Source organism: Cornus florida, unplaced genomic scaffold (assembly GCF_030987335.1).
Source record: "Cornus florida cultivar Cherokee Brave unplaced genomic scaffold, ASM3098733v1 CherokeeBrave_3.0.0_Hap2_Chr08, whole genome shotgun sequence".
Lineage (NCBI taxonomy): Eukaryota > Viridiplantae > Streptophyta > Magnoliopsida > Cornales > Cornaceae > Cornus > Cornus florida.
The window spans coordinates 33,190,386-33,260,058 of NW_026775578.1; the positions used below are offsets into that span (position 1 = coordinate 33,190,386).

The 69,673-nt window shown below is 33.5% G+C and overlaps 5 protein-coding genes and 1 pseudogene across 8 annotated transcripts; 3 read left to right on the top strand and 3 right to left on the bottom strand.

The window, feature by feature from the left end:
• The first annotated feature begins 6,455 nt into the window (after positions 1–6,455).
• On the top strand, positions 6,456–16,846 carry LOC132271197 (uncharacterized). Of its 2 annotated transcripts, none has more exons than XM_059772503.1 (3): positions 6,456–6,829; positions 7,077–9,104; positions 16,023–16,846. In XM_059772503.1, the coding sequence occupies exons 2-3, from the start codon at positions 7,509–7,511 to the stop codon at positions 16,404–16,406; spliced, it is 1,980 nt and encodes a 659-aa protein (XP_059628486.1). In that variant the 5' UTR covers positions 6,456–6,829; positions 7,077–7,508; the 3' UTR covers positions 16,407–16,846. The 2 variants fall into 2 exon arrangements, with proteins under 2 accessions (XP_059628486.1, XP_059628487.1); XM_059772504.1 differs by having other exon boundaries at positions 7,121–9,104.
• Positions 16,847–17,683: 837 nt separating this feature from the next.
• On the bottom strand, positions 17,684–20,296 carry LOC132271198 (uncharacterized). The gene is made up of 3 exons (XM_059772505.1): positions 20,122–20,296; positions 19,938–20,008; positions 17,684–19,732 (listed from the first exon to the last, which is right to left on the bottom strand). The coding sequence occupies exons 1-3, from the start codon at positions 20,203–20,205 to the stop codon at positions 18,208–18,210; spliced, it is 1,680 nt and encodes a 559-aa protein (XP_059628488.1). The 5' UTR covers positions 20,206–20,296; the 3' UTR covers positions 17,684–18,207.
• Positions 20,297–22,455: 2,159 nt separating this feature from the next.
• On the top strand, positions 22,456–32,823 carry LOC132271200 (uncharacterized). Its single transcript, XM_059772506.1, has 8 exons — positions 22,456–22,586; positions 22,681–22,790; positions 25,906–25,990; positions 27,930–28,048; positions 28,892–29,028; positions 31,366–31,513; positions 31,624–31,783; positions 32,185–32,823. Exons 3-8 carry the CDS (start codon positions 25,978–25,980, stop codon positions 32,271–32,273), a joined length of 666 nt encoding a protein of 221 aa, XP_059628489.1. The 5' UTR covers positions 22,456–22,586; positions 22,681–22,790; positions 25,906–25,977; the 3' UTR covers positions 32,274–32,823.
• A 929-nt stretch (positions 32,824–33,752) lies between these two features.
• On the bottom strand, positions 33,753–41,795 carry LOC132271201 (uncharacterized). Of its 2 annotated transcripts, none has more exons than XM_059772507.1 (7): positions 41,446–41,795; positions 39,152–39,261; positions 36,707–36,918; positions 36,517–36,608; positions 34,877–34,979; positions 34,567–34,709; positions 33,753–34,264 (listed from the first exon to the last, which is right to left on the bottom strand). In XM_059772507.1, exons 1-7 carry the CDS (start codon positions 41,692–41,694, stop codon positions 34,166–34,168), a joined length of 1,008 nt encoding a protein of 335 aa, XP_059628490.1. In that variant the 5' UTR covers positions 41,695–41,795; the 3' UTR covers positions 33,753–34,165. The 2 variants fall into 2 exon arrangements, with proteins under 2 accessions (XP_059628490.1, XP_059628491.1); XM_059772508.1 differs by lacking the exon at positions 33,753–34,264 and adding an exon at positions 36,103–36,169 and having other exon boundaries at positions 34,570–34,709.
• A 1,505-nt stretch (positions 41,796–43,300) lies between these two features.
• Positions 43,301–54,478, bottom strand: LOC132270019 (protein FAR-RED IMPAIRED RESPONSE 1-like; annotated as a pseudogene).
• Positions 54,479–55,660: 1,182 nt separating this feature from the next.
• Positions 55,661–60,725, top strand: LOC132271202 (protein EIN4-like). Of its 2 annotated transcripts, XM_059772511.1 has the most exons (3): positions 55,661–55,864; positions 56,559–58,326; positions 59,910–60,725. In XM_059772511.1, exons 2-3 carry the CDS (start codon positions 56,590–56,592, stop codon positions 60,444–60,446), a joined length of 2,274 nt encoding a protein of 757 aa, XP_059628494.1. In that variant the 5' UTR covers positions 55,661–55,864; positions 56,559–56,589; the 3' UTR covers positions 60,447–60,725. The 2 variants fall into 2 exon arrangements, with proteins under 2 accessions (XP_059628494.1, XP_059628492.1); XM_059772509.1 differs by having other exon boundaries at positions 55,661–58,326.
• Positions 60,726–69,673: the final 8,948 nt, after the last annotated feature.

Below are 69,673 nucleotides of genomic sequence, written 5' to 3' on the forward strand. Positions count from 1 at the left end.
CCTATCTCTCTCTATTCTCCCTCTGTATCCCACGGTCTTTGTTGTTTTTACAGAAATTACGTTTAATTATTCTCAAACCCTAAACCACCGTGACACACATACTTATAGGCTTAGTGATTAAACCCTAATCCATGTAACCTTAAAGTCAGAGCCCATCTCGGCCCATAAACCGACCTAAGATAAATACCTACGTCGGCCATCTATGTAAATTGCAACCCTAAATTCACGTAAAGAACAGAAAACTAAATTCCCTTAAATTTAAATTTTCATTAAATAAAATTGATTAAACAATTAAATAAACACAATTAAATAAATAAATAAAATTATATAAACAGTTACCAAAAACATATTAAGTAACATGACTGATTAAACAAATAAACCATTAAGCAATTATTTAAACCAAATAATACACATACAACCAATTTAAACAAATGAAAAACAATAAAACAAATAAAAATGCGATTAAGACAATAAAATAAAGAAAAATGCAATACAATAAATATTAAAAATGCCGAGACTATCCTTTTAAAAATTAGGGGTATTACAACATTGCATTTCATTTCACGACATATTCTTTCATGACTTGGGTTATTGATGCGATTGTGTGGTTTTTCTCCTAGCACAACATGAACCCGGTTCTTTTATTGTTATTCATTGTTTGAATTCACAGGGACTCAAGAGGTATGCCTTAAGCACTACCTACTGAGCAATTTGCTCATCCCTTATATTAACATTTTTCAGGGCACGGCAAGGAATTGGCGGATGATAATCCACTACTGGCATAAGAGGACTTGAAGTGCATTTTTTAAAGCATTTTGTAATCTTGAGCTTATTATTGTATAACACCATGACATTTGATGTACTAGAATTATTTAGCATGGTTTTGTAGTAGAACTTTGAGCATGACTTTATTTTGATGTAACATGGACCCTTTGTAATAACTATATATAAAACTTAAATAAATGGAGTAACTAATGTTGTAATGTGATCCATTGATGATGTTTGTACCTATGAATGTTGTATAATTCATTTCATGATGTTTTGGGACAACTTTAGACCATTTTCAGAGTTCCTATCACAACTAATCGTCATTTCTACAAGTGTAGCTGTTCAGCACCAGGTCCAGGGCCATCAGAGCCATTTCGGTCGACCGAAATGCCATTTTGGTCGACCGACGCTTTTCATGCTCTCAGGATCTCTCATTTCAGCCGACCGAAAAGGGGGTTTCGGTCTACCGGCTCGGGGGCAATACCAGAGGCCATTTTGGTTGATCGAAGCCCCATTTTGGTCGACCGAAATGGTGCTGCTTTGTGTACTCTTTTTCCCTTCTTGGTATATGTAATTTTTAGCCTTGGGGAAGTTGTTCTGAATCTTCTTGACGTTTAAATTAAGATAAGATGATGATGATGTGATGACTTAGACTTGAGGTGTTTTACATAGGTGACCTCGGGTTCGGGTAAGGACCGGTTAGCGGTTCGGACCTCCGGGTTCGGGTCGTTATAAATACCCTCATATATTATGATATAATACTAAATTATCTTCAGTATATATAAACATACTTATGAAAATAAGAAAAATTATGTGTTAAAAAAATTATATTGTATATTAAACAGGGATGGGGATGGGGAATGAAGGGTGAGGGTGAGGGCGAGGGCGGGGGCGGGTATATGGATTGAAGTGAAATTTTAAATGCGGATGGGATGAAAAAAATTACTGGCGATGAAGATGGGGAATGAGATCCCCACCCCGCCCCATTGCCATCCCAATGTATGATGGCCCCTAAAGGGTATTATGGGTATTATACATTTCTGATATTTTATAACTTTTATATAAATTAATAAGTGGGGATATTTTGGTAATTTTGACCGTATGAGCGCAAAAAAATGTGGTCCGGTGACCAAAAAGATCCTTTTTGCAACATTTTGTATAGATGAGGGGTTGATTTGCAACTCGAGATAGTCCGGGTTATTTTTCATTTTTGTGGGATTTTTTTGCACTTTTGCCAAAACTATAAATAAACACAAAAGGAAGCAAAAAGAGGCCAGTTGTTTAATTTTTAGGCTATTAGGCCCTGTCTGGTAAAGCTTTCAGTTTTGGTTTTCAGTTGTGGTTTTCATTTTTTTTTTAAAGGCAATAAAATTAATTTGGTAACTCTATTTTGACTTTTCAAAAATCAAAACTTTTGAAAACTAGTTTCCATTTCTTTCACAATTTCCACAATTCCAAAATAAAGTTTTGATTTTCAATTTTGGTTTACAAATACTATTATTTATTATTTTATTATTTTCACAAATAGAGGAATGTTATTTTATTATTTTTCAATTATAATCTAATAGTAAATAAAAGAGTCGATTTTATTATTTTTCAATTATACTTGAATAGTAAATAAAATACTATTTTATTATTTTTAGTTATGCTCTAATAGTATATAAAAGAGTCAATTTTATTATTTTATATTTTTCAATTACACATGCATAGTAAATAAATATTTTTTAATTTTTTCAATTATACTCTAATAGTAAATAAGAGACTCTATTTTATTATTTTATTATTTTTTAATTATACTTGAATAGTTAATAAAATATATATTTTTATTTATTTTAGTTATACTCTAATAGAAATAAAAGAGTCTATTTTATTATTTCTCAATTATACTTGAATAGTAGATAAAATATTATTTTGTTATTTTTCATTATACTTGAATAGTAAATAAAATATTATTTTATTAATTTTCAATTATACTGATAGTAAATAAAAGAGTCAATTTTATTATTTTATTATTTTCCAATTATACTTGAATAGTAATTAAAATATTATTTTATTATTTTTCAATTATACTTGAATAGTAAATAAAAGAGTCAATTTTAAATAAAAAAATAAATTTAACAAAAAATATTTTCTCTTTTCTCTATTCAAAAATTTAATAGCAGATGTACGTTACCAAACATGTTTTGATTTGACAAAAATGACAGCACAACTTTTCAAAACTTGCTATTTTTACATAAATGAAATCACATCAAAAAAAATAAAAATCACAACTTTATGAAACAGGGCCTGAAGAAAAAGAGAATGTTTTAGTTTCATACGTCACTATTATTATTAGTTTCTTCATATTAAATGAAAATAATGAGAACAATAATCTAACAATCAATATATTGACCATAAGTCAAAAAAATTAGTGAAGTAGTACTTAGGATTTGAACTGCATAAACTTTTAAATCAAGGTACGTAGTGTTTTTTAAAAAAGAATCAGTTCATTTGTAGTTTTCTATACCACCAATTGAGTACAATTGAATGCAAAAGAGAAAAGTACAAGAAGAGATTCTGATTTATAGAAATGGGACAGATTGGTGGCTTTTTAGAAGTTTAAATGGTTTAACTTTGCTTTTATTTTTAGAAGGCATACCAAAAAAAAAAAAAAAAAAAAAAAAGAAGCTATTTTTATAAGTTTGAAGGGTATAATTGGGTTGTTTTCAGATTTCTATCGAATACACCATTTATCCTTTTGCACTAGGCCCCTAGTTGCTTTATTTCATATCAGGACAAGATAATTTTTCATATATATATATATATATATATATATATATATATTTTCTCTAGTTGACCAGTCTTTATTGGCTTGACTTGAGTTTGAGTTTATAATCGAATGTATGGGACTAAATGCTCAACAACTTGGTTAAATGTATCATCTAATTCGGCTACATTTCAGAATATTTAAAATGTGAAACCCTCCTAGAATCAAAGGATCTGAAAGTAGAAGTTAGACATGATTCATTATTGTTTTTTCAAATTGAGAGATGGCCCATTTTACTAAACAAGAATCTGAAAGTGGAAGTTAGACATGATTCATTGTTGCTTTTTCAAATTGAGAGATGATCCATTTTACTAAATATTGGGACCGATCATAACAATTTTTCTTTGGTCATGTATATGCTTGGGTGTCAACAAATTTTCTATTTCTGTGTAAATATGGATCTCTACAAGGTTAGTATGGGGCATTAACTATTACATATATGATATCCAATCTTAAGAATTGTAGAATTTTTAATCTTTAGAATTGTAGAATACTCAAGCTCCCACTATAATTTTTAATCTTTAGAATTGTAGAATACTCAAGCTCCCACCCTTGTTTTGTACTCGGGAAAAAGAAAATCAGTATTTTCAACGGTCCCACAAATGACATGAATTAAAACACAACCTTAATCTTATTATAAATGCTTGAGACATCTATTGGCTCTCTCTGTTGCTTTTGTATTCTGATTGTTTCCTTCTTCTATTCCTTAATTCATTGGACATAGCCCTTATTGTCATGCTTATATTTGAGTGTTGCATTTAAGGGATTGTAGTGGGATTGTAGTGTCCTTGAATGGCCCACAAAGGTGACAATTAAGCTGACAATTAATACTCCAATATTAATGCCTAATTAATGCAAGACTATGGAGGCTCATGCTACTAACCAGGCTATACTGTTGGATGGGAGTGACCCACATTTCTACCATTCATGTGTTAAGTCAAGAGAATGACATGCACGAGGTTTCATTATCGTTCTTAACCGAACCGAAGTCGACTAAGAGTATTACTATCATTATCAATATTCAAATATAAATATTACATCTTACTATGTTTTGTAGTGCACCCTGACAACGTTGGATGGGTTGGGATGGGACAAGATGGGCAAAGAACAACAAATGGGATAAACAACAAGGCCCTTAGATGAGAAATAAGCTAGGGGGCCGGGATTGACCCCAAAGCTAGGAAGCTGGAATGTGAGAGGACTCAACAGCCCCAGGAGGCTCAGGGATATCAGATCTTGGATTTCTCAGTTCTCTCTGCAGTTTGTCTATCTTATTGAGACTAGGATTTCTAAAAATAGGTTTGATGGTATGTCATCTAGAGATTTGGTGTGGTTGGAATGATGTTGTGTTGAGTGTGATTGTTGTTCACTGTGGTGCTCAATCTTTATTTCTGAATGTTAAGCACATACTAAATGCTGCTTTAAGAATTCAGTTGGTGGTTGTATTCAACATAATATATATATTCAAGCATATTTCATATCTCACAATAGTGCCACATATAACTCGTTAAATATATATATATATATATAAATCAATGTCCTTATCATGTGATAAAAATTTCACACAAATAACGTTTTGTTTATGAAGAATTGGGTTTGAGAAGGAATATGGTGGAAGATAAGCTACGACATAGAACTGCAAAATGAGACCAAATCTTCATGAATAACTTAAACTCGGCTTGACTTAATTTATTTGTATTCATTTAAATTTGAACTTCAATGTAACACTTAGGCCCAAATCTTAGAAAAAGCGTCAATTATTTGAATATTTAATCAATTTTCCTCAATTTTTTTAATTTCTCAATTATGTAAAATAATGAAATTACTCCTCCTCAAGTCAAAAATCTATATATAGAAGTGGTTAGCTCATTTCTACTCATCATAAACTCACAAAAAAAATTTAACTCTTTGAGTTCACATTGTTCTCTATTATAAATCGAAAAGAGAAAAGAAAAAAAAAAAAACCCTCATTTAAAAAATATTTACCACGACTTTCTCATCTCTCAAAATTGCAGGTCAGTGAGTCCTATTATGGTGATGAATTTATTTATTTATTTTTTAATTTGTTTTAAATATGGTGATGATTTTGTAGACCATAATTTTTTTTCACATATTTTTATAGTTCAACAGATGTGGGTTTGGGCTTTTGGGGATTAGATTTACGGGTTAGTTCTTTTTCACTCTTTAGTAGCCCTTATCTCTTCTTATTTATTGGGCCTCACGGGATTTGATGTTTGCTTGTGTGACATGGGCTTACAATTTACCAAATTGTGATTTCACCTTTTTAGCACAACTTGTTAATTGCATAGTATTTCATAAGAAATCTAGAGTAAGGCGGCACAACTACTGTACGAGGTCACCGGATTGAATTGACGGCGTCCATAAATGGCTTCTTGCCATTATTGGTAGTTATTTCTAGTTTTGAGTTTTGGAATTGTTTTCCCTGTATTCTCAAAGCCTTGTTGCAAGCTTAGGGCCAAAGGCCCTCTTGTAAATTTTTATTATTAATGAAAATTGCTTTAATTTTCGGAAAGAAAAAAAAAAAAAAAACACACACACAATACCTACTTAGGGTGAGTGGATAGAGCCTTGATATCTACGTTATTAATTAAATACAATTATTTAATCAATATGTATAATTATTATGTATTTTTAAGAAGAATACCTAATTTATAAATTAGGTACATTTTGGCCTCCGCTCATTTATTAAACCTCTGAATATTTTTCTACTCTCATTTTCAACATTACTCTCATTTTCAACATTACTCTCATATGTTTGTATGGAGAGCGCTATAGGGCATGGGAGTAGCAATTAATAATAAATAAAAAGTTAAAGGCAACACCACACGCACATACTCTCTCTCTACACAATAAAAGGCAACAACGCTCTCGCTTTCTCTCTCTAAAATGACAATAAAACCTGAGCTATATATACAGAATATAGAGATAAATACGGTTGTACTGTAGAGAGAGAGAGAGAGAGAGAGAGAGAGAGATCTGAGCTGATTGGGTTGGGGGACGAGTCGGGTCGAGTCCAGACACGTCTCTTCTGTCGAAACAGCATTCAATGTCCGAATGGTCTGCGACGACGAAGATCCATATATACCACCAAGTAATACCCAACTCGCCGATGTGATCGATTCCTCCGATTTCTTCTCTCTCTTTCTCTTTCTAAACCTCAATCGAAGAAGGAGAGGAATGATTGTAGCTATCGGCTAAAACAGCTTTCGATCTATTCAATTTTCGCATTTTCAGGTGCTTCTTTCTCAGCTATATTTTTCCAATTCTTGCTCGAAATTAGCTGACAATTAAAATTTTGGAAAATTAAAAATAGTTATACATATACAGATATATATATGTATATTTGATGCACAATTGTTAATTTAGAATAATAAAGGGATTTATGATAATTTTATGCCAATTCTGGTGAATTTTTGTTAATTCTGGTGAATTTTTGTTGTTTTGTACGTATTTTCAATTATTATTGTTTTAAATTTATCAGATTTGAGCTCTGTGATAGCTTCAGTAATCTGCAATTGATTTCAGATCTGGTTGTTGAAGTCTGTATCGCCTTATTAGCTAAAAAGAGGTTTGTTTGGTAATGTGGAAGAAGATAAGGTACTTGGCAAAAAAGTAGTGGGAAGAAGATAAGGTGAGTGTGAATTGGAGTTGTTTGACTTGGATTGTAACTATTTGAGTGTCATTGAAGAGATCTATAGTGATTGATGTGAATCTGAAGCTGACTGCAGTGACAGAGGGCCAAAAGCCCTAATTTTTTCCGGTTTTATGTAGCTTGTGAAGCACCAAAAATAATTTGAAGTTGTTCGAGGGGATGAAAGTTTGGGTTAGTTCTGTAATGTTTAACCTATGTAGCTTGAACTTTAGAAGAATGATGAAACTATAGCTTTGTGTAGTTTTGAAAGCAAAAGTATTAATGGAAGATTGGTCTAAATATGCCCACAGTCCTGCCCACTTGGCTGTTGCATGCCGTGACTATGCTGCCCTCAAACGAATCATCTCGAACCTCCCTCAGCTCGCCAAGGCTGGCGAGGTGAACAATGAAGCTGAATCTATTGCTGCTGAACTTGAAGCTGATGCCGTATCTGCGGCTATCGATCGGCGAGATGTTCCAGGCCGTGAAACCCCTCTGCATCTCGCGGTTCGCATCAGGGATCCAGTCTCGGCGGAGATTTTAATGGCAGCTGGTGCTGACTGGAGTCTTCAGAATGAGCATGGATGGAGTGCCCTCCAAGAAGCAGTCTGCACCAGAGAGGAAAATATTGCTATGATAATTGCCCGGCATTACCAGCCTCTTGCCTGGGCTAAATGGTGTCGCCGGCTTCCTCGCATTGTCGCCTCATCAGCTCGGATTCGTGATTTTTATATGGAAATTACCTTCCACTTTGAGAGCTCTGTCATTCCATTCATCGGTCGCATTGCTCCATCGGACACTTACAGAATTTGGAAACGTGGTTCTAATCTCCGTGCTGATATGACCCTTGCTGGCTTTGATGGGTTCCGCATTCAACGATCTGATCAAACTTTCCTCTTTCTTGGAGAGGGATATACTTCAGAAGACGGTAATATATCTTTATCCCCTGGTTCTTTGATTGTGCTTGCCCACAAGGATAAAGAAATAACAAATGCTTTGGAGGGAGCTGGTGCCCAACCAACAGAAGCTGAAGTTGCCCATGAAGTTGCCTTGATGTCTCAAACTAACATGTATAGGCCAGGTATTGATGTTACTCAGGCTGAACTTGTTCCCCATCTTAATTGGAGGCGGCAGGAGAGGACTGAGATGGTTGGTAACTGGAAGGCCAAGGTATATGATATGCTTCATGTGATGGTGAGTGTGAAGTCGAGGCGGGTTCCAGGTGCTATGACTGACGAGGAGCTTTTTTCTGTGGATGATGATGAAAGGATAGTAAATGGAGGTGAGCGTGATGAGTATGATGATATATTGACAGCTGAGGAAAGGATGCAGTTAGATTCTGCACTTCGCATGGGGAATTCAGATGGTCTTTGCGAGGATGAGGAACATGGGGTTCGGGATTGTCATGAAAATGGTGACGGAGGCTCCTTTGGAAGTTGTGAATCCAATGGTGTTAACAAGGAGAAGAAGAGTTGGTTTGGTTGGAACAAGAAAGGTACAAAGCATGGAAGTGATGATCCTGACGATTCGAAGATTTTGAAGAAGTTCTCAAAGCTGGCCCCGGAAGGTGGGAATCAGAAACCTAATGATAGTCAAAGATCATCATCTGAATTCCCCAGGGAAGATATTGGGGATGTTAAAAAAAGCAAAGATAAAAGCAGCAAGAAGAAAAAGAAGAAAGGCGGAATGAGTGAGTCTAAGAATGAGAGCGAGTATAAAAAGGGTTTGAGACCTGTTTTGTGGTTGACACCGGATTTCCCTTTAAAGACCGAAGAACTCTTGCCTTTACTTGACATCTTAGCCAACAAAGTGAAGGCTATTAGAAGATTGAGGGAGCTTTTAACTACTAAACTACCTCATGGCACATTTCCTGTGAAGGTATATTTGATCTTTATTCTTTTGTATGTTTCATTCTGCTGTTATTATATTCTATGTCCACACTTTTTTTCTGCTGTTCCACTATAGTTGTATTTACAATTTCACTGTTAGCATATACTCCTGTTTTATAATCAATGAATCATCTCAGAACTTAATACACTCTTTTGCAAGCTTCATTTATAACTAAAAAATCCAAACTCGTTATGCCACTTTCAGTTGTAAATTCTTCAATGTTTTCATTTGCACAACTTGGAATAATATGATTTACATGGGCATATTAAGTCGTAAATTAGTTTGCATCTACTAATATTAGGACTTACGAGATATCTATTGTCCTGAAATATATGTACTTGCTCTAATTTAGTACAAAACTCGTTAAAACCTTTGTCTAGGTTTTAGTCTTAGTACATTGATGTAATTGAGCAAATATGAGAACAAAATATATGTTCATACCTCTTGTCATGATTGTGATTCATAGTGTTGACCTCTTTCTTTGTTCTGGACCTTCTTAGTGCTTTTTTTCTTAGCCTTCATCTTTCATATGGTTATGTGAGCTTTCCTTGTGTAAGCTTTGAGAATTACTGGAACTTTTTTTTTTTTTTTTTTTTGAAATTCTCTCTTAACTCCTAAATAATTAAGTGCTTATGGCCTTTACACTATTTTTAACCTCTATTGCCCTGTGTAGTGTATGTTGGTTTCTATGTTTTGGATATTTTCAATTTGAGTAGTCTTCTAAGATGGTGTTTGGAAACGTAGTTAAGCAAATAACATCAGGTTCACACAAATGAATACTTCTACAAGGACATCGTATCCCATAATCCATATTGGATTTTAATACTTCTCGGTTATTTACACATATGTATCCAATAGTCTTTCAACGTCTCCATAATTTGGCTAAAATTACTCATTTCGAATCACCATTTATAGTATAATGTTATAGAATATATCATGTCTAATTCCGTCCAAATTTTGTCTCCATGCAACATAACTGTCAGGTTTTTCATGTGCTTTTAGTAATACAAGCTAAAAGTAACAAATACTTGATAGGTGTATAAAAATTCTTATTTTTCATATTTTCTTTATAAGCGCGTTTTTATACATATGTCTATATATAGTCATTTTGTAGTCACAACTCCGACATACATGTCCCTTATCATGTTACGTATTCATATGTGACTCCTTTTATATAGCCAACCTTATTATATCTCTAGTGTACTGGCAATAGGTACATATATGGCTATTTCATGCACAATGTAAGATAAAGTTAGTGTGGATGTTTGTCATTAATTAAAAGGTACGCATTTAAAATGCTTGCACGTATATGATGGTCTATAATATAATATAAAAGTGATCATTTCCCGGTCCAAAAGTTTCATTTAAATATTATGTCCTTAGGTCTTTTGGTAATATAAACGAAAAGTATTAAACTCACAAAATAAAATTCTGGGTGAACTGGACTTGATAATTGATATAGGAAAAATTTATGAATCTTAAAACTGTTGTCATTTACTCCTTAATATTTTTAAATATTCAATTAAGCTGAATGTCAGGTTTGGATTTTTTGCAAGTTTTGTTAAAATTTCAATTTTCAGTGAAATTAAGCTCAATTTACCATTCCAGAAACTAGATTCATATTCCCAAATACATGTATAAATTTCATAATTTTAGGACCTCAGTATCAAAGAAAAAAAGTTTATGTGAAATTAGGTTAGAAGGATACAGAATAGTAATAGTCTGAAATACGAACTTATCCATACACGTATTCGAAGTATTTTAATGTAAAACCAATTTTTATTTTATTTTATTTTATTTATTTTTTAATTTATAAAAACACTTTGTTAAGATAAGTAAACCACTTATCCCAAAATGATCAACTAGAGCATGATATTCAGCTTCAGTGCTAGACTGAGCCGTGAGCATTTGCTTCTTATTAGGCCAAGAAATAAGAGAATCTCTAAGGAAGAAACAATTGCTAGTAGTAGAGCACACTAACCCCTTCCTTTACTGCTCTTTTTGCAAAACTCCAGACACTCGACAAGTGCTCAGGTTACCATCAAGTCTCTGACAAACCCATTATCAAACATTCTCCAATGTATCCAAAACAATAGAAGTTACCAAATCATAAGAATTTCACCACTAACCATTTTTTTCTATTTTTTTTTTTTTTATCAAACTATTCATCTTTGTTCTTTTCCTCTGCATGAATTTTACCCCAAGCCCAAAGGTTATTATACCTTGCTAAAATGATCTTTTTGTAATACCCCACTATAGTAATATCATTTTCTCAAGCAAACTAACTCACTTGGTCTAGTTGAAATGCTTATCCAGATTCACTACAATAAATGATTTGTGATTAATTCAAATAAATTGTAAGATTATTCTCATCGTAATTGAATTTAAGAGAATCGAATATATTATTGTTAAATTTAAAATAACTGTCTTTTGAGCTCTTGTGGAGTGATAAGTGTTGAAGGGAGTGACGGTTGTGAAAGTATACGGCATTATATATGACTGACTTAAAATGAGAATCAACGTCTGTCTATTTAGTTCACTCATGGATTTCCAGATTGCTCCACTGGAATGCACTGTTTTTATCATAGGATAGAGGGTTGGTGTGGAAATGATCTCACCAAACAGTATCTGCAGTTCTGTCCAGAACCTTATCCTCTACTTTAACAGTAGATTGAGTTATTGTATCTTGGTTGCCAGTCTTTTAATAAGTGAGTGTTTTTTAGGAAGACAGAAGCTATTTGTAAAAACATGTCGATATGCATGTAATTGTACAACAAAAATGATGGAACACCCATAGGATAGCCATTAAGGGATGAAGCTAGGATATCAGGTATGATATGGTGATGTAGCAGTACCATTCTGCTAAGTATGCAGTAAGCACTGGGAATGGCTCTTCTTATTAAGACGAACCTTTGCTTGAAGCTTCATAGAAGAAAGAGTGTCACGAATATTTATTCGACAAACCTCAGACATCATAACAGCATCATATTTTCAGTGAAAGTAAAACAGTTTCTGAGCATTCTAAGCAAACTGAGACTCAAAAAATGGTGAAAGGAGCCTAGATTTTTCATATCAAACTGCAATGTGTGGTTCTCTGTAAGAGTAAATGTGTAAAGCATCATTCATGGTGATATTCATATCAGTGACGTACAAACCGGAAAGAGAAACCCTCACCAGAAAGAATAAACGCTCACCGGAAAGAAGAAACTTTGAGATACAAATTACTGTAGTATCTGCACAGGTTCAACTTGTTAATAAATACTGGATGGATCTTGTCAGTCACACTATGTGTAAAATAATTGATACAGTGGACTGCCTAAATTTTTTAAGTAGACGAGATAGACCTTTTTTAGGCAATGAATAGCGTGAAGCAGATGTAAATATGCTTAGGAGGATTAGAAAAACGAAAGTGATTAGATTTAATCTCCTCATAAAATTGAAGAAATGTATTTTTTTTACTTCAATGACATAAGGTGGCTTTTGATAAACAGAAACCAGAACAATGTATGGATGATTACTTATCTTGGCAAGAGGAGCAAAAAAGTCTCCTGAAAACCACAACCCACCAATCTGGCTATATAATTTAGAGATGAAACCTTTACATATTTTTTTTGATAAATAAAAATTCATAAAAGGCACTCAAAAGGGGAGTGACATTACAACTTTAAGCTATCCACAAAATCCAAAAGACTATCCGTAGATATTCAGTTTTGCCCATCAACCCAAAAGAATAAAGAAGACAGTATATTGTGTTTGAGAGACCAAAAGGGAGACTCCTCCCCATCAAAGGATCTCCCATTTCTCTTGCACTACAAGCCCCACCAAAGACAAAGGGGAGTGGCCCTTTTATATAGATAGTCCTGAACCCAGGAGGTAAGATATTACAATAGGTAATTTGTTTTTACAAGAGAAAAACAGAAAGGTTCATGAAGATTTGGAAATAGAGACAAGGATGACAATTTTGTAGGCTCACAATTCTGGAGAAAATGAAAGGATCTTGGAGGGAGTCCTAGAGGGAAATACTAATATATTCATATATAGACTCATAAATTAAAAACTATATTTAATAATGTTTTTCAACGCTTATAAAAATATAAAAATTTAAGTTGGAATATTGTTGAAATATCATTATTATTATTATTATTATTATTATTATTATTATTATTATTATTTTTATTAGCTGTTTTCAGCCTTTTATTAGGTGATTTATGTGAGATTCCCATAATTATGGGATCACGTAGATAAGATTCCCGTAATCTTGGGATCACGTAGATTTTGGCATGTTTCCTGTTTTTCTTTGATTTGGTTTCCTTTTTTTGTACCATATTCTTTTATATAAATATAGCTCTTGACTCTCAGTTTGAGTAAACCAAAACCGAAAACTTCTTCTTTTTGGTATCAGGGTAAAAACAAAAACCTTCGCCTCCCCATCTTCCTTCCCCAACGCCGCCACCTTCTCTGTCCCTCTCTCCTCTTTCACCTCCATCTCCTCCCAGCCCTTGCGCCGGACCCCTCTCTTTCTCTCTGTTTTTGACTCCTTTTTAGGAGAATTCCCTTAGGTTTTTTGTGACCTAAGGGTCCTTCTGGTGTTTTTATTTTTTTCTTTGTGGGCTGCCAGTGTTTGTTTGGCAGCCTATTTGGAGGAAAGCGCCAATTTTTTCAGTCTTGTTTTTTTTTTTTTTTTTCCTCCCTCTTTGATGTGTGGACCAGCCTTATTTTGGTACTATGAGTGATTCTAGTAGCCAAAAGGACACTTTATCCTCGGTCCAACATACTTTATCTTCGGCACAGCATGCTCCGGCACAGTGGGTTACTAGTGTGCTCTTAAATGGGCGCAATTTCGTATGTTGGTCCCGTTCTCTTCAACTTTGTATTGGAGGGAAAGGGAAAACTGGTTGGCTTTTGGGTCTAGTCAAGGAACCGGAAAAGACGGATACTAAATATATAGCATGGGACATGGACATATATGAATTAATACTAAATAAGTAAATATGAACTAATAATTGTCATAAATCTTCAATGCTACACAAATAAGTAGCTGCCTTAAATAATAAATTTATCAGTCCAATCACTATTTATAAAATTTATTTTGAAACACATTTTTAACAAAAAGACAACAATTCCCATCATATTTTAAAATACATAATGATTGGGAAAGGTGCACAAGTGTCTAATGCATTATGGCAGTGGCTTTTGGATTATGAACTGACACTTGGGATAAAGAAAAGAGAGCCTACAAGTTTCTTTGAACCAGGTTCTTTAAGTGTAAGGCATCCGCACATGTTACCCACATTAGACCCTCTAATCTGGGCTGTTCAATGCGGGTTCATGTGATTAGGCCATGCACCCTCAATGTAATGTTACTCAAGAGCAAACTCATACATCTATAACTGTCAAGGTAGTCACCACATAAGAATATGTTTAGACATTTAGCATATCTCAACATTTCCATTGCTAGCAACTTACAGATTATTGTAAGAACGCTGTATGCTGTGCGTTACATTTTTATAACAAAAGCAATTGTACCTTAATCCTCTTTCTTTCTTCTTTTTTATTTTATTTTATTTTATTATATATATATATATATATATATATATATATATATATATATAATACATTAATCCCTGTTTGAACCATAAAATTGTTAGAATTAGAGTTTGGATACTATTCACATGAACAAAGTATTATGATCTTATTCATGCTGGATTAAGTTACGATATTGAAGATTTATCCTTAAATCTTGTCCATCTTTTCTTTCAAAATTGAAAGTTTTGGTGCTTATCATAGAAAGAAAAAGTCAAAAAAAAAAAACCAAGTTTGGTCATTTTAGTGTAGATGCATTCCATCTATAGTCACACACGAGTGATCAACATATCTTCATTTTGTTTTAATGATGAATGATCCGTAAAGTAACTCCTCCTCAAAGCTTCGTTATTCTATTTGTAGTGTCAAGATCAGGTCTGAAACTTATTATTATTGCAATCTTCAATGAGGATGAGAAATTCCTCAGGAGCAGGAGTATATGTAATATATTAAAAATCTCTGGGGCTTTGTTCTACTATGTTTAGAATGATAAAATAGTTGCTTAAGGGTACACCTTGCAATTGTTGTTCCTTTATTTATTTAAAATTTTGGTACCTTGCAATTTTGGTATTATGTTGCTCTCATGTTGACATCATGACAAATACACTCAACCTGATAGTAAAAATTAACTTCACCTTGAACCATGCTTGTCATGGATTGGTCATCAAAACAGCAGTTGACCTAACCATTCCTTGTCATGGGTTGATCAAAGGTCTGCATTTGATGCACTGGGAGGAACTGTTAGAGCTCTTGGGACATCTTTCTTAGGCTGTTAGGAGTATAAAGATGTGGTAAATTCATTCCAAAACTATGAAGTATTCCTGATACTACATAAACAAATTTTCAATTACATTGAGTTGTTCTCAATTCCTAGTGGTTGACTTGAATATGGATTTTGACACTTGATTATTATTGTTCTAAGAATGATTATTGCATCTATTGATGATATAGATAATTAAAATAACTGAATAGACTGGTTTAATAATTAACATGCTAGGAAGAAATATGGAATCACACCTATTAGTTATAAAACAAGAGAAAATAAGTTTAGATTATGTGGACCTATAAATGTAGATTAACAGATGCACCGATAAGAAAATGAAGTCTAGTTCCAGTTAGAAGGTAAGAAACAATGAGATGGACCAAGATTAATTTGGGATGAAATTACAAGAAAAGACCAAATTAAATAGTTTATAATAGAAAAGAGTGGAAGAATGTGTCCAACCCCATTTGATTTGAATCAAGGCTAAGGATGATGATGGTTAGGTCTGCACTTTCCTCATTCCAGCTTTAATTCTCAAATCACTGATTTCCATACTGCAGGTGGCTATCCCAATTGTCCCAACTATTCGGGTCCTTGTCACCTTTACAAAGTTTGAGGAGCTTCAACCAGTGGATGAGTTTTTTTCCCCTGTTTCCAGCCCTGCACATTTCCAAGACGCCAAGTCTAAGGAATCGGAGGGATCCTCATCGTGGATTTCATGGATGAGAGGAAGCCTTGGAGGGCAATCAAGTGACAGTGGAAGTCACAGCTTCAAAGATGAGCCTGACCCCTTCCACATACCATCACACTATGCCTGGGTTGATGCCAATGAGAAAAAACGGCGTATGAAAGCCAAGAAAGCCAAGAGCAAGAAACATAGGAAACAAGCAGCTGCAAGAAGTGGAGATGTTGGGCGTCAGTTGAGTGAGGATTTAGAAGAATAACAGCATATAAGGGATCCTTGTTACGTCGGTTGCTGCTCCAAGATCCTTTGCCAGATGACATAAAGGTCATTCCTTGCATGCCTGACTTCTATTTTACTCTTCAGAAGTAGTGGAGGGGCTCACTGGATAAGAGTTAGGTTGTTGCTTCTTGTTGGTGAAGAAGATCTTATCTTCATCCATTGTTGTATTGTTATGTGATGTAAAATTGGCAGAATTTACTCATTTCTTTGATAGCTTGTTGTCCCTAATTTTTCTTGAACTGCTTTGTGTATCCATATCTTTGGTTATCTAGTTTACGTTTTTCTGATCGGGGTTCTCCTTTAAGCCATCTGAGAGAAATCATCGAACTCTGGTGCCAAGAAAAGGCGACACGCATGTATTAAAGCATCCTCTTTTGTGGAACTGTGTGATCATTTACAGATGCTGCTTCATTTTCTGGATTTACATTTCAATTTACACTTGCTTTGGAATGATAAGCTCTCTATATTTAACCGTTGGACGTGCAATGACAGGGAAATGAATGGAATGGTGTTGCATCGAAAGTGCATGATTGAACCTTGAAGGTGTGCATGTAATATGATATATAAGTGTAGTTTTGTTAGTCGAATTTTGAACTATTGACCTTCATCTAGTTCATTTTTTTTCCATTTTAAATCTGAGAGTGGTCCAGATTTTCTGAGCAAATAATTTCTTTCAGTAATTACAGGAAAAAAATAATTCTCTTCCAATTGGATCACACAATGTTGCTTCTTTTCTATACACTGTACCTGTGTAATCCTTGTTGGCTTCATTTGCAACTCTTTTGAATTAATTGTTACTATATTATCTGATATTGTAGGTGAATTTGTTGTACCATCACTTGACTACTCCTTTCAGGGTATATTTGCATATCTAGGATAATACATGGTATTTATGTAACTCATACTAATTAGATATGCGTTTGACTTTGAGAGATTATAAATATGCTTTATGATAATATAATTTGAGAATATTTGAAGTGCTCTTCTGTAAATATTTGTACATAAGAACACACTTGGTGATGATGATATTGAGTGTGTTGTTTATATCATAGATTTTTTTTATACTAGTTCATCTATATTTTGAGTGTGTATATCACAACTTGAAATCTCACAACTCCAACCACAACTTGTTTCAAAGTTGTCAATCATTTCATCTCTCACTATACATTTATTTGTACCTATGCTTAGTTCATTTCTATTAACCATTAAATAGAATTAATAACCAGATTTTTGTCCCATGAATAATATCACCATAATAGTTAAAACAAAAGTATCCACAAAAAAAAGGTTCAGAAGAGTCAAGTCTAAAACAAAGAGATTTACCCAAAAAAAAAAAAAAGTCTAAAACAAAGAGTACCAACACTCTCCTAAATCATTTCATCTCTCACTATACATTTATTTGTACCTATGCTTAGTTCATTTCTATTAACCATTAAATACAATTAATAACCAGATTTTTGTCCCATGAATAATATCACCATTGAATTGCATAACAGTTAAAACAAAAGTATCCACAAAAAAAAGGTTCAGAAGAGTCAAGTCTAAAACAAAGAGATTTACCCAAATAAAAAAAAAAGTCTAAAACAAAGAGTACCAACACTCTCCTAAACCACACACGTCTTGTACCAAATGTGCTAAACTTCAGCAATACCACTATCCAAAGCCCTCTCCAACCTTGTCTCAAATGGTGTAGACTGGCGCTTAACTCTATTTCCCAGCAAAAACCAAAACAATGTCTCAGTACCCACAAATCACAAAACCACAAAATCTCACTGCATTTATCATACCTCTCTGTATTTCTTTGATGTGTATGACATTCCTCTGGAAGATGAGCACGAGCTTGACTCCGAGTCCACGGTATGCCCTGTATGACTCCAGTAGCTCCCAACAGTACCAATGATGGGCATTTCATCCGGGCTACAATGTCGTCTTGGTGACTGTCTTGGAGACGAAAATTCAGATAATTTCTTCAGCTCATCAACAGTCATTGCTCCTAAAATTGGTCTATCTTCAAAACTTACTGCTGAATTCGCTCTCTCAGCTGATGAAGTCCCAATAGAGTTTAGACTTTTCTGGGCAGTCTCTGTCAATTCAGACTCAACCAACCAGCTAGACAAGCTTGTGTCAACTGCAATTTCGTCTTCTGGCTTCGTGCTCTTGGATCGTCGCCTGGATTTGTGAATTTGCAGCCTGAAACTAGGCTCTTCACTTGAAGGTATGTTCAGTTCATGCTGTGTGTATGTTATATTCTCCTTATCTTGGTGCTCTAGTGGTGGGGTGGTTGTTTTGGCTTTGACCACTTTCCATTGAGTAAGATTCTCCACTGGACTCAACACAGACAACAAAACATGTTGTTGGCTTTTGCTTCTTCCACTTTGATTCAACCCAACTAGCCTCAATCCCTCGGGCAAATCGCGGATTGTTATCGGACTATTGACTTCCTCACTGCCCATTTCAGCTGCAGACAACACATGTTGTTGGCTTTTGTTTCTACCACTATGATTCAACCCAACTGGCCTCAATTCCTCAGGCGAATCGCGGATTGTTATCGGACTATTGACTCCCTCACTGCCCATTTCAGCTGCAGACAAAACATGTTGATTCAACCCAACAAAGTTCAACCCCTCTTCAATCGAATCGCGGATTGTTATCGGACTATTGACTTCCTCACTGCACATTTCAGCTGCAGACAAAACATGCTGTTGGCTTTTGTTTCTACCACTCTGATTCAACCCAACTGGCGTCAATTCCTCAGGTGAATCGCGGATTGTTATCGGACTATTGACTCCCTCACTGCCCACTTCAGCTGCAGGCAAAACATGTTGATTCAACCCAACAGAGTTCAATCCCTCTTCAATCGAATCGCGGATTGTTATCGGACTATTGACTTCCTTGCTGCCCATTTCAGCTGCAGAATTTCGTTTCCCAATTGAGATGGAAAATAAGGACTCGGAAGACTCCTCCTCTTGGACTAATAATGCTTGATCACTATTATCATTTTCATGACCATGTGGTCCATCTGAGTCACTTTCTTCCAAATCCATGTCCACGCATTCATCATCACTGCTAGTGCAATTGTGGTACCCATGATTTGGAGGATCATATGCCCTAATTGACACATTTGAACCCAGAAGGATCTGCCTTTCATTTTGTGTTTCTTCTTTGTTCCCTCTCTCTCTCTCAAATTTACTCTCCGCCAAGCAACATTGGGGTTCTTGGGATGACAATTCCTTGTCGGTTTCGACATTCAAATCAAAAGTTACTTTCTTTTTTGTACTTGTGTCTGATAGCTCCTCATGCTCTGATCTACACACACACACACACACACACACACACACACACACACACACACACCCCACAACAACTAATTAGATGAACTAGAGTTTCAAGAAACAAAAAATAAATAAAAATAAAAACCCAAAGAAATTAGATAAGTGTTGCAAGAAGAAACTTTTTTCAACAAAAATGGGGAAAAAAAGGAAAATTTAGGAGAGAGTTGATAGATTATTACTTGGGCTCTATGATGAGATTAGAGGAGTTGTTATTGGTGGGTTGGAGAGCTTCATGGGGTTCTTCTTGACTCTGCAGCAGATAAACGATGAATGAGTGATTGAAAAGATTTGAACATATAATGATACAATTTCAAGAAAAAAAAAGGCATAATTTTTCAAGAAATCTCATGAATTTGGGCTTACTTGATTTCCAGAGGAAACTTTATCCTGTAGTTTTCGAGATTTTCGATTCTTTGAGTTGTTGAAACACGCGAAGAAACACCCCATGATTAGCCACTTTGATGGGTTATGTAAAGTGGGTTTGTTTCAAAAAGGGAAGCGGCTGAATCATATGTATATATATAGTATATATGTGTGTGTGTGTGTGTGTATATATATATAGAGAGAGAGAGAGGGAGAGAGAGAGAGAGAGAGATTGGGGGCAGAAGAAAGGGGAATAGGGAACAAACACAACGGTCATACAGAGTGAAGCTTTGTTCTGGGTTTGAAAAGATGACCGTTTGAATCAATCTGAGATTTGTTTTATAATTTATAATGTGTGGGGTTCATTTATAACCCTTGTTGAGTCTGTGGGCGTTGTTTGTATGTGTGTGTGTGTATATATATATATTTATATATATATATATATATATATTTTCTCCTGTATGTATATATATATATATCAACGGTTGGAACTTGCGAATTGGGATAGCAATATTCTTCTTATCCTCAATTTTTAGGTACTTCTTATCCTCACTTGTTCAAAACTTTTTTATTTTTTATTTTTTTATTTTTTATCCCGGGAAAAAAAATCTTTAAAAATACGTGTTATTCACCTTCAAAATTTGACCCCACATTTTATATATATAAAAAAGTAAAATGTTTTGTTTGTTAAAAAATAAAATATTATATACAGCTAAAGAACTAACTAATATCACACGCTCTTTCGGTTTTGTTTTTCGATTAATTCTCTAGGGTAAACTCTTTTTAAAAATCTTTTAATTCATTTATTTAATTAATTCAACTAAGTGCAACCGATAAATGTACAAAAGCTGCAAATATCAAATTAAAAAATAAATACTTGAATCGTCACATTTTGTTTTTTTTAAAAAGCACAAAATCTTTCATCTATTTGCAATTAATCCTCTCAAACTAATTTTTTTTTTTTTTTAATTTTAGAAAATAAAAACATTTTTATAAACAACATTCAAGTATAGTCCGAGAGGTATATATAACTATCCCTTAAAAATGAAAATTTTGCAAATTGCAAACATCTCTTTTGATTTGTCAAGCTTTTGAAAGTAACCTTCTCATGGACTAAAAACTCCAAGTCTATTAAAAAAATTAATAATAAATAAAATCATCAAGAATTATGTTGTATAAACTGAATTCTTCACGCAGACTTTGGGGTGGGACCCACCATGTTGTCCCACGGTCCCTTGGTTTGGGCTTTCAAAAAAATATTTCAATCAACAAATAATGTATCATGTATGTTATGAGTCTTGTTGCATTTACTAATGAACTCTAACCTAGATATTTAAATTTTCATCTCTCTTTGAAAAGGTTTAGTGTTCTAATTCTGGTGAGTGAAAAGATATACATGAGACTGTGTTTTGCTTAAAATTTCGAGAATATATATACACACACTATTTGCATTTTCCTTTTAATATAATTCAACATCTTCTAACAAAATAGATAGAGATAATTTAAAAAAATATTTGCGAAATTGTGCTACCTAATAAAATTGTCATGAAAATATTTACAATATGCGATAGTTAGGCAAATTTTTATTTTATTTTTTGGCAATATTTCACTTTATTCATAATTAGAAGTGAATCCAATTCTTTTGTGCATTTGTTAAAGGTTTATATGAAATGTGCCATGAATAGTTGACACACAACATACGAGCTTTATGCATAAAATTAGGTGGCAAAATTTTACAAGATTCGCCAACACAACTGGAACACGAAAGAGATAAATAGGTTTGAATTTATCTTAAATAGGTTTGAGTCATAAATAAGTCGGCATGATTAATCTGTTTAATTAATAGTATCGTATTAGAGTTGAAGGGTTCAATAAGTGTAATTTGTTTAGACCCTTTAACTAAGAGTTTCATAATCGTGTTAATATTACTCGTATAACTCAATATTTGTTTAGACCTAATTACTATGAATAATCAGGTCATTTCAACATAAGTTAAAAAATATATATTAGCTTTTTAGTTAATGTATATATTTTTTATAATATTTTTATTCTCGTTAAATAAATAAGTCAGATTAGTATTGAAGGTTCATGATATGATTATTAAATAAGTCGTGCTACTGTTAGCTCAATATATACCCTTAAATTAGTTCAACATATATCCTTAAATTATCACGACACAATTATAATACCCACATAAAACCCACATTAATTATTGATCTTAGCCCGAGACCCGCAACCATTCCGATATGAACATGATCGCCACGTGTCAGCATCCAGATGACAAATGTACGAATCGGGTCAACAAAAGAATCCGCGAAAGTTAAAACCCAATGTATACACACACTGTACGTATACACACATTTGGTATGTTCACCGCACTGCCTACAGTTTCTCTCTCCTCTCTTCTAGAATTCTCCACGCCCTACGCAGCAGCCGCATAGCGGTCGTTATCTCTCCTCGTCCAGGTCCGATTTTCTTCTTCTTCTTCACTCCAACAAAAATCCCTATATATGCATATATATATATATGTATATGTAGTCTAATTTTGATGAATTGCAGATCTAACGCGTTTACAACTACATAAATTGCTCAATTGTTTCCGTGGGATCGTTTTGGTGTGGAATTGGAAATAGTTGACCAGAAGGACAACAAAATCGCCTGTTTACAGTGTGAGTGCATTATTTCTACTACAGAACAAACTCTGAATTTATTTGAATTGATGTTGTTGTATGGTTTTGTATTTTGTCTGTTAATTTCTCTTTTGAGATATAAATTTACTTGGTATTTGGTGTGTAATCAGATAATTTTCTTACTGAGGTTGTTTTGTCCTTTGATTTTAGCGTGAAACTTGTTTGCTTCAAATTGATGAACTTTTAGGAATTGGTCATAGCTTTTGTTAGAGAAGAAATGGAGTGGGGTTTTGAGATTTTAGACCATTTATTCTGATTGAATGAAAATTTTAGCTGAACTTTATAGATGTCTCGTGTATATGGGGTTTTCTTATTAGTGATAAAAGTCGGTGTCCAGAAAAGATAGATTCTCAAAATTGATGAACGAAGAAAACATAAGATTTTTACTTTCCTATAGATATTGAAAACGAAGAAATTCTAGTTGTACTTCAATAATCCCTAGTTTCGGAAGAAATACTACAGTGCCTTGTTTGTGAGCGTTGATAATATAAACACTTCATTTAATATATTCTCTTTTACAGTTTAAGCTTCTAGATGAGTTGGTTGTTGACAATGAAAAAGCAAAAGGAGAATTGTCAGCTCCAAGCAGAGTTGCTTTGCTTTGAGAGCTGAAGGCCTGAATGGTCAGTGGCTGGTTTTATGCAAGTGTAGTAGATACAAAAGTGCAATGGGTTAGAGGGACAATTTGTGTGACAATCAGGCTTCTGAGTTTGACAAAATAGTGACACTGATTGGATATCAAATACGTTTTATAAGATATTAAAATCAGAAATTTGTGTACTATATAGCGTGGTTCATCATTGCTTTTAACTGTTTATTACACGAGCACGTGTGAAACAAAATATGAGCTACTGGCAGCTTGTTAAAAAAGTAGTTTGCTGGACTACACAAGGATTAACCAGCAACAATCGCCCAATTCTATATCTCTATTGTCGTCACTTAAACGCTGCTCTATCCCCGAATGGAGCCATGCCAATTGAGCTAGGTAGTTGATGGTCCCATTCAGTTAACCTTCCCACATCATTAATCTCATTTTTCTATTGTGTTCCTGTTCCCCCCCAAAAAAAAACTCACGAGTTGTCAAAGCCTTGTGGTTTTTAAGAACAATGGCGTTAGCATGTGACATCTCTGGTTCTATATATGATACAAGTAACTCTGTGCTCTGTACAGGAAATAAAAGCAGAATATGTATGAATCGTCTCACATGTTTAATATTCTTTTAGTGGTTTTCCTAGAGATCCTCCCTATTAATGCAGCTTTCATTTCATATATTGCTGGAGTCTTATTTGATAAGTCTTATAAATATAAGTATACAGTGTTAGTGATGTGACTTGGCTTGAATTGCTTAGTATTGCAACTTAAAGCCGAAATCCATTCACATGTTTAATAATCTTTTAGTGGTTTTCCTAGAGATCCTCACTATTAGTCCAGCTTTCATTTCATATATTGCTGGAGTTTTATTTAATAAGTCTTATAAATATAATTATACAGTGTTTAGTGATGTGACTTGGCTTGAATTGCCTAGTATTGCAACTAGAAGCCGAAATCAGAACCTATTTTCTTCTTTCCTCTAGGGTAATATTCATTTACAGGCCTATAAAAAAATCAGATTTGTATATAGTCAAGTGATTTTTTTTTTTTTTTTCCATCAATTTGTTATGAGAAATTACAATTTGATCTAATCATGAGATGAATCTCTTCGACCTTAATTCATATCTGATTTATTTTATTGATAAGTAATCCTGATCTGATTTATTAAGTGTGAGATGTTTAGTCCCATACTCCAATAAAAAAAAAATGATACGTTGGTAATGGAAAAGAAAAAGAAAGAAACCAGAATAGAAGAACAACGTATCAATATCTATGTAACAATATCATCTTAATGCGTACTTTTCGTTCCCACGAGTGAAATAGCTATAAAGGGTCTCCAATTGAGCATCAACAGAATTTAATTCTCAATACTAAAATGCTTAGGAGTTAGGAAGCATAGGCTTCCAAATTTGCTCCACTCTCCAGAAAAAACAAACAGAGACCGCAACAAGTTCTCATTATTGTAGGCAATTTGTAGAGATCTAAAACTTCATCCCTCCACCAAAAAAAGGAAGGGGGGGCCTAGTTTTCCTTCTTATTGCTTAACTTTCCGAAAAAGAAAGAAAAGATAAGCAAGCATGAGCAAAAAAAGATAAGCAAGCATGAGCTCCGCTCGTTTGCTAGCCATGCGTGACTTGAACAACTTGGTTCATTTGCGTCCCTACTCTTGATATATACTTCTTCCTCCTTATATATATATATATATATATATATATATATATATAATATTTTATTCCCTGATTTTTTTTAAAAAAAGTCATGCCCGGGTTGCAATTTTATGGAATACAATTTAGTTGGTGCAAGTAATTTTCAAGCTGATAAGAGAGTATTTGTGTTTATCAAACTGATGAGAGAGTATCTGTATTTATTAATCTCATAAGAGCTTTTTTCTTTATCAAACTGCTGGTAGTATGGTCTTTGTATCTTTTTTCCTAGGAGTCATGCTGTTAATTGCTATTTAAAAAATTTAGTTAACTGGTGTTGTGTGTGTAAGAAGATGGAGGAAACCGTAAATCACTTGCTTCTGCATTGTCCAGTGGCGAGAAATGTTTGGCTATGTTTTTAATTGTGTTTGGCATGTCTTGAGTGTTCCCAAGATCCACAGTGGATTTGATTGAGGCTTGGTGTCTAGTGGAAAGCCGAGCCAGGGATGTTTGGAGGACCATTCCCCTTTGTTTATGGTGGGGTTTGTGGAGCGAGAGGAATAGCAGATCCTTTGAGGGAGAGGAGACTCCTATTCGGGCTCTCAAATACAGTATTCTGTATACTTAATTCTTTTGGGTTATGGGCGTAATTGTAAATCTCTGGGGCATCTTTTGGATTTTGTGGATAGCTTAAAGCTATAGTTGTTGCCTTTCGCGTCTTGTTTATTCTTCTTTTATGTGCGCCCCCCTCTTGAGCGCCTTTTAGGAAATCTTACTTATCAAAAAAAAAAAAAAAAAAAAAAATTAGTTACCTTTGATTAATATCCAAACTTTACCATTTCACATCTCTGCACATGCAGGTTTACAATCATCTGTAAGGTAGCGCAAATATCTGAATTTCGAAATTCATTCAGATTACAGAGACAAATTAAATGGAGGATTGGGGTAATATTTCCTGGCCTTAGTTTTCAAATTACTGTTTTGGAATGTTAAAGAGTGTAATCACGCCTTTTATAAGATGTGTAAACTACATTTTCTGATTTAAAAGAAATACTATATAATGGTGGTTGCATTGTTTTATTTAGTAAGTTCACCTTAGAAAGGTGGGATGGTCTGTACAATTATAAGTTTGGAATTTGGAAGCTTCTATTTGTTGATATAATATGTATGTAATTCAAATGGCTTGAGACAGAGGAAAGTAGTTTTTATGTCTATTATTATATATTAAATGAAGCTTATCACGCATTGAAGTTGATTATAGAAAAGTCAAAAGCTACTAATGTTGGCACTCGTGCACAATATAGTACTGCTGATTATGGTTTTCATTGGGTTGTTTTTACTGGTTGATTAAGTTCATCAGCTGTAGCGAATACTGAGATTTTGGCAGCACTAAGCTGCTATCTGAGGCTTATAGATAATCATCTCGTGAAGGATTTGGATTATTTATTTGCTGTAACATATGTGGAACGTACTTGTTAACATGCATTTTCTTCTATCGTTTTTCATTAAGAAAGGATATTGTTCTCATCAGTTTAAAATATCTACCGTCTCAGTTGGGACACTTTTCTTTTTTTCTTCTTCATTTTTTGATAAGTACATGGGTTTGGGTGTCTTTTAGTTTTTTTAAAAAGATTATTTGAACAATCTAATATAATCTACTAATCACAGAGTATTTTTTTTGGTTCTCCCCTTTTTGAGTGTCTTTAATGATATCTTACTTGTCAAAAAAAGAAAAATCTACTAATCATGGAGCAATAGACCAAAAACAACTGGGTATATGTGGTTATTGTGATTTTATAAAAAAATATGCAGTAAATAGAGTGAACAATCTATTAATCACAGAGCAATCTACTAACCACAGCCACTTAATTAAATAAATAGTTATTATAGTGCCCATTATTGCATTTTTATGCATTTCAGTATCTTAATATTTATAACTAAATGCTTTGCTTGTTCATATATACCTCTGTCATAAAACAAGTGTCTTTGTGGAGATTCTAAGTTCGTAAGGGAGCATGTATTTAATGCATCTTTCCCTTTGAAAATTTTACATTCTTAAATTTGTGAAGTTTTCAAAATCTAAAAGTAATTTAGGAAAGTTTACATTGACTTTTCGGTAAAAAAAGACTTTTTTTTGGTGCATCTCAAAAAGGAAAGGTAAACATTAATTTTGGGATGTACTATGGAGGGATTATTCTTCTGTGTGGTGGAAGGCAGTTAGTTATAGTCCCATATGTAGATTCCTGGATAGATGAAGAGAACCCGATGTTTGGACCAGAATTGATGAAAATGATTACATGGATTGATGCTTTTGAATTTCCAATTTTGTGTCCTTTATTTTTGAAATGCTTTCAGGCAGAATGAACCTCCCTTGAGTTTACAAAAAAATTGGCTCTAGACTTTCTGAAATTTGCTTGCATCAATTAAAGGTTTAATAAAATACCATTTGGCTGCTTCCCCTCCCTCAATTCCGAATGAAGTCAATGAGTTTAAGATGTACTTATCTGGATTTGACATTAGTTTTTTTTTTTTGGGAAGGTAAAGCAATTCACTCACACACATTGCCTCCACTAAGGCTCGAACCTATGACCTCCCTTTGGGAAGTACGGGTTTGGTACCGCTGGGCCACTGGCCCCTTGGTAATTTGACGTTAGTTAACATTTCATTGCACATAAAATTATAATTTAGGGTCTCCCTATATTTAAACATGCGCAATGGAGTCGGTTTTTAAAAACACTGTCATGTCAGTGATGTCTATGGAAAAATGGTATTGTCTTTGTTGTCAAGGATTCTCCTAATCCTTCATTTTCTTCATCATGTTCTCTTTGTTAAATGTGGTGAAGTTTGTTAATTAATTTTGAGAAATAATCTGCAATTGTTTCAGAGGACGAGTCAATTCCACCTGTTATCCCAAAGGAGCAGCCGAAGAATAGATGGGATGATGAGGATGCAGATGACAATGATGTGAAAGAATCTTGGGAGGATGAAGATGATTCAGCTCCGGTAACGTTGATAATCTATCTTGTTTTGTTCAATTAGATGTGGAGATATTCTTGGTGAGGTTTTGGGGCCTATTCCCTCTACTAGATTATGCTGTTTCCGTTTTTTTTCTTGCTTTTGCTTTTCTTTACTGTTGTACTCACTGTTTACCCTGCTAGAGGCCCTTCTTTTTGAATTTTTCGTTAAAATTTTACTTTTTTCACTACCTAAACTTCTTGTGGTCTTTAAGTTTTTGTCCTGATGTCCTGAATACTTATTCATACCTAGATTTTTCCCTTGGTATTCAAATTTTGTTTTTAATATGGACTTGTTGCCAAGAAGTTTCAGCTGGCCTTTTATCAACAAATCATTATATTTTCCTTTTACCTTTGCAAAACTTTGAAATACCTGTCTCTTCTAATTTTAGTGCTCCATTTAGGTTATTTTAGACATCTTTTATTAAATAAATTCACATTACATCAACGATAAAAGAATCTTTGGAAGTTGCAACAAGGTATTTGCTTCATCAGTATTTTGAAATCCAATGAGGCAACTAACTATTGGTTGGACTATTCAATCAGGCCGTGCTCAGGAATTTATGGGGTGGAAATATCTTAAGGATTACACCCTTTTTGACGCTCTTTTATGAAAGTTATACATATCCAAAGTGAAATATTTCAAGGATTGTTGGACTTAAATTGTCAACGTGTTAGGTGCATTTTATTCGAAGAGTTTGGTATTGTGGGGCCTTGATGTTGAAACATCCCTGTAATTATAAACTGAGTGGCATGCAATATCCTGTGTGTTTGAGTAATTCTCTTTCCACTCTTAATGCATCATGTGTTACTTTTCATGTGATTTGATCAGGCGCCTGCAGCTGAACCTCCTGCTCAAAAGGTCCCCAAGAAGTCCGAGGCAAAAACTAGTGAAAAGAAAGGGAAAACAGTTGAAATAGCAAAGGAAGTGCCCCTAGATCCTGTAGCAGAAAAACTTCGTCAGCAAAGGTGAAACTTCAGCATCTTGTTTCTTCTAGTTTTTGGCTTGTTAACGTTTATATATTTGGACACGCTATCCTCTGAAGAGGGATGCTATGTCAATTACAGAAAGCATACGTCATATTGTCATTTAATGAACTGAACAACATAGAACAGAGGGAAACTATCTGCTGTTGGGAGTCATTAAGAGCTATATATATTTTCTATCTTGGAAAGGAGATGTGTACTCAGAAAGAGTGAGGGAAGCTGGAATAAAACAATTTCACAACTTACAGATTATGTTACATCAATTGAGAATTCCTCAAATAATGATTGGGAAGAAGACTCACTACATTGTATCATCTTATAAGAGAACTCGGTTTAATTTTATTTTTTTATTTTTGTGTTTGTGTGTGTGGATATGTGAAGTTAGTAAGAAACTCAATATAATTGGAGATTTGTTAACTCTCCACTTCTGACTAGCCAACAAAATTTTGATCCCATGCATCTGTTTAGCTTGAAGTTCACAAAAGCGAAGAAAATTGAAATCATCTTTAGCATGGATCAAGCAACACAAAAGTTGAAAATAAAATTAATATAGAAGATGCACTATGAGTGTAAGTAGATGATATTGGATCGGTTTGCACATTTCTATGATGAAATTCTTCATTCTAATTAATGGATTATTTTCAGGATCTTTTGGGAGTTTGTGATGTTTCCAACACGGGGCCATTATCAACCCCTGTAGTTTATCATAGTCATTATGGGTGGTTTTGCGGAGTATCTCACAAGACAGTGGAGGCAAGATGAATGGAGATTTGAACTTCAAGGTGTCTCATTTTTGTGTGCACACGTGTGTGTGGGTGGAAGATACCATTATTGGTTGAAGCAAAGCACTTGCTCTATCTGCAACGTGTTCTTTGTTTTGAGCTAGTCCCGAATTTGAAGAGTAATGTTAGGAAGGCACAAATGTTTCTTGTGGGTGAGGTTAGTTAGCTGCCTGTAGTTTACTTTTGACCATTAATATGATTCTGTTTGGGGGAGAGTGGTGGATAGTTATTAAAGGTGCAACACGCATTAAGACGCCAAGGTCTCCTAGAACTTAGGCGAAAATTGAATTGTGCAAGATGAAATGTGAGCTTGAGTGGTGGACGCTGTATAGATTCATACAGAATATCAGATTTCCAACAACAATTAAATGATGGATCATTTTCTGAATACAGTGTATATTATAACCACTTTTTTTATTTTTTATTTTTCTTGCTTGGTATATTATCACCACATTCACTGCAATTAAGAGTTAAGTTAATAACAGAACAGCTGCAGAAAATTGAGAAGAATACAGCAAAATTTCCACACTATCAAGCATGTACACTTCTTGAACCTTGCAAGCTGGTATCATTGTCTAAGACCTCTCAAGGAAGCAAAAAATTTGGCCAGTCTCCCATTAGCAGCACCGTGAACATGACTGTCAGGATGTCTGCCATAATCTTCACTTCTTACAGAATGGATTCTCTGCTTGATATATAGTTTGTAGATAACCTCTGGACTCTACTCAATCTAGAATTCACCACTCACATTACAGACTCATGCATGGAGTTCCGAATTAATTTTTTAAAAGTCAGTGCATGACATAGCTATGTTTTATGCATAAAATCTAGCAAAAATGCGGATGTTGAGATGGATGTGTGGCACGACTAGAAAGGATGGAATTAAACACATTCTTGAGATGGTTGAAGTAGCACCAATTGGAGAAAAAATGAGAGAAAATTTGGTTAAAGATGGTTTGGACATGTGCAAAAAGACTTTAAACTGCACCAGTTAGGCAGAGGGACATGATCCAGGTTAGGAAGGACTTGATAACATATGGTTTAACTGAGGCTATAGCCTGTAGCTAGATAGAGCGTAATGAAAAAATAGTATTCATGTAGCCAACCCCATGTACTTTTGGAAAAGGCTTTGTTTGTTGTTGTTGCTGTTATACATTTCCTTTTCATTGTATGCTTGGTTATAATTGGTTGACCAATATGCATGTTCAATACTCCATTTGGAATGTTGGACCGGTTATGGATATTATTTGTCATTCAAGTATTCCATGTCAAAATGGGACTGGTAAGAGGTGATTTCTACTTCATTAATGCGAATGAAATATTTCATTTTATAATCACCATTGTCCTCATTACTACTATTCGTACAAGTCAGAATCATAATTCTTTAAACAGTATGGTTTAATCACAACAAACTTAAGTGGTTGTGTTAAACTCGTTGGATAAAGGATCTTGTGGTTCAAAAATGTTTCATAGTGGCTTTTCGTGGCTTATTCTGGTAGACAATGAACTTTGTACTGTTTTTTCTGCCCCATTATAGGCTTGTGGAAGAAGCTGATTATAAAGCCACTGCTGAACTGTTCTCTAAGGGAGGAGATGAGAAGTCCCTTGATAATTTCATTCCCAAATCTGAAAGTGATTTCTTGGAGTATGCAGAGCTCATTTCTCATAAGCTCCGTCCATATGAGGTTTGTTGAATTTGCCCTTTTGTGTAGGGTGCCTGTGTGCGTGTTCATTTTTTGCTGAAATAAAAAACCGGTGCAAATTTGACTTGAGCTCAATTTACTTTTGAATGCAGAAAAGTTTCCATTATATTGGATTACTCAAGTCTGTAAATAGACTGTCAATGACTTCTCTGAAAGCCGCAGATGCAAAGGAGGTTGCCTCCTCTGTGACTGCAATTGCAAATGAAAAGCTAAAAGCAGAGAAGGAAGCCAATGCTGGTAAAAAGAAGACAGGTATCCGATGTTTGACTTCCCTGTTTGCTTATGTGTGAGAACTTGGTAATGGTTTAAAATCTTGTTTTATAGGTGAGCTGTGATCTTGAAAAGAAAAAAAAACAAGGAAGGAAAAAGGGTACATTTGAAATGCATGGATAGGGAGTAAAACCAAGGGAAGTATTAGAAATATCAACACACCGCAGTACATCTGCTACCCTATATGTGTGCACACACTCGCCTATGTGTGTATGCGCTTGTGCATGCAGTGTGTCATGATTTTTATTTGTGCCGCATGGCCCCATGCTTGTGATTTGCAAAGTTATTCTTTGGGATTTAATTATGGTAATTTTATGCTGTTCATCGATTTTTTAGCTAGCATCACAGGTGACCTTACTAGTGATGTGCGATCATTTTTGCAGCAAAGAAGAAACAGCTACTCGTTGATAAGCCTGATGATGAAGCGGTTGTTGCTGGCTATGATGATTTTGATGATTACGATTTTATGTGAGCATTTTGGTGTACGAGTTACCATCATGTCTAGATTTTTTCAAAAGAATTAGGATCTTGTGTTTACAACTTTAACAATGAGATGAATATCCTTCGGCCGGCTTTTCTGCTCCTGCTCCAAAAATTATGGACTTGATTGAGAGTGTCAATACTGCAGCTTGTTGAATAAAAAGATCTTTTAACGTTCCTCCTCGTTTGTTACAGTCAATTGCTGGTTTCAAATTTTTTGCCTACACGTCTGGACGCTTATTGATACAATCTTACTTGATCAATGAATATAAGGATCTGAGTTTGAATTTAACTTTGTTGTTCACTAGATTCTAGTTCGTAGTTTTCTTTCCTTTGCTTCCATGCACCGAAAAGAAAGAATTGTATTTGTTGCGTGAGTCTGAAATGTTCCTGTTGAAAATTGGGATGTTATACAAACGAGCAAAAGCTGCCATTTGCTTTGTGATAGCATCAACATTATGATGATAATGTCTGGAAGGACCAAATCTGGAATGTAGTTTTCTTTTTCTTTTATCTTATGGCAGGCTATATTTGCAATCCAAGTGGTGCTTCAATTTTCTCTCCATTTTTTATTATTATTATAAATCATGTATTGTATTTAAGTTTTAAAATCATTTCAAATCCCCACAATGTAAATTATAACTCGTCATTTCCTTTGGCATGGAGTGGATTTGTTTATTTATTTATTTTTATTTTTATCTTTATTATTATTATTCTTGAGGTGGAAACCAAGGATGGCTTTGGGGCAGGGATATCATTCCTCATCCCAACTCCCGTTTAATTATTTCACCGCATAACTGCTTCAAAATCTGTTGGGTTTTTCAATGCAGTTCCATTCACATAATCGGTTCTCCAAAACCGCCCCAGACGGGACGTACCCCGCTGGAGTGGGGATTTTTATCATCCCTTTATGCGGCTCTTTTTTTTCACAAGACTTGATACATGAAACGAAATGAGGGTCAAGGTTTCTTCTTGTGTATATATGTGACCTATTTTAATAATATATCATAGTATGGAAGGATAGTTTAATAAATTTATTGTACATTCGAGGCTGGGCAACCCTCTCTAGAAACCACCCCAAACGGGGCGAGGTGGGAAATTTTGCCATCCCTAGGTGGGGTGTGAATTTATGTTTCTTACTTGAACAGAACAAATGAAAACATAGAATTCATATAGCTCACCCTAATTGGTCGTAAATAGTGAAATAAAAACATTGAAATTCATGTAGCCATCCCCAAATCAAATAATTAGAAAAAGACTCGATTACAAATAATTAGAAAAAGACTCGATTGCTGACTTCTTGTAGTATTAGTTTTTTTTCTCTCCCCTTTTGTGGGCCTCTTAAAACAAAATGGGTAAGTCGTCACACAGATTCGAGGAATGAATTTGGTTAACTGATTGTTGATATGCCTGGCCTAGAGAGAATCCTATAACACTGAGAATTTGCTGGCCGAGAGAGACTTGTTAGTTGTGTAACAAATAAGATCAAAAGCTTTTATCTCATATTTTTCACTTGTTAACTCTAATATTAGAACAAACAGTTTCTTTTACAAAATCAAGTGAAACAGTTTTTATTACAAAATGTCAAGAAATCAAGCAGCAAGACTAAGAAAGTTCTTCCGTCAAGCCTTGATCAATGAATGAGCGCAGTGATGAGAATTATAGTTATGAATTCAAATCTGCCACAATCGCCTCGACAGTGAAATTCCCTCTTTCCAACGAAGATTTGTTGTGAATCGATTCCGAATTGAAGAAAGTGAGAACATAGTTTTTTGAACCCCTTTACCAGTGGTAGCAGCTTGCATTTACTGTATTTGCTGATCATTCACAGGATTTCACCAATATACTGTTCTAGTTGGACCAACCACATTTTGGTGGACAACTTTATGTGGGTTTTTGAAACTTCCCGTGAACCCACACCCTCCGCATGCTCTTCCCATTCCGGCGATTCACGGTCTTCACACAACAATATTCTAGCTCAAGCTGCAAAAGTGCACACAGGATTATTCAGTAGTCAAAAGAAAATAACAAGGGTTCAGTGCTTCCACATCGAAAATGCTAGCAATTTGCGATTAGTTCACACATATCCCTTCCAATTGTTTTTGAAATGGATGGAAATTCAACTTAAACACAAACCAAAGTGTGATCAGTGATGTAACAACTAACGAGTCATCCCATGTAGAACTCTTAATTTGGATTACTAATGCGAAAGATGATTAGGTATTCCTATGGTAAGAACAAAGACGATTAGTTATCCCATAAAAAGCAAAATCAGAAATTAATACCTCGGTGAAGCCTGCACCTACAAATAAATCCCTCACAGTATCCAAACAGAAGAAATAAGAACGGGTTCCATCGGAACGCATGTACTCCCTGAACCCGACTCTTTTTTCTGGCTCAAATCGGAGCATGGTCATGTCATAAAGGCCTGTTTCATCAAACTTCATATTTTTTAGCACTTGCAGGACACGGTACAAAAATAGAGCAATAGGCAATATCTGAAAAGAATTGACTATGAATTTATAAACCGAAAGTCTTATGAATTTGAAGATTTTACATATCAAAACAATAACCCTTTCTTTGTTGTTTTATTACCATAATCCCTGAATAAGAGTAGGCCACCGGGTTTTAAAACAGAGAAGCACTCTGCGATAGCAGTTGGCATTCTGTGAAGTGGTACTGCTGATAGCGTGAATATCTGGTAAATCACAAATTAAAGATAAAATTCAGTATTCAAATTCAATTATATTACATACTTTGACATACTTGAGGCAGAAGTTTAGTAGTTTGTGAAGTTTTATTGATTAATCAAACAGTGATCAATTAAAAACAAGTTCTAAATATGCGCTAGATGTTTTTTGATGATTGTCATTTAGAATGTAAATAAATGGTGACTGTTCATCCTATTATGATGTTTAGAAGTCAACCATACAATATTTCAATTTCATCTAAACCAATATAAAGAGTAAACACAATAAAAAAGATGTCAGATTACAAGAATCAAGTGGTTAGACTCGTTTAATCAGGCTAGAAAAATGGGAAGTTGATCTGCAAAATACAAACCATCCCTGGAAGGGTACCAGTCATATTCTTACTTTTACACACCAAATGTGTCTCATTCCAGAACCTACTCAGAATAGCTCGTTCGAAAGCAGTTTAAATCCCCCTACCACCTTGCTCTTGTTAGAGGGGGAAAAAAAAAAAAAAAGAAGAAGAAGAATAAGAAAGAATGAAAGAAAGAAAAAGAAACACGAATCAAAGTTTGATTGTCAAATAGGCTAGAGAAATTGATACCCTGACAAGAAGTTTATAAAGTAAACTAGATCCGGAGAAGTTAGATAACACAGAAGTACATTCTACCCCTCAATTTATCTAGGATATACAAAATAAATAAGAAAATCCTCAATTGCAGTTTATTGCTTCAACTTTAACATATTAACATATTACTACTACAAGTACAAGTACATTATACCCCTCATATCTATGACATACAAAATAAATAAGAAAAACCTCAACTACAGATTGTGTCTACTGCTTCTACTTCAACATATTACTACTACACGAGGAGAAACTTGAGAGGTTGTCAAGTTTGTCAGTTGTTTTCCAAAGGGAAATCTCAGTTGGTATGCAATCTAGTGATTTGTAACATTTGCACAAGGTGACAAGAAAGCCAAAAATTTGAAACAACTCCATTAGCCAACATGATCAGACAATATGAGGATGCAAAAGTCAATATAATATATACGACCTAAACAAAAAAAGTGACCAATGCAAAAATGAGAAGAACCAAATTGAAGCAATTATTGGCCAATGAAGCTTACATGGGGATTTTTGGATACCCATCTGATGTATTACGCAGACTGGAAATAGCCAACAAGAAGATTCACCCTAAAAGGCAACAAAGATGAGTACTTTCTACCAGACCACATTATCGACCATCATATCTAATTTTCTAAGGAGAAAAAAAATGAGTTTACTTAGCTGTTCTCACAAAATTAATGATAAAGCTAAAAGGTGATTGAGAGTTTTATGAAAGAATAATTAATCCATTCTATCACCCAAACTCTCAATTACACATAGAATAGATTAATTATTCTTTCATAAAATGCATTGCAGATGTTGATTGAAATCTTAAAATTTCTTCTTGAACATTTTAGAAAACCAATACAAATAAGTAAAAATCCGGATGTAATATGACACATGAAGACTGATTCTAGGTAAAGAGTAGCACGTACTAAGGTAATAAAATCCACCCCACCCATGCAGCAGTAATTGCCCTCTGAGGAGAAAAAATCATTTAAGTCATTCCTCATCTTGTCGCTAAAATCTGGAGAAGCAAAAGGAAACCTGAGTTCATATTTTCTCCGGGAAACATGATATTTTACACAAAATTGACACAAAAACAAATGAATACGTAGAGTCAACCTGAAAAACAATTGTGCCCTTTCTTTGAAAAAATTTCTTGGCAAAGATTGCAGGCCAGCCACTTTGGAAATCCACTTACAGAAAAATCACAATGAAATGTACGGAAACGATGTGAAACTGAGACTATATTAGTGGCATAAATAAGTTCTTTAGCCCTCTCAAGAGCCTCGGTGCTGCAATCACAGGCACAGACAATGATTCTCTCTTTGCCACTGCAACACAAGAATAAGTGTTCTGTAAGGATAACAGGCAATTGGCACAAGTGAAAAGATTAGTAGAACATAAAGACTTTTTTTTTTTTTTCTTCTTTTTTTTTCTTTTTTTTTGTTTTCTCACTAGATTATAATAGTGCATCCAATTTTATAATGAAAAGGAGCAGAACTTGGTCGTAAGAACTAAGAATTCTAAAGATTAAATAAATAAAAAATCTAAAAAAAAGAGAGAGAATCTAGAATCCAATGCTCAATTGGGGCATCTATCTCCCATGTTAGTCTTCTAAGTAGTTACTCCTCTATTTTCTGAATACTTTTCCAAGGCTGAATTTGTCATCCTTGGAGGATAAACATTCCCAACCACAGAAAGAAACAAGATCGCACAAGCCTTAAGAGATTGAATTTTTTCCATATAATCATATTATAGAGGGGTTACCTACCACCATAAAGTAGAAAGGTGCAATTAATCAATATTGACGGGTAACCTTCCACCATATATTAGAGAGATAGATCTGGAACCTCATCAGTAACCCTAATAACTCCACTTCTACGGAACCGTCCGCTTCTGGCTTTAAGGGAAATTCACATATACATGGCTCAACTGGTCTACAAACATAACCCCTATGCCAGATGACAAGTGTTGGTAGAAAACAACCATCGGAACTGACTGAAGAAGTGGAGAGTGAAATTCATAAACAACCGGGGATGTATAATTCTGAATCAAAAACCAATCTGGTGTCGAAAAAATCCAAATCCCAATTGTATCCGCTACAAACAAGTGAATTTTCAGCATTATCACCAGAAGCAAAATAATTTTATTTATGGGCATTCTGAACTATACTATCTGTATTTCATCCTAATAGAAATAAACATAAACTTATGCCATTCCTGAGGGCTAGACTCAGCCCAATAACCTCCAGCTATGAAACTAAACAGCCAATTTAATTATCAGAAGTAGCCTTTTTCCAAGAACAAGTTTCACGTAGAATAGAAATTGAAATACTTTCTTGTATGTGGCAGAGACTAGATCTGCAACTTGCTCTAAGGGAAAATAATAATTTCAATATGGTGCACATATTGGAACCAGAAAATTACTTCCCAACTATATAAATAATATATGCTTGAAAATATGTTCACACTGAGAATTTGTAGAAAGTGAGAGACAATATTTTCCCCATTCTTAAATCTAAAGTAGGAATTATTAGGAAAAAATGCAAACTGCAAGTTTGTTCTGCAAGTAGAAATAAGACCATATCTACTTCCTATAATCATTGGTTTTTCTAAACCAAACATCAATTAATTCACCTAACATAAAAGTATCAATTGATTCAGTAGTAGAACACTTTTCAAGTTGCATTAAGGATGAATATATCTTCTGCTTAGTAAGTAAAAAAGCAAACCAAGTGAAAAGAACATCCTAATATTGGATGAAATATGAATCCTCATTTCCCTCCTTTATAAGCACAAAGTTTGTGAGTTCTTCCATAGAAAAATTTACATCATGCTCTGATGGATAGAATTTTGAAGTTCATCTACAATGAAAATTTTTAACCCCTCAAATATTCTTGTTGAAATGCATTTTAGCATTCCAAACTGCATTCCTAATATAAGCATTTCACAACAACCTATGAACTCATGAATGAGAAAAGTTTAGCCATCAAGGTAAGCCTATTCATCACTATGGTGGGGGGAACAAAATTTAGTCATTTCCATTTCTTAGTTCTTACTAGTACTTGTAATTCAACTAAGTTGATATTTTCTGAGGCTACTCAAGTTTCAATTTCCATTTTTTGTTTTTACTCAAAATATCACCATGACATAGAAATACAATATTTTAACTGAAACTCTGGCATTTTGAGGATAAACAAATTTACAATCATGACCCACTACTTCCAAAACACATAAACAGAGAAACCAAATCTTATTATAAATCAGAAGAATCCTGAAAACTCCATCTAATCATAAATCTCTGCCACCAGATTAGATCCTTGGCTCTACATTACAGACTTATTCTAAACCATTATGACAATTAAAATTATGGAAAAAAGGGAGTCTCCAGATCATTAAATATGCACGTAAGAGTTAAGGGAGCACATGAAACTTGTATAAAATAAAGTTCAGTAGTAAATTAATATACAATTCAAAAGAGTTATTCCAAGAATCAGAAATTTAAAACTGACACTAGGTGGTTTTGTTTTTTTTTTTTTTTTGTAAAAAAAAGTTTTGGAATTACCGTAATATTGGCAAAGCAGTACTGCCATTACCACATCCCACCTCCAAAACCTTTGAATTTTCATCACAAGAAGCTAGCTCTGGAAATTCCTTCAAAAGATACCGTCTCTCCTGCACCCAGCAATCAATGTTCGGTAATGAGACATGCAAAATTTTAAACTGGGTTAGAAGGGGAAAATTAAAAAAAAAAAAAAAAAAAAAAAAAAAAAATCATATTTCTACAAAAGGAGCCATTGCTAGGTGCACTGGTACAAGTTCAGTGTGCCAAGCCTGAGATGGCAGCTGAGCCTGACGACAACCACTTTGTTCCTCCCAGCACCCTCATTAATGGGGTGCACACTTGCTAAAAACCTTCTTAACATTTCTATGGATTTCTTAAAACTCAAGCAAATATATGTATATAATTCACGTAAGTTGAAGTTCACTGATCTTGATTACTAGTTGCGCTTTAGGTATCATAGTATCATTGAAACACACACAAACAAAAGAAAAAGTAAAAGAAACTTGTTAGTATTAAACTAAGGGAAAGCTTAATCAGGTCAACTACTTATTTGAAAGAGTGCTTCAAACCCATGAAAATCTCCATCTTGTAATACGTAGAAGTGTTTCTGCCCTCTAAAGTTTCTCAAACTACTCAACGATCCCGCCCCATGCCACTTTAGCTTTCAAACTTGCTCTCAAAGTAAAACCAAGGCAAGATGAGAAATATTTCACATTTTGCAACAAATATTAACATGATAACATCAGCCCCTTATCATATCGAGATTAATCCAAATTTATTTTTAGAGCTGTATTTGCCTAGAGAAGACCTCTAGATGTAAGATCCTCCCACTTCTCCTTATACCTCTCACCTCATAAACTCCAATTCAATCGCCTTCCACCACTTCATCAATTACTCTGCTAAACCATTCCATCACAATTATAGAAAAGGGTAAAGCAGATCCCATTTCCTCAAACCAATTGAAATTTTAAAAGTAGCCACAAGGAACACCATGCACTAAGATAGGGAAAGAAACCATTTAAATACAAAACAGAATCCAGCTTCTTCACCATTCCCCCAATACAACCTTCTTAACATACACAAAGGGAAAGATTAATTCACAAAATCATAGGCCTTCTCCAATTCAAGTATAGTCACCCCATTGTTATATAGTAATAAAACAAGGACAATTATTTATTACAAGATTATTGACAAATATACATAGAAAGACTTCAGAATGAGAATTGAGACTAATAATTAGAACTAAAGTCTATAGAACCCCAAAGGAGCTAAGGTGAAAGTGACTTAAAAGAATATGCATGACAAGTCTTAGAATATAAGCACAAATAAGATGATTTACATATTATACTTAATTAATACTCCATGTACCGTTAATGGGTGTAAAGATTATAAAAAAAAATAGAGCTAAACGTCTTGGAATCAACAAGTATAACCCTTACAGAAGATGATATATGTGTTTTATACACGAAATGGTGGATGCGTTCCCAATTCACATACAAATGATGATGGGTATGTTCCTTACATGAGTAAAAGTATGTGTTCGTTACATGAGATGATAGCGAGTTTTTATTTATGAGACGAGGGATATGTTCCTTGTATTAGCTGATGGATGTGTTCCTTTACATGAGATAATGGAGGTATTCCAATATGAGGCAATGGATGGGTTCATTACACCATAAATTAGATTTGTTCTGTATTTCTTACTCAAAATCTAAGATGTGTTTCCTCACACAAGAAGTAAAACAATTAAGAGTACAAATTAGCTCCTCAAGACCCAAAAAAAATTGTAACACAGATTAATTTGTACTATTCTACATCAACATATGACTATGTTAGCAACTTACTTATAGATCCACAACTGATATTGAAACAAGGTATAATTCTTACATGTTAAACTATAAATTAGCTGAGCTATGAACCCACCCTTTATCATACCATTCCAAATCATGAACGAGCTGGAGCCTAATTGATGCATTGCCATAGATAATTCATCACTGTCTATTATGCTATTGAGACTTGATGGTGAGTTTTGAGATGTAATCATAGAGTTCGGATTTCATACCGATAATTTGTGATTTAAGCACTTCAATGCTAAACTGTAACATTATAATGGTTACCCAGTGAACCTATTATGATCAAATTCAAATGGGTAATCTACGGATGAGTGATTGATTGGTGATATTTCGAAAGAGACATAATGAAGTCATCGAAGCAACGCTTTCAGAGAACATTGAAATCCCATCAAAGATTGACAATTATAAATGTATAAATAATAGATATAGCATAAGAGGGACCTTGAAGAATTTGCCGGTGGAGTGACGAGTGTGGAAGTTGTCCCATGCCTGAGAGTCGTGAGAAGAGAGAGAGGGAGAGAATTGGATGGTCTCTGGTTGGGAAGAGAGTTGAAAGTGGTAGCGAAGGGAGGGGTCGTTCTCGATCTCTTCTCTGAGTTGGTCCCACTCGAAGTCCTTGGAGTGATACTCTGTTTCTGTGCTCATGGCTTTGGTTTTAGGTATGGTTGGGTTATGAAAAACGCAGCGCATGAGAACGAGGTGGATGCTTTTAGAAGGGAGAGAGAGACTTGTGTCTGAGCTAACCTCTTATCTCCTTTGTGTTTTTTAATTATTTTCAAGCATACCATGGTTTAGAATGAGACCAAAGATACACAATACATATATATATATATATATATATGAACTGGTTCATTTCCTGTATGTCGTTTCATTTTGCAAAATTATGATCTGTATAATCGGGTTTGGGTTTATTTTTTATTGAGTTAGGTCAAAAATGGGTCAATATGATTAACCCCGTTTAATTAATTGTGTCATGTTAGGATTGAAAGATTCACTGTAACCCATTTATATCTGTTTAGACTCAATTACTATCATTGACGATTAGATCATTTCAAACATAAATCTAACAAAAATATACATTAGCTCCTTAGCTAATGTGTGTGATATATATATATATATATATATATATATATAGTATTTATTGCTGGTTTTGTAAACAAATTATTAATAGGTTAATACGTGTAACTCGTTTAATAAATAAGTTGACTTAGTGTTAAAGGTTTTATTAAAGAGCTTTGCTAGCAACAATCCACATATTTTAAAATATTCGACTATTGCCAACAGTTGACAATTAAAATATTCGACTGTTGCCAAAAGTAGACAATTTTAATTGGCCCATGTAAGAATGGGCACATGGGGTTATTTTTTTTTCTTTAATTATCTTGTTTTAAAACACACACTTTGGAAAAATAGTTTTGACTTATTGAACCGCTTATTGCCTTTTTCCCTTCCCTTTAACTGGTCACCGTACTTTCCTTTTTTTTCTCATCCGATAAAAACAACCTTAGCCTTTTTCCTTTCCCTTTAACCGGTCACTGCACTTTCCTTTTTTTTCTCATCCGGTAAAAACAACCTTAAAGAAGACGATCATCACCAAACTCAGTCTAATAGAATTACAGTTCTCCTTCATTTAACCGGTCATTGCACTTTCTTTCTTTTTCCTCATTATCATCGAACTCAATCCAATAGAATTTTATTTTATTTTATTTTATTTTATTTTCATCATAACCAAACTCAATCTAATAGAATTACAGTAATAATCGAGATTATGAATTCCAATAAAATTATGGTAGCACATTAGTGCGTTTTCTCCTTCCTTTAACATGTCATTGTACATTTTTTTTTTTTTTTTTTTCCTCGTCATCACCAAACTTAGTTCAATAGAATTATATTAACAATCGCCATTAAGAATTCCATTAGAATTACAGTAACAATTGGCATTAAGAATTCCAATAGAATTACAATAGCACATCAAGTAAACATGTTGACAATAAAGTGTAAATTAAATATTCATCAAGTAAAACTTGTCGACATCCATAGACAAAAGATTACAACATTAATTTCCGAAAAGAAAAAAACAGAAGAGCTTTGCTAGTAAATAAAATCCCATCACATCTCAAAATATTACTCCTTACATGAACAAAATAAAATGCCAAAAAAAGAGCTTTACAACATCAATATAATTAAATGTAAATAAAATCCCATCACTTCTCAAAATATTACTACGTACATGAACAAAATAAACATGCCTCTTCATGAACTAATCGTAGCTATTCCTCAACAAGAACCTGTTTCTTCATAAACCTGAAATTTTCAAATTATCAAAAATCAAACATCATTTTTCATCTCTTTCATTAATATACAACAATATTTTTTATGCTATGTAAGTAAAGATGCATCTTGTGTACTTCAAAAGGAAATTATAACATTTAATGCATGACAAACCTCCACTTCCAAAGGTTTTCTCTTCCTCAACAAAAACCTATTTTTTTATAAACCTAAAATTTTAAAATTATCAAAAATCAAGCATCATTTTTCATCTCTTTCATTAATATACAACAATATTTTTTATGCTATGCAAGTAAGATGCATCTTGTGTATTTCAAAAGGAAATTATAATATTTAATGCATGACAAACCTCCACTTCCAAAGGTTTTCTCTTCCTCAACAAAAACCTGCTTTTTCATAAACCTGAAAATTTTAAATTATCAAAAATCAAACATGATTTTTTATCTCTTTCATTAATATACAACACTATTTTTTATGCTATGTAAGTAAGATGCATCTTGTGTATTTCAAAAGAAAATTATAACATTCAATGCATGACAAACCTCACTTCCAAAGGTGTTCTCCTCCTATCATTGGGCACTTCCACAGGCATTTGAACCTAAGTATTAATAATTAATAAGTAAGAAATATACCATCAAATGAAATACATGTGCAATATAATTAAAACTCCTGTTTTGCTTTGCCTTTACATCTTCTTTTACTCATTTTCTCAATCCCATTTTTAATCCTTTTAGGAGCTCCTTTTGTAGTTGACACTTATGGGTCGAGAACTGCGATGTCGAGTATCACATTATTATCGACATTCTCTTTATCAAGATCATGAGAACTACAATGATCTTTTAAGCCCAAAAGATAACTATTGACCATTGCACATTTTTTCACAACTTCCTTTAGTGCATCATATGCAATGTTAAAACTCTCAATGCATGTTGACCCCTCCTCACTCAATTTGGTGGCTTCTTCAAGTAACTCATTAAAACGTTGCTTCTTCGAACGAATATCTTTTGGAATGTGTCTTGTGGTATTAACACATTTTGCATCTTTAGTCCATCTCTTTAAGATGTATTGAGTTAGGATGTTCAAAACACCAAATGATTGTAGTACTGCCAACGCATGTCTACAGAGAAACCCATTGTACTCAAACAAACGACATAAACAAAAAATCTCTTCATTGCTTGTATCCCATTCTACCATGAAGTCTTCATTTTTTTCAAAATCTTGAACTTTTAAACTCTTAATCATACCATCTTCCGATGTCTTTTTAGGATAACATCCAAATGCTCCCAAAACCTCAACTTGAAATTTCTTGAAGACTTTATGTGTGTAAATTGTTGACATTTGTTTCTCAAAAGGTGAGGGAGACTTTAGAACAACTTCTTTGTATAATGTATCAAAATTAGCATAAGCCTCCTTTTCTTCTCTACCTTGTAAAGCCCCCATATATTGTTGAACAAACTCCTTCAATGAAGTTTTCTTGCTCACATATATATCAAAAAATGAGTTTATACTTTCAAATCTTTGAGTTGTAGACATTCCAGTAAAAAATGTACCTCTCATGTAAATTAGAGCCCAACGTTTACGATTCTCAAATAAAGCTTCAAGCCATTCATTCTCCGTAAGTTCAAATTGTTCAACCATATTCCTCCATTTCATCTCGTCTTCTTCAGTCCATACATTATAAATACATCTATTGAATATCCCCATAAAATTTTCATTTTTTCTTATTACATGACCAAGTTTTTCTATAATCTTTCTCAATATATGCCACAAACAAAACCGGTGTCGTGCATTGGGGAATACCTTTGAAATGGCTGATTTCATAGCTTTGTCTTGGTCAGTTAAAATAGCATTTGGAGATTTTCCACCCATTGCTCTAATAAAAGTTTGCATTAGCCAAATAAATGTAGACGTAGTCTCATCAGCAAGTAATGCACATCCAAGACATGTGGATTGGAAGTGATTATTCATACCAACAAATGAAGCGAATGGCATTTTGTATTTGTTTGTGATATATGTAGTATCAAAATAAACAACATCTCCAAAAATCTTGTAATCTTCTCGTCCTTTTGCATCAGCCCATAAAACATTTCTTAAACTTTATTCTTCATCCAAATCCAATGCATAAAAAAAATTAACATTTTTTTTCTTGCATATGCATAAAATGTTCCAACATCGCTTGAGCATCCCCTGATGCTAAATCCAAACGTCTTTCCTTATCAAAATGGTTCCGAATGTCTTTTTCTAAAAATCCAATGTTCTCATATCCACCATTTTGTTTGGCCATTGTAGCAAAAATCTTACTTGTCTTCACCCCAACTGCATGTAAAGTATCCATGCTACTCTTGATGGAAGGAGATATGTTTCTATGACACGGCAAATAATGTGTATGACTAGGAAAAAGTTCATGATTATGTTCTTTGATGAACTGATGAATAAATCATTTTCCATCTTTTCTTCTTTTTACATGTAAAATTGCCTTACAATCAATCTTCAAACAAGATCGTTGATTAAGTGCATCAGACTCTCGTTTAAACCTATACCTTGAGCAAGCAAATTTTACATCAATGAATTTTCCATTTGCCCCTTTTGCCATTGACCGCCGACTAGCTTTTATCGAGGCACCAAACCCGACATCCTTTGCGTACTCTTGGTAAAATGAATATGCTTCTTCGTGTGAATTAAATTCCATACCATTATAAGGTGCCAATTCTTTTTCCCTTCCGTCATGTTTTTCACCATGTATCATATTTTCAGTTGCACTTAAAACATTCTCGTTAATACATTCCTCATAGGCTATATTCAAATCAATACTTGGATCCATGATTACCTAATATAAGAGAAAAAGAACCCTTCAAATTATGTAATTATGTTAGTTTTAGCCTTTTTAATTATTTTTTTTTATACTACAAAAACAACATGAAATTTACCTCTGAAAAAACTAATTAGTACAGAACAAAAAAAATAAAACATACCTCTGAACAAATTCGTGGGAAGCCGATGGAAAGACTGAGACATCCTCAAATGAAGATTAACCAAACCAAAGACTTTCAGTATGCCTCGGAATCTGCTAAATCAGAAAAAATCGGATCGAACGAGTGGCCGGGTCGACTTAGTGAGCTGGCACGGCACGAGTGGTGGTTCACTGGATTGAGCGGCAAAAAATGGATGATTGAACGGATTTGCTTTCAGCAGTGGACTGAGTTTGGTGATGATCGTCTTCTTCAAGTTATTTTTAGCAGATGAGAAAAAAAAAGGAAAGTGCAGTGAACGGTTAACGGGAAGGGAAAAAGAACAAGATCATTAAAGAAAAAAAATATAACCCCATGTTACGTGGGCCAATTATAATTGTCACTGTTGGCAACAGTCAAAAAGCCCTTATTAAATGAATCGTGTTTGAGTTGACTTCTTCATTAGAATGTTCTTATATTGACAGGACACGATTATGACCTGCCAACATGAATTTCATCCTTACATTTCATGATGCGCCGCTTGTGCCATTTAGATGTTTATGCAAAAATTCACATAATTTATGTAACAATTTTACATGGCTTATGCTACTAACTTATTTTTGGTGTATTTGCAATACAAACAATATAGAGCATTGTACTAGCAATCTAAACCAACGACCAAGCACGAATCCTCCATATCCAAATTCATATATGTATGTGTTTATATATAAACACACCCATATTATATAAGAGTAAAGATGACTTCTATTGGTCACTATAGTACAATATTAATTTTTTGCAGCCTTCTGTGGTAACGACTCCATTCACGAGGTCTAAGATTTATGCTTTTTATCCTGATTCAGATGTTATTAGTTAAAAATATTAAATGGTTGACAATTTATTTTTAAATTTGGTCATTGTTCATCTTTTTCCGAGTTTAACTTCACTATAAATAAAATAAAATAAAATTTTCTTTACTGAAATCTAATTTATATATTTTTCTTTCATAAAAAGTTAAATGCTTTTTTTATTTTAACGGAGTCTAGCCTATTGATGAGTATTTGTTATTTTGAGATTTTGAAGGTAGTTTGTCTCTATTTTTATCGCTGTTAAGATGCCTCATACTTCTTCTTTAGCCGTGGTCTATGTAAAAAGTTAAGAAAATTATAGTGCGTAATATCATTATTAAAAATTACATTAAAGTATGTATTACAAAATACTCCAAATTAAGTTCAAATTCATCTTTGAACCATCAATCATTTGGCTTGCTTACTAAACTCCTTTTTGGCTCTCTGCTATATTCATGGGCTGATCCTTAACTGATCTCAATCCCCTAATAAAGGAATCCTAGTTTCAAAAACAAACTTTAAAAAAAAATAAAAAAATAAAAAATTGAAGTGATTAAACGTACAACCTAATCCAGCTAAACATGAAATGTATTTGTATATCATCATGGCTCAAATTAACAAGTTAGGAACACGGTCCATTCCTCAGTTTTTGGACCACAAAATTATGATATGAAACGTGCAGCAAATGGGGTTGCAATTTTGCAAATGAGCCTTGGTTTGTGTTACTAAATGAATAAAGCTCAAACAAATTATTAGAATCAAAATGAGAAAATGTTAATATGAACATATACACGATCAAAATCAAGTTCGGCCGAGCTCAATTATCTCTGTGGCTGTGACGACTAGATGATTGAAGAATTGGGGTGATGTGGCGCTTAGTGTGGAGTTGTATGTAGTTCCATCTAAGAGCATATGGGACGGTAGACAAAGTAGATAATATTTGTGAAAAGTAAGATAGAGGGAGAGAGAGAGACGGTGTGCAGCTTACAATCAATGCGGTTTTTGTGGCCCCCATATAAGATTGTCTATTGCCTTCTCTACGGATACAGTATTGTTTGGAGTACCGCCATTCAGTTTTTTGGCTTTCTTTATTCACTTGTTTTGTGTTGAATTGTAACACTCCGTAAACGATAATAAAACGGCTATTTTTAAACAGTAATAAATGGCTATATTATGTACTCTATAAATACTAATTCTCATCGTTAATAATTTTCATTTTCAATAATTCTCTCTCTCAATATTTTTTTTTAAAACATTCATCTCTATGGATCCTCAACCTCCATTCTATCACCCTCATCTCAACCAATCTCATAGCTCCGAATTACCACCGCAATCCAATTATAATTTGGATTCTTCAATTTTTTTTCAATTCGAAAATTCATGGGAAGCTAATGTAATGTAATTTTCTTTTTCTATTTGCGGGAAGTTAATGTAATGTAATTTTCTTTTTCTATCTGTGGAAAACTAATGTAATTTTTATTTATATATCTTCTCCATCTGAATCTGACGATATAATCGTTAGGAATATAGCCGTTAGGAAGAAGACAAAAAATTATTAAATTCAAATTTTTTATTTTATTTTAAAATTAAATTAATAAAATAATAAATAGAGAATGAGATAATTGGGTTCCACACCATGGAACATATGGATAAAAAAAAAAAAATAGAGTATCATATCATTACTTTTTAGCTTATGTGACACTCTACTTTTTAAAAAGTAAATAGATAAGTTTGTATGCCCACACCACTTGCTTTAAGAGCATATGAGGTGGGAGACAAAGTGAAGTACATTTTTATAAAGTAGAGAAAGAAGGGGATGGTATGGATGAAAAGTAGAGTATCAAATCAGTGGTCTCCATCGGTGCTAATCCATTGTATTGTCACACATTTGGATAATCCTATTCTATCTCTTTTATATAGTATACTTTTCCGTAGTGTGTTTTTGGTCACTTTTCTCTTTGCCTCACAACAGCTATACTCATTTGTAATAACATAGCTCAAACAAATAATAATAAAATAAAAAGTAGATAATGAGGTAAATGTACCACATCATTGCATGAACTTGAAAAATATATATATATATATAGAGTACCACATCAGCAATTTTTATTAAATAATATTGATGTGGCTTTCTACTTTTATAAAAATAGAGAGAGTATGTATGTGATGCAACACGGAATGCTCTAAGGTTCAACACTCTATTTGGAAATGCTGTCACGATGCCATACCAACGGGAACAACTCTTACAAGTGGGAATTGTCTGGTGGATCATGACTTTTTTTTTTTCATAGTGGTTTGGAATCTTTTCCCTCTATGCCTCGATTTCTCACGGAACCCTCCTTATATATTTTCGGAGTAAGTGGTGGTCTCATATATCTACAATGGTTTGTTCTCTACTTGAAAAAAATATTTTTTTTGCGAATGAAATATGGATTCCATTGAGGGTTGCAAATTTGGCTGTGGAAAGGTTCTAGGAATTTATGGATGTGCACCAAAGGTACCGAATTATTTTTCAAAGTTCCCGAACGGTTTTGTCCCGTAAAGATCAACGGTGCCGACTCATAGAAGGGGTGTAATGTGGATGCTACGTACTTTTTCTAAGGATGTCCTCATGGGTGGTGGCGGTGCTGTATTTCAGGATTCGTCTGGCTTTATTCTACAAGCTCTGGTTTTCCAACCTTTTCCTTTTTTGTGGGCAGAAGCATCCTGTTTTTGAAGCCCAATTTGGTGGGCGAAGGAGTTAAACTTTCAGGCCGTCAGCTTTGAATCCGACGCTAAGAATGTAGTTGATGCCTTGTCTGGTGCAAGTGTAGTGTATGCCCTATTGAGATTTCTTCATTGGTTTATGACATTCAGGCAACATTGATATCTTTTTTATGGTGATTGGTGGCTCATGTATATCTTTTTTATGGTGATTGGTGGCTCATGTTCGGTGGAATGGCAATAAGGTGGCTCATTATCTTGCATCCTTGTCGAAAAGTGCTTTCGTTACACATAAAGATCATTTATCTTCTCTCACCTGAGATTTTGCTGCTGATGGAGCTTGACCGGAATGCTGCTAGGTGCTAGTTTGTTTCTTTTGTGCAAAAAAAAAAAAAAAATGGACTTCAAAAATAGAAGATATAATTTGTTTAACTAAGATCGGTGAAGTATTGGTCACTCACGGTACTGGTCAATCGGCGAGGGAACTTACGGTACTGGTCAATCGGCGAGGGAACTTTCATTAATGGTGTTGGTTAAACCGCATGAAAGGGTGAAGAATGGGTTAAAGACGAGACAACCATTGATTCAAATGATGTACTTCAAAGGTAATTAATGTAGAAATTTTATTTTAATATTTTCTCTGATGTAGTTAGCTGAAAAGGATGTCTCCAGTATATAAATAGGGTTAAATTCTAGAATTTTTAGCATTTATGTAGACATGGAAGATTCAAGATATGGAAGAATGATAGAATGATCAAGAATTTTGTATATTTAAAAATATCTTGATATTTATGCGTAAAGTTTCTTGTATATAAGGTGATGAGTAGTGTAGTAATGCATATGTGGAAACATCCCACTTTTATTTACTTATAGTAGTAATGTAGTAATGCTTATCATAGGTCCACTTTTATTTACTTATATTAGTAATGTAGTAATGCTTATCATAGGTCTTAGCGGACAAACCTCGTGATGAAAGTGTGTAATGAAAGTAGCTGTTAGGAACCAGTTATAGTAGTCAGCTAACAAGTATGTACTCTGTGGACCATCCAGTGGGTGTAGGATTGTTTGATTAATTAAACAAAAGGAATAAAGACAATTCACAATCCATACGTTTAATGTATTAAGTATTTAATTTTTAAAATTTAATAATAATAATTGATTAAAAAATTAAATTCAAATTATATAATGCTTATTTTGTAAGTAGGTGTGTCCTCATATTGTTATTTTGCTTCATCTATTTAATTGTGCAGCTACCAAATATCCCACAGATTAACAAAAAGATTATACACAGTCCTCTTCCAATCGGAAACTCAAATTTTGGTTGAAATTGGTTTCAAGGATAAAATTTGAAGCCACAAATAAGTAGTATTTTGCTAACAAAATAAACTCCCAAAACCGAAACCCACATCTCCATCTCCTTCCTTTGAAGCTTCTAGTAAATGAGGATGAAGACGAAAAAATGAAAGGGAATCTCTAGATTGCAGGAAGGGTATTATGGATATTAAAGTTAAATGGTTGACAATTTATTTCTAAGTTAGGTCATTGTTTATCAATTTTTTTTTAGTTTAAGATCACTGTAAATATTTTTTTTTTTCTTCCTCAAAATCTAATTTATAGATTTTCCTTTGTTAAATGTACTTTTATCTTAATGGATTCAAGCCTTGTTATTTTGATATTTTGACGGTAGCTGTCTCTATCTTGTAACTTTTAAGGTGCCCCATACTTCTTCTTTAGATGTGGTCTATGTAAAAAATTCAGAAAATTATAGCGTGTAACATCATTATTAAAAGTAGCATTAACATCTTTAGAGTTTGTATTACAAATTAAGTTCAAACTCATTTTTTTTCAAATGTATTTGTATATCATCATGGTTCAAATTAACAAATACTGTTTGTAGGATTGGATGGGTTTCAGAATAAATAGATTGACCTCAAACATAGAAGACATAATTCGTTTAACTTAGAACGGTGAAATATTTGTCACCGGTGGTGGTCAATCGGCAAAGTGGAAATAGGGAGTATTGATCACCGGCGGTGGTCAATCGGCGAGATGAAAGTAAAAACAGTTTGTTAGTAAAACTGCATGAGGGTGAATAATATCCATTCGATTAAAGGCCAAGTAACCATTGTGTCAAATGATTGATGTAAAATTTTTATTTTAATATTTTATGGGTTGTAGTTGGCTAAAAAAAAAATGCTCTTGAAAGTTAAATTTTAGAAGTCTTTAACATTTGTTTAGACATGACAGATTCTAAGATATTGAAGAACTCGAAGAATGGTATATATTATTCTTTTATATTTAAATGTAGTAATGCATGACGAAACATCAACTGTTATTTACTTTTATATTAGTAATATAGTAATGCACATCATAGGTGTTACAACTCAATAATAGACTGTAACTCCCAAATGTTGAAGCAAATCCTTTATGGAAAACATTTTTTTTATATATTCTTGTACAGGAGGGAGTTAAGGGACATGCCGTCTGAATTTTCTCCCTCTTTTGTGTTCTATATATATAATATAATAATATTATATATATATATATATATATATATTATAAAAATTCACTCTCTTTCTATATATATATATATATATATATATATATATATATATAAACTCATAAACATTGACTTTATATGCATGCAAGGGTGAATTCAAAAATTGTTAATGGGTTGGGTTAAAAAAAATTATTAAATTTTTATTTTTTGGCTGGACTAAAATTAGGTATAGTAATTTTTTTTTTTGGCCAGTACATTAAATTGTAAATATATATTATGGTGTACAGTACTAAAATGTGGGCCGCCAGAAAAAATTTTAGCCTCTGTCCCTGTCCTCGCATTACTACTATAGCACATGAGTGATAACAATAATCCAAATCAAAATGTAAAGTAATACAATAACAGGACAAGTTACAATGGCAGGAGATATGTATACCTCTACGGTTAGTTTGGAATGGAGAAATGGAATAAGGTAAAAATTGAATGAATTAGAGAATGGAATGAGAATAAAATGATCATTTCCATTCTCTCGTTTGGTTATGCATGACTTAAAAAGAAAAACTAATCTATATATATGGAAACCAAATAAATAAATATATATATGCCTAAATATATATTATGCATGGCTTAAAAAGAAAAACTAATCTATATATATGTAAACCAAATAAATATATATATATATGCCTAAATATATATTTTTGATATATATTTGGAAATTAAGGAGGAATATCAAGAAAAAATTGACTTTTATTGAATCTGGTTGTTTGAGAAAAGTGTGTTAGCAATCATATCGTTCAAATAAAACGATTTTTAATATTATTTTTGCTCTTTATTTTTTTAAGTGGAGAATAAAATGTTCATTCCTCTTATTGGAAAGTGTAATGATTTTGATAGAATTACCATTATTCGAGAAAGGTGGAAAATAGGCCTTCTATCTTTAAAATTACTTTCTAAACAAAAGAATAAATTAAAAACATTTCTTTTCACTTTATTTCATTTCATTCTCGCCTACTAAACTAGACCCCAGTACTTGTGGGGGAAGTATCTATCAATCCATGGATCATTTGACATTAAAAATGGGTGCATTTATTAGGTACCATTTATTATTACCTATATACACATGTTGGGAAATTAACACAAATATTAGGGTGAATTGTAAAAAAAAAACTCTTGACTTTTATCCGTTTGCAAAAAAAAAATATTATAAATATCTTTAACAATTAACCCCTCTCAATGGGGTCATTTTAACTAACCTCTGTTAGAGTGATCGTGTGATAAAATTTTCGAACTAAATTATTCGTAAAATCAAAACAATATATTAGTATTACTAAAGTATCTACTACTCACTTTCTTTTTATTTTTTTAACTGCATAAAACAATGCCTCTTGTTATGAAACGAGGCCTTTGATTTTTTCTTTCCAAATGTTCTTGCATTTAAAATACTATCTGCGTCTCATAAAAAAATAATAATAAAAAATAATAATAATAATAATAAAATAAAATGATTGTATGATAAAAATTTTAAACTTGTTTATTACTATTTGTGTCCCATAAAAAAATAAAATAAAAAATGTCACGTTCGGGAGTCGGGTTCCGCGACATTATTTTTAGGATTAATTTCACTTAGACCCCCTGAGGTTAGGTCATATTTCACTTATATGAAAATTTGGTTTTTAATTTGTACTTATATTTGAATTAGTGCATTAACATTTCACTTACACCCCAAATGTCAATTTTTGATGGGTCATAATATTTTTAAGGTGTTCAATGACTATATTACCCTTTGACCTCATTTGACTATTTTTGTGACCAAACTAACCTCACCACACTTCTATCTTCTTCCCCTTCTCAGACCATCATCATCCCAATTAACCCATCGATCTCGCCATATACACACAAACATACAAAACAGCCATATATATATAGATAGATATATACACACACATCCCATGGCTGCAATCAACAGACCCACCTTCACCACCGCTGCCGCCACACCGCCACCGCCACACCGCAACAACCACACACCGCCGCCGCCACACCGCAACAACCACAAAGCCGAAACCTCTGAGCCGCCCGCCGTCCATCACAGCCGCGAACACAGCCGTCGGTCCTCCGAGCTCGTCGCCACCGCCACCGCAGTTCTTCATCACAGCCGAGAGCTCCACCGGCCGAGCTCGACTGTCCATCTCCGCCGCTGTGCATATTTTCGCCTTATTGTTACAGTACCATGTTCGCCGGAGTTTCATCAATCCGAACCTTGATCTGGGGTGTTTTTTTCAAGAATCAACTGATTGCCTACAATTCAAGTCCTACGGTGTGCGATTGGGGAAGCAGTGGTTGTGGTGGTGGGTGTTGTGGCGGTGAGCCTCCTCCATTGGAGCGGCAGTGGCAAGCCATGGCTTAGGAATGATTCGAAGCAACCGTGCCCACTCTGTATCTGGTTTGGGTGAATTGGGGATGGGTCAAGTGACACAGGAGATATAAACTTGAAACTTTAGTGAATGAAATGAATTTGCAGAGATATGGGTCTTGGGGCTCGACGGTGATGGCGACGGTGACGCAAGAGGAGAAGAGGAGGAGGTTGGATCAAAGAGATTAAGTCAACATTGTAGAGGGGCATTTATGTCATTTAAAATTTAAGATATTTTGTATTAAAATATTAAAGGTAAAATGGTCAACATACATGTATTTGAAGCCAAAAAAAAATAAATTGATGTGTAAATAAAAGTTAAAAATTAAATCTTTATCTGAGTGAAATATGACTGTTAAAAATAGTCTTGAATTAATTGGTATATAGGAATTATATTTTTCATGAAAAGTGCCATTAAATGCCCAACTTGTGATTCCAATGATCTAAGTATGAACATCGGTTTGTTTCAATCACGCTCGTCCATTGTTGATCAGAAAAGAATCCAAACTCATGGCTCTTGACAACGACTTGCCAAAATATCCAACAAATGAATAACATGCACGTGGCAGGTAAACCAAGTACGAGTCAACTCAACGAGTCGTCCGTGTAACAGCCTTTCTCAGAGCCCATCAACGGTGGAGATCTACGGAGGACGAACACCTGAAAAACGCGTAAAAACATTTTTTTTTATTTTTCGTTTGGGTGTGAGTGACGAGACTAATGCAGAGAACGCGATGGTCTAGGTTCTCTGCACTAAAGTAAATGTGGGTCCCATACTTTCTCTATCATCCCCCCTCTCACATCAGACAACGAGAAGTTGTAGCTTTTAGTCTACTTGTGAGGTTGGCCCACTTCTCTTTTCTTCCTATTCTTCGCTCTGCCGCGCACACTTTTACGATCACAACTTGTTTCGATAGTTAGAGCAAGAAATACGTATAGGTACATAACTATATATAGATATTATATATATATATATATATATATATATATAAATATATGTATAGATTCATGTGTTTCTGGGTGGTTTGAAAAAAGTGCCATTTTTATTGATGGGCTTGTTTGGTTCTGGTTATTATTATCTTAATGTCAAGTGGGTGGTTAAATTGTGCAATCAGAGGCTGTTATTGGTGTTCTGATAATTCATTTTTCAGCTATATTTCAGGTCTTTTTCTCTTCTCTCTCTCTGGATTGAAGATTTTGATTTAATTTCTTTTTCTTTTGTGTTCCAAAAGGCTTGTAAGGGTTTAAGAAAACGCTCAAGTGTTGTTCATTTTTTGTTTTTGCACAAAAACAAGAGAGTAGTTCTAATTTGTAGCTGTAATAAAAAGAAGATAATATAAATAAAAGAGATTGAACAGTAAAAAGTCAATCTGAAATTGGGAAGGATTGGAGATTTGGAGTGTTTGGCCGGTTGGGTTTCTTAGATCTTGGGCAATATAGGTATCTAGATCTAGAAATCTAGCTGATTGGGTTCTTTTATTTTTTTATTTTTGATGGAGTTTGTGATTGTATGATTGGTCCAGATACAGGGTATAAAAATTCAAAGTCTTGGGTTTTTTGGATTTTTGACTTTTAGTTCAAGGAGTGTGTTCTGTCTTTATATTTGGTTGATTGGGGCTTTGAAAGATTCAAATTTTGTGAAACAAATTGATCGAACTTTTTGGGGGGTTTTGGGTTTTTGTTCAAGTAGTGTTCTGTGTTCATCTTTGGTTGATTGGGGTTTTGAAAGGCTTTTTTCAAACTTTGTGAAACAGATGGATTGAACTTTTTGGGGTTTTTGGGTTTATGTTCAAGGTGTGTTTTGTGTTCATCTTTGGTTGATTGGGGTTTTGAAAGGTTCAAACTTTGTGAAACAGATGGAATGAACAAGTGGTCTTTTTGGGTGCAATGTTAAAAACATTAGCACTTTGGTTTTTGATATCTTCTTTAATCATCTGCGTCTCTGCCACTTATAATGGATTCTCCCACTGTCCTTGCGAAGACGAGGGGATTTGGAGCATACAGAGTATTCTTGAGTGCCAAAAAGTGAGCGATTTCTTGATTGCAGTAGCGTATTTTTCGATCCCCATCGAATTGCTTTACTTTATCAGCTGCTCGGACGTGCCATTCAAATGGGTATTGGTTCAATTCATTGCATTCATAGTCCTTTGTGGATTGACACATTTGCTGAATGGGTGGACATATTATGGTCCTCACTCATTCCAGTTGATGCTGGCACTTACTATTGCCAAATTCCTCACAGCCCTTGTTTCCTGTGCAACTGCAATAACCCTTTTAACTCTGATACCTCTTTTGCTTAAAGTGAAAGTGAGGGAGCTTTTCTTGAAACAAAATGTGTTGGAGCTAGACCAGGAGGTTGGGATGATGAAGAAACAGAAAGAAGCAAGTTGGCATGTTAGAATGCTGACCCACGAAATTAGGAAGTCGCTCGATAAGCACACAATATTGTACACCACTTTGGTGGAGCTTTCTAATACCTTGGATCTGCAGAATTGTGCAGTTTGGATGCCGAATGAGAATAAAACAAAGATAAACCTTACGCACGAGTTGAAAGCAGATTCTTCGAAGAATTTCAGACCTTCACTTCCCCTGGATGATTTGGATGTGTTAGATATCACAAAGAACAAGGGGGTGAGGATGTTGAGGCCGAATTCGGCACTTGCTACATCAAGCAGTGGTGGGTTCGGTGAGTCAGGTGCTGTGGCAGCGATTCGGATGCCAATGCTCCGCGTTTCAAATTTCAAAGGGGGAACGCCGGAGTTTGTTGAGACTTGTTATGGCTTATTGGTTTTGGTTCTACCAAGTGCAAATGACAGAGATTGGAGTTACAGTGAGATGGAGATAGTGGAGGTAGTTGCTGATCAGGTGGCTGTGGCACTTTCCCATGCCGCAGTTCTTGAGGAGTCTCAGCTAATGAGAGAGGAACTTGGAGCGCGAAATCGCGTGCTGCAACAGGCTAAGGAGAATGCGATGTTGGCAAGCCAAGCAAGGAACTCTTTTCAAAAGGTTATGAGCCGTGGATTGAGGAGGCCAATGCACTCAATTTTAGGTCTACTTTCAATCTTACAAGATGAGAAAATGAGTTCTGAACAAAGGATTGTTGTTGACACGATGGTGAAAACTAGCGGCGTTCTTTCAACTTTGATAAATGATGTGCTGGAGATTTCAGATAAAGATAATGGAAGATCCCCATTAGAAATGAGGCCTTTTCGACTACATTCTACGGTTAGGGAAGCTTCATGTCTTGTCAAGTGCTTGTGTGTTTATAAGGGCTTCGGTTTTTCTACAGATGTTCCAAACTCTTTGCCTAATCTGGTGATGGGCGATGAGAGGAGGACTTTTCAGGTTATATTGCATATGGTTGGACATCTATTAAATGTCAGTCATGGAGGGGGCTTTCTGATTTTCCGGGTTAATTCAGAGAGCAGGAATGATAAAATTCGGGCAACATGGAGGCCAAGTACGACTGATGACTATGCAAACATAAAATTTGAAATTGAAATTACTGGTGGAGGTTCACAGTTTGATGGCTCTATTTCTACTATATATTTTGGTAGTAGGAGGAACAACATCAACGAATTTAAGGAGGGCCTGAGCTTCAGCATGTGCAAAAAGATCGTGCAGGTGTGAATCTCTCATATTCTGCCCATGTTTCATTTTCTCTCTGGCATTTTAGTTTGTTATCAGTGCTGCATTTATAGTTCTTAGATATTTTTTAAGGCAAATTTAGATTTCCTTGGAAATGAAATATTGCAATTGTGTTAGCATAGCAATTATGTCTTCTAATTTTATGTTTCATGGCATTGGTGATAAGATTGCAGAGAACTAATTTTAGGATTTCCAGGGGATAATATTGTATTTTTTTTTCTTCTTTTAACTGCATTTATAATTTTTTTTTTTTTCATAGTTGGTACTCACACACACATATCTCCACTGAGGTTTGAACACTTGACCTCCCTTTGGGAAGTAAGGGCCTGATACCGTTAGGCCACTTGCCAGTTGGTAACTGCATGTATAATTTTGGCTTGATTTCTTATTAAATCTTGAGATGGTTTTGACCAAGGAAGGATATGATAGCATATGTTTTAACCGAGGATATGGCCTTAAATAGAGCAGAATGGAAACATAGGATTCATGTAGCTAATCCCAAGTAGGTTGGAAAAAGGCTTGTTGTTGTTGTTGTTGTATCTAGAGATGGTTTTTGTGCTTTCAAATGCATCAAGAAACAAATTGGAATGCTCTTATATTCATGAGGTGCCAAACATGCGCTTAATTAATGAATAGCCCATTTCTAGTTTCGAAACTATAGCCTTTCCTTTCTAGATCTTTTCTTGGATCTTGGTTCATACCCTAACCCATGTTCCCCAACCCATCAATATTGCTGTGTAGCTTTTAAAGGGGTTTTAAGGTTTGCCTTGAGATTCACCTTAAGCAAGGCTTTGAGAAAGTCCCTCGAAGCAGTTCTTTTGGAACTTATTATGTACAAAGGTTTGAGGCCCTCCCAACCAAAAAAAAAAAATGTGCGAGGCTCTCATGAAGCAGCATATGTAAGATGCCTTGACAGTTGACACCTGCTTTATGTCTAAAACATTCTCTTTTTATCAAAATTAAATATAAGGTGTAAGTACATTTTTGAAGTTAATCTAGGGCCATTGATACAAGCAAAGTTGTCATTCGTCTATTTTTTAAATGATTATTATTATTCTTTCCTTTTAAACGTTCTATTGTAAACTCAGAATTGAATCTCTTTATTATTTTTAAGTTGTCACCTGGAGGCTTACAGCTTAAGGTTCAATCTGCTTGTGTGCTTCTAAAATTTTGCTCCGCTGGTAAAATGAAAGAGCTTGGTTTACCTTTGTTTTCACAATTCTGTATGAATCAGGTTGCAACTTTATAATTGCAACAGTAGCAGCAAATGATTTTGGATTAAAGACTTCGTTTTACCTTTTGAGAGTATGTTACATCATGTTGTCTTGTTTTATTTCATTGTTGCAAGAACTTGTTTTACTAATCCTGTTAGTTACATAAAGAATCTGAAATTTGATGTATTTTGATTAATTTTCCTATATTTGCTAATCTTCTGTCCATGCATTTCACCGTTGGCTAATCAAATCATTCAACAAGCCTGGAATTTAGATTACTATAACGTCTATTGCATGATGATAGTCTGACTTTCGAATCTTGTACGGTGAAAAAATAAACTGCAGATGATGCAAGGCAATATCTGGATATCCTCAGATTCTCAGGGCCACGCACGAAGCATAACTCTTATTCTCAGATTTCAAATCCAAAATTCTTTTACAAGACTGCTATTTGAACAAGGAAATTCCCCAGAGCAACCAAATTCCAACTTTATGTTCAGAGGCCTTCAAGTTCTTCTAGCTGACGATGATAATGTAAACAGAATGGTGACCAAGAAGCTGTTCGAGAAGCTGGGCTGCGAAGTATCTGATTTTTCGTCAGGGTCTGAGTGCCTGAATGCTGTAGGCCATTCCGGGACTTCTTTCCAAGTCGTGGTTTTGGATCTTTACATGCCTGAAATGGATGGGTTTGAAGTGGCAATGAGGATTCGGAAGTTCAGGAGCCGTAATCACCCATTGATCATAGCCCTGACTGCCAGCACCGAGGAACACATGCTCGAGAGATGCTTACAAATGGGAATGAATGCAGTCATTCGGAAACCTGTTCTCTTACAAGGGCTGGCTGATGAGCTTCATAGACTCCTGCAACGGGCAAATGACTGAGCTTAGTAGTTCGTAAAGATAGTATGGCCTCTAATTCTTCCAGATACTCGTGAGGGTATTCGATCAACACAACTCCAGATAGCACAGCATAGAGAGGTGATTTACAATGGTAAACAAACTATTGCTGTTCATTCCACCTGCCACGGCTATGATTTAGCCTTATTGCTAAAACTTTGTAGGGTTAACAATAATTTTTTTTTTCCTCTTATATGAACGATACTCACATATTCATTTAATGTTACATCTTGAAACTTAATAAACTAATTGAAGATTTTGATATACTTTGGCTCAAATTGCATTTTTTGAATTGTCTCAAATGTAATTTGTACATGGTGTCAAAATTTAGCAGAAAACGCATATTATTTTCATTTGCAAACATTTCAAGGGTGCATTCACTCTGTGGAATATACTAAAATAACAATTGAACTAACAATTAGTTGTCATTTTACATCTTCCAGTGAGTTTGAAATGGCTATCCTTCACTTTCAAGTTTTGAATCATCCTTGGTTGTTAGGTTTTCCTGATAAGTTGTATGCTTAAATTTATTTGATATGAAGGTATTGTAACTTCTGCATGAAATGTAGACCGGTTGTAGGATTTCACCGTGTTCAAAATACGTGGTTCAGTCAAAACTTAGGGTTATGGTTTGTAGGATAGGAAAACAGCTAAGGGATATAAAAAATTTAGAATTGCATAGGGTTTCACAATGTTCAAAAAACGTAGTTCAACCAAAACTTAGAACATATTTAATGCAATGCTATATGGGCTGCCATTTTTAAAATATAGCAGGAGATGGTAAAAAGGGGCTCTCCAATGCAATGTTATATGGGTTGTTAAATTTTAACTTTACCAAAACTTATGCCAATTATAGCACAAGAAATAACTACTGCTATTTCAGAAAAAGAAAATAGAGAGAGATAGAGAGAGGGAGGGCCCCCGCGGGGAGGGGGCGCGGATATGGGTTTTGATTTTTTGAACAATTTGAAATGACATGCCGATATAGGTTCATATATATATATATATAAAAGGTCATAAAAATTTCACCAAATAGGATTTAGATTGCAAAATAAGAATTACAGAACTTGATTAGTTGATTTAGAAAAAAAATTAAAACAGAACCCAAATGTACAAGTTAGCAGTTGGAGAGGGGGCTTGCGAACGGCAAACCCGAATTGGAACAACGAGCGATGGAAACTGAAAGATATGGGTTTTGAACTTCTAATTCTTGTTGATTTTGTAGTTTGCAGTTGCACAGAGAGAGAGAGAGAGGGGAACAATTTCAGAGTTGAGAACGAGAATAGAGATGGAGGCGGTTGGGGAGGCTGAAATGATTTGCCCTAAAAATATATATATTTTTAATAATAATATAATCAAATATATAAATTTATACATATACATATATATATATATATATATATATATATATTTGGTCCTTTTTTGACCAGATATTTTAGATTTTTGTTTCTTTTTAATTATGTTTAATTTTAATTTTCTTCTAACGTCTGCAACCTGACTTGGAATGTGCCTAATATTAATATTACTGATGCAAATATGAATGGTTGGAATGGTAGTTGAAAAAGAATGGTTGTTATGTCAAAAAATAGTATTTTGCATTAAATGCACCATAAGAGCAAAATTGCTAAAATGTAGCATTTTGACACTGTAGCACCTATTAAAATATAGATTTGGCGTGTAAAAATAGTTTTTGGCATTGGAGATGGTCTTAATATTACGTTCACGGCTTGTAAGATTTCACCGTGTTAAAAAAAAACGTGATTCAGTCAAAACTTAGGGTTATAGTTTGTTGGATAGGAAAACGGCCAAGGGCAATAAAAAGTTTAGAATTACACAAAGGATTTCACTATGTTCAGAAAACGTAGTTCAACCAAAACTTAAGATTACATTTACGGTTTGTAAGATTTTGCTATATTTAGAAAAACGATGAAAAAAAATATTAAGAATTCAGAATGAATAAATACCCTCACATTATATCTTAATGCCCACATTGTATCTTAGTGTAGGGTTCCATCAGTATGTCGTTTGATAGGTGGACCCACATGCTCATCTACTTGAATTTCTTTGATTTGGGGCTCTATTAAAAGGACCAATTGTTGAATTTGGCACTGGAATGCAAGTACTAAAAGCTAGTTTGGTATGGTCGGTTTGTCTGGCTGCAATTTGATGAGCTCATAAGGCTATAGTTTTCAAACATTAATGGCAACACATTACAGCTTCACATTATACTGTCAACTCTTCAAGTTTCAACCTTTTCGTTTTCAAGATTATGAATTGATTTTTGTAGCACTATTTTATTGACCAAAACCATACTCACATGTATTTGAAGGATCATTATTGGTGAAAATTACTTTATTGAAGGGAATTTTTTACTTTTGCACTCTTGAATTTATTAGTCCGTGTTTATTTTAATTCCACTGTCTACAATTAAAGAATTGGCGAAAATTTGACTTGTTTGCTTTGGTTGTTTAAAAACGTTTTTAAACAAATACAAAGCACTATTCATTTTAATTTATTTTTTCTTTTTCCTTTTTAATAAATTTTTTAAGTAAAAAATGGTCAGCCAAATGTATGTTGAAATTGTTTTCTATTTTTCAGGAGTTATCATGTAAACTTGAGTTAGCTACCATAGGTTAGCATAAATCGTGTCACGCCAACATTCACACTAGTGCCGTAGCATTCATATTAGTACAATCGGTGTTGGTTTAGAGAGGGTAAAATCGTAAAAGATACTATATTGTCTTACTTTTACATGTAGGTTGTTTTCTAATCTTAAATCTGTGACTCACCATTCACAATAGACCAATTTATGAGTTCGGTAAAACTTTCCCTCATAACTTCTACATCTGAGCCCGTGAGCGAAGAGACTCAACTTTGAGTTTGCACTTTTGACAAATGGATTGCCATATCAACAATTGTGCTACATGACCGTCCACTTCATTTAGATACTTAGTGCTCAAGGCGTGGGCATCAATTGTATCATATTTTTACTATTTTCTTTACTTTTTCACCTTGGCCCACCATTTTACACCCTTATTATTTTTTCCGGCCTCCACATCTAGCCAAGGGAATGGAGTGTTTGGTGTGGGACCCACAAAGTATAGATGTCCACGCCAATCACTTAGGCTATCCGCCTAAGAGATATTATCCAATTTGATAAGCACATCAGATGCCCTAATATCCGATTTAAATCAAACTAAGTATATTACTACGCAAATTCAATAGTTAGTGCACAACGCAGTGTCATCCACTTAGTCTTGTGTTGACATGTAAAGTAGTTGATTTTACAAGAGATAAACTTTATCATTACACTAAAGCTCCCCTTCATAACTTTCACACTTGTGTACGATTTGAATCCTCTCACGAAGTATTTTGTGGTGCGAATTCAATAGCGCACATAGTGTTGATAATACGATGTCATTTATACTTTGAATTTCGTTACTTTAAAGCTCCCTTTCATAGCTTCCACACTTGTATACGACTTGAATCCTCTCACGAAGTATTTTGTGGTGCGAATTCAATAGTGCACACAGTGTTGTCGCCCACTTATTAATACGATATCATTTATATTTTGAATTTCATCATTTTACACTACGGCGGTAAAATTTCACCTCATTGATGAAATTTGAAAGTAAATATACTGATATTCCACAATAATATTTAAAAGAATAAAAATGTTAGATAAAACAAAATTGAGTTTTAACGAATAAAATTATTTTGAAAATATAAAAGGTATTTTTGTAAATTTTATACACGTATCTTTGTTTTTTGACAAGTACAAATTAGGACGAAAGGAAAATCAAACGCAGACGTACTCTTTGAAAAGTTAAGCGCTCAATCAACTAAGCACTAGGTAATGCGATTATAATCTATTTAATTTTAGGGTTTATAGTGCGGTTCATGTCTCCTTGATGATGCAGGTTTTATGGAATCCTTTTCAAAGCTTTATAGTAGTTAATTTAGCTTTTTTTGGGCTTTTTAAGATAACTAGGGTTTGAAACTGGCCTTGAAAAGATGGCCACAACCAAAATAATAATAATAATAAAGTTTTGTTAGTCTTAGACACTTAGTTGATGATTAATTTACAAAGGCCAAGGTGGGTCCATATATATGTGTGTGTGTGTGTTGTGGCTTTATTATTGGAATATTGGTGCCATGTAATTATAATAAAGGGATAATTACATATAAATGGAGTTAAAGTTTCATATTTACTTAGAGACTGAGTCAAAGTTTCATATTTCTCTAAAATGGATTGCTGAGGTGGCACATGATTTTTTACTGTTTAGAAAATTATGGTGCCTAAAATGCCCTTCCCTAACAAAAAAGTAGTACCTTCAGTTCAAAAAAGTAGTACCTTCAATTCAAAAAAGTAGTACATTCGGAGAAAAAGTAGTACCTTCGCGGGTGTTTAAAAAATATGGTACCTGGACGCCAAAAAGTGGTATCTTCAGTTCAAAAAAGTAGTACCTTTGAAGAAAAAGTAATACCTTCGCGAAAGGGTATTTTAGGCACCACAATTTCTAAACAGTAAAAAACCATGTGCCACCTCAACAATCCATTTTAGAGAAATATGGAATTTTGATTCAGCCTCTAAGTAAATATGAAACTTTGACTCCATTTATATGTAATTTTCCCTATAATAAATTAGGGTTTAACACGTGAATTCACGTGAAGAGGGTCCTCCATGTTTGCTAAGAAGTCTAGGACCCTTTTGAGTGTCAATCAAAAAAGAGCACTAATTAGCATAATGCTAGCCAATCAAATTTAATGCTTTGCAACACTTTTTCTCAATAATAAAAAAAAGGGGTCTGTATTTATATAATAATCAAGACCAAGTTCTTTTCTAATTATGGTTAATGAGTCCACACATTCGTGACTAATTTCTTAGGTACTTGTCATATGAAATGTCTCAAGATTTGATTGATAGATATATGTCACTATTCAATGGATGCCACTTATTTGACATGTAATTAAAAGCACTAACTATTTCAAAATTATTTTATGAAATTATTTCATGTTATAAAGAGATCCATTTGTCTCGATATCTTTTATTGTTTTTCTTTTGTCACTACCAATCTCATCAAGATCCACGTGATGCAGTTCGAAATCTAAAACGAAATAATTAATTTATGTTTGTTTATATTCGTCTAAAGTGAGATAACATCTTAACCATTCTTTATTTCTCTCCTCACTTTTCTACTCTTCCGTGCATTAGAAATCATGTAGAGAGATGGTTAGATTCATAATGTAAAGAGGAAAACTATGTGTAAGTGTGTGTGTGTGTGTGTGAGAGAGAGAGAGAGAGAGACTTGATAATGTTACTCATCATTTAGGTCACAATCTTTAACTTCCAAGCAATTAATTATTTGAAGAGTAGTGTTTGATATCATGATCCCAGATACTCGAAAACCAATTATTTTATTTTTATTTTATTTTTATTTTTTTTGTATATTTATTTATTGTGGATTCATCTCCTCATATCACATTACTTGAATAAATTTAAAGGATACAAGTAAGGATCAAACAAAATTTTGTTTGATTCCATAGAGTACGGTTTGTTGTAAAAAATTCCCATAAGCAATGTTTGAACTTACAAATAATCTCTTTGAAGTATATTTTATGCATAATATCTTCTAAATTATCATATTTTGTTGTAAAATGCCACGTTGCTTAGACTATTTTTTATTAAATGACCATAATGTCATTTCTTATTGAATTGTACTTAATATTTTTTTCCTACTGTAACAAGTTATGAAAAAATTCATACTAATTTGATGACATATTCGCAATTAAATTTGCATAAATTTATATTTAATTTTTGAAATTAATTGTTTAAATTAAAATATTAAGTAATTTAAAAAAACAAATTAAGTAATTTCTTAACTTTTCATGAATATATTGCATGAAAAAAAAAGGTTTTGAATTTAATTAATTATTATTATTATTATTTTTTGAATATATTGTATGAAATAGAAGGTATTTTTTAACGGTAAAAAAGTTGCTAATTCTAAAAAAGTTTTATTATAAATAGTAAAGTTTTAATAATAAATTAATCATTTAGAAAATAGTACTTACAAATCTATTTATTTATTTATTTTCATTTTTATGATAAATTGATACTAATAATAAAATTAAGGTAAATGGTGTAATTAATATTTAGATAATAAAAATAATTTAATAAGAAATGACAAAATTAATGAGAAATGATAAAATAGTCTTTCTAATAGGTTTGTCTTTAATTGCAATAAATTAATAGTTCAGGGAGTTAATTGCAAATGAGAAATAGTTTAAGGGTTTTTTTTTTTTTTTTTTGTTTTGCACTTTACCTTAAAAATTATTATTATGATGAGTAGGTATTTTTGTGCAAACTAAGGGCTGCTTGGTTCATTTTTAAAAAATGATTTTGATAATTGAAAATCAATTTATGTACGTAGGTGTGTGTTCTCAAAAAACAATTTTTTAACTTCCAATCAATTAATTATTTAGGTCACATCATTTAGGTCACAATCTTTAATTATTTGAAGAGTAGTGTTTGATATCATGATCCCAGATACTCGAAAACCAATTATTTTATTTTTACTTTTTTATATATATTTATTTATTGTGGATTAATCTCCTCTTATCACATTACTTGAATAAATTTAAAGGATATATATAAGTAAGGATCAAACAAAATTGTGTTTGATTCCATAGAGTTTGTTGTAAAAAATTCCCTTAAGCAATGTTTGAATTTACAAATAACCTATTTGAAGTATATTTTATGCATAACACCCTCTGAATTATCATATTTTGTTGTAAAATGCCTCGTTGCTTAGACTATTTTTTATTAAATGATCATAATGTCATTTCTTATTGAATTGCACTTAATATTTTTTTCCTATTGTAACAAGTTATGAAAAAATTCATACTAATTTGATCACATATTCGCAATTAAATTTGCATAAATTTATATTTAATTTTTGAAATTAAAATTTTTAATTAAAATATTAAGTAATTTTGAAAAAAAAAACAAATTAAGTAATTTCTTAATTTTTCATGAATATATTGCATGAAAAAGAAGGTTTTGTATTTAATTAATTTATTATTTATTTTTTTTGAATATATTATATGAAATAGAAGGTATTTTTTAACGGTAAAAAAGTTACCGATTCTAAAAAGTTTTATTATAAATAGTAAAGTTTTAATAATAAATTAATCATTTAGAAAATAATACTTACAAATCTATTTATTTATTTTTTTCATTTTTATGATAAATTGATACTAATAATAAAATAAAGGTAAATGGTGTAATTAATATTTAGATAATAAAAAATTTAATAAAAATAATTTAATAAGAAATGACAAAATTAATGAGAAATGGTAAAATAATATTTCTAATGGATTTGTCCTTAATTGCAACAAATTAATAGTTCAGGAGAATTATTTGCAAATGAGAAACAGTTTAAGGGTTTGTTTTTTGTTTTTTTGTACTTTACCTTAAAAATTATTATTATGATGAGTAGGTATTTTTGTGCAAACTAAGGGCTGCTTGGTTCATTTTTTTAAAAATAATTTTGATAATTGAAAATCAATTTATGTACGTAGGTGTGTTTTCATAAAACAATTTTTTATTTTCAGAATGACAAAGCATCAAGCAGATTATCTGAATACTGAGTACAATTATTAAAAAAATAAAATAATATTTTGTAGCTTGGGAGACTTACCCTCTTTGACTTGTTTAATTTAAAGGGTAGGTAAGGCCTGCTTACATGAACGTACTCTGTGTAGAGGACAAAGAACCCTTCAAATAATACTATAATTAAAATTATAATGATTATTATTATTAAATAACTAGATTAGACTATTTGAAGCCATTCTTTATTAAATCTAGAGGACAAAGACCACTTCAAACTTGTTGCTACAGCCACCCAAATAAACAAAATAATAGAATCATTTATTGGAAATCTTATGTATTATCGTATTAGAACAAGTTGATGAGATTTATATAGTAAATTAATTATACATTAAATAAACAAAGTGAGAGAACACATCCTTCAACTACTATCAAATAATACAACAAATGGATTGGACAAAATTTCAGTATAGAGATTTCTTAAACTACTCTTTTTTGATTGCTCTGCACTTGGTCTACAAGCTTTCTAGCTTTGAGCTTTGTTAGATTGCCGTATTGTTTGGTTCACCGGAAAGGAAAAGGGAAAGGGAAATTAAGATGTTAAAGGGGATTGGAATAACACAGGCTTAGTCATACATAACCATGAGAAAGTCTACAATATCCCGAAATGATAATAAATAGTGTGAAGTTTCCTAGATCAATTAATAACAGTCATTGGGGAAAGGTTTGGTTTGGGCCGCTCTCTCTCACACACATTACACATAATTGTTATCCTTTTTAGTTTTGGGCCGGTTTGCTTTTGGGCTGAATTTAAATTTGTGGTTTGGGCTTAGGCCCAATGAGTTCTGTAGCTCCTCCTTGTTCTCTTACCTTCTTTCTATTTATAAAATTCTCTTTATTTATCGGATTAAAAAAAAAAAACTTTGTTATTATTATTATTTTTATTATTATTCATGGACCATAGTGTTCTTATTGAAGAACTACGCATCCATAAGGTCCAACAAGCTACTAAAATCATATGCCATATTTTATGTACAGACTTTTTGAATTTTTAAAGATTGAACTTGTTGTATTAAATACTGTGTTTGGAAGCATTAAATGGGTGTTTTGAAATTATAATTAGAGATAAATTTAGTTTAATTTGGAATTGGAATTAGAGAAAATTTAGTTCAATTTCAAAGTGTTATATTAATTTTTTTTTTTTTTATAAGGTATTTATTACTATTTTAATTAAAAGCCATGAATTTTTATCTTTGACTTGCACAACACATCTCATGCTCAAGGATCAAAAAGTTTCTCTTTTTTTCCTCCAAAACCTTAACATTTCCGTTTCCACTTGGAAACAGCTAATTAACGATTTCATTTTCAAGTGAATCAAAACAAAATATGGTTGCAAAAGTAATATTCCAAGAAAAAAAAGTGTGTGTGTGTGTGTGTATATATATATAATGTTCATAAAACCAAAATAATCAAATATACCCACTATGTAAACAAGAATTCCAAAAAATAATAAAAGATATACTTTAAAATAGTAACAAATAAAGAGAGAAGTAGAAGAAATAGATGAAGAGCTAGCTTATTGTAATGCTTAGGTATCCTA

Coding starts and splice junctions, on each gene's coding strand:
- LOC132271201 (XM_059772507.1), bottom strand. CDS start 41,694: ATGCGCTGCGTTTTTCATAACCCAACCATACCTAAAACCAAAGCCATG. Junction 36,919..39,151: donor ACTGCTTTGCCAATATTACG/GTAATTCCAAAA, acceptor CTTGTGTTGCAG/TGGCAAAGAGAGAATCATTG. Junction 36,609..36,706: donor AGGGCACAATTGTTTTTCAG/GTTGACTCTACG, acceptor TTGCTTCTCCAG/ATTTTAGCGACAAGATGAGG.
- LOC132271197 (XM_059772503.1), top strand. CDS start 7,509: ATGGAAGATTGGTCTAAATATGCCCACAGTCCTGCCCACTTGGCTGTT. Junction 9,105..16,022: donor ATGGCACATTTCCTGTGAAG/GTATATTTGATC, acceptor TCCATACTGCAG/GTGGCTATCCCAATTGTCCC.
- LOC132271200 (XM_059772506.1), top strand. Junction 29,029..31,365: donor GAAAAACTTCGTCAGCAAAG/GTGAAACTTCAG, acceptor GCCCCATTATAG/GCTTGTGGAAGAAGCTGATT. Junction 31,784..32,184: donor TGCTGGTAAAAAGAAGACAG/GTATCCGATGTT, acceptor TCATTTTTGCAG/CAAAGAAGAAACAGCTACTC.
- LOC132271202 (XM_059772509.1), top strand. CDS start 56,590: ATGTTAAAAACATTAGCACTTTGGTTTTTGATATCTTCTTTAATCATC. Junction 58,327..59,909: donor TGTGCAAAAAGATCGTGCAG/GTGTGAATCTCT, acceptor AATAAACTGCAG/ATGATGCAAGGCAATATCTG.
- LOC132271198 (XM_059772505.1), bottom strand. CDS start 20,205: ATGGGGTGTTTCTTCGCGTGTTTCAACAACTCAAAGAATCGAAAATCT. Junction 20,009..20,121: donor AAGTTTCCTCTGGAAATCAA/GTAAGCCCAAAT, acceptor TATCTGCTGCAG/AGTCAAGAAGAACCCCATGA. Junction 19,733..19,937: donor AATCTCATCATAGAGCCCAA/GTAATAATCTAT, acceptor GTGTGTGTGTAG/ATCAGAGCATGAGGAGCTAT.